At 44.9% G+C, this 71920-nt stretch overlaps 1 protein-coding gene across 5 annotated transcripts; it reads right to left on the bottom strand.

The window, feature by feature from the left end:
- Nucleotides 1-17560: 17560 nt before the first annotated feature.
- Nucleotides 17561-53950, bottom strand: PDGFA (platelet derived growth factor subunit A). 5 transcript variants are annotated; one of them, XR_008452409.1, is made up of 8 exons: nt 53047-53949; nt 52123-52219; nt 44745-44849; nt 42451-42638; nt 33945-34071; nt 32283-32365; nt 31180-31293; nt 26112-31060 (listed from the first exon to the last, which is right to left on the bottom strand). XR_008452409.1 is itself a non-coding variant. In XM_054080411.1 (7 exons), exons 1-6 carry the CDS (start codon nt 53107-53109, stop codon nt 25952-25954), a joined length of 714 nt encoding a protein of 237 aa, XP_053936386.1. In that variant the 5' UTR covers nt 53110-53950; the 3' UTR covers nt 17561-19832; nt 25912-25951. The 5 variants fall into 5 exon arrangements, 3 of the variants coding, with proteins under 3 accessions (XP_053936386.1, XP_053936387.1, XP_053936388.1); XM_054080411.1 differs by lacking the exons at nt 26112-31060; nt 31180-31293; nt 32283-32365 and adding exons at nt 17561-19832; nt 25912-26085 and having other exon boundaries at nt 53047-53950; XR_008452410.1 differs by lacking the exon at nt 32283-32365.
- Between the last annotated feature and the right edge of the window lie 17970 nt (nt 53951-71920).

The following is a 71920-nucleotide window of genomic DNA, read 5'->3' as shown; positions in this document are numbered from 1 at the left end:
CATGCTTCATGCCATTGCAAATCTTACTCCTAAGCAAACCTTACTCCTAAGCAAACGAGTTTTCAGCAGCTAAATAAGAGACATTTCCCTTCCACTGCCCATATAATAAGCATATTCCAAGTTAACTCTTGTTTCAGAAAGGCCACAGATGACGAAGAACCATTATGTAATTACATCCATAGGCAAGAAGAAACCTTGGCCCAGTGCTCTCAAAACTGTCATCATTTATTGATACTTGTCACAATTTTCCATTGAGAAACCTACCTCTGGAAATGCAAGCAGCAATGTTAACATAGCTCATAATTGGTTAGAGAAGCACTGCTGAGCTCTCAAGCTCATAGGCTCATGAGACCAGGGCACAGGGACTAAAATGAGAACATTTTCCATGAGCAATTCTCTTATCCTAAGCCACGTCCTCTCTTTTTCCAAGGAGAGAGGGTAAAAATTTGTGACACAGGAAGCTTTCTTCACAACTTAGGTTAGCCCTGAACAGATGAGGTTGGAAAGAAGCTTTGAGATGCTGGTATGTGTGGAAGGGATTACATTAAATACTACTATTACACAACTATCCAATACTTTATCCATTACTTAGATACCGTTTTCTCTGACTCTGGATATCAAGGCATTTCTGCTTACAGAACAGGTTCAGTATTAAATGCAAAAAGGAGGCTGTTCCTTCAAGTCTCTGCTTTTGCAAGCACTGCGTATTGGTTTTAGCCCAGGGATTTGTTGGCTGTTATAAATTTGACCTGCTGTTCTCCTGAACTCCAGATAGCTGCTTGTGCCCATGAAGTGCAAAGCAGGTACAAAGCCAGCCAGACCAGCCTGCTAGCAGTCTGCAGTTATTTTTCCCTGGAGAGGCTACTACAGACTATAGGTACTGCAATAAACATCTGAAATGCCTGGAGGGATGGTCTACGAAAATGCATGAGGGTAAGAACATAAATGAGTGGAACAAGCAGGTACTGGAGAAGAAAATTAGACACTTGGCTTCCTGTAGATAATTTAAGTGGGAAATGGGAGTTGTTCCAGGTATTCAGTAAACAGGCTTGCAAATTAGCTTCCCACAGTTTCCTTATGCTGTTACATGCATAAAGAACATCTTCTGCAGTTCAATGCTTTAACTCACTTTGCTTCCAAAATCAGTGATTTTTTCCATTATTTTCAGTTACCTGCAGAAATGTTTTCATAGCTGGCTGTGAGCAAATAGGGTAGGAGATAAGTGGAAATGAGTGCCGGGCTGTTAATAACCAGGTAGCCAGATTCTCCATTTGTTAAATATTTCTTGAGCCTGGTGTTACCAGGGGATACAAAACTGCTTTTCAGTAGCTGATATCGCCCTGTATGAGAGAGAGAGAGAAGCTCAGCACAGCTTCCTATATTCTTCCCCTTCTTTAATTCCATATGATGAGGCTTCAGAGGAGAAGCACAGAGAGAAGGGGACTGCTTGCCAGAACTGAATCAGCTCCTCTTCGTTGGGAAAAGGGGGTCTGGAAGGATACCCTTATTTAATGTGGAAAAAAACAGTGAAACCAAGCAATTACTTCAGACTCAAATTTTAGCCCTAGATCGGCTTCAGCCCTCACCCCAAGATTAATCTATTTGACAACAGATCTAACTGCCTGTGCTTGCCCTCAAAAAATCTGTTCTCTGGCTAAAGACAGCACTGAAGATATTACCAAGCTTGTGATAGTCTTTGGTGAGTAGATATACATCCCATAAGCTTTAACAAACCGTTCCTTTCTACATGTTCCCTACCCCTGCACGGGATGTGAAACAAAGAGTGGACGACCCCTGTTTCTCTTGCTTTCGAATTGGACAGACACCAACATGTCCAGGTAAAATAATGTCAAACTTAAGACTCTTGGCTGTAGAAATACCACCAGCAAATGGACCGACAAAGCTCAGAGCAAGACACAAGAACACCAGAAGTACACATAAACCAATTCTGCTGGGAATATTCAACTTGCTACATTGTCCATTTAATTTGAATGCTAAAGGCAAAAAAGAAATCAGCATTTCCAGTTCTGCTCATTCCTTATATGGTGAAATGTTAGATAACTTGTGTTATTTATAACGTGCACATTTAGTATTTTATTTTTTATAAAGGGGGAGGAGGAGGACATAGCGGGCAAGAAAACTCTGGATTTTTTCCAGTCTAACTGAAGAATTGAGAATTAAAGTGTGTCACAAGAGCAGACAACTTTATACCTGTGCCTTGAAAAAGGGCAAATCTTGAGCTGGGCAATTAAAATTGATATAGCTTATGACTTTAAAAAAGGGACATGCACACATACCAAACAGAGCATGGGAAGAGGTAATGAACATTGGTCCTTAAGCTTTGAGCCATAAGGTAGTCTTTAAATATTTGTATTTTAAGACCTCCTCACTTCCCAGCTCAGAGACGCTTCTAAGAACCAGACACTGAAAATAGGGCTTTGGAGTTAGACGAAAGATGTCTCATATAAGCTCGTAGCCTCCTTCCTGCCACGGCCGTGTTGCAGTTTCAATTGTGATGAGCTGCCCATCCCAGCTGTGCTGCTGCTCATTCCCAGGCAAGGTGTTCTCCATCCCTCCTGTTGCTGCTGCACGGGCTGGGTTGTGTCCTCTGCTCATTTTTTTTTCCATCGGTGTCATTTTTCCAATGCTAAATCCTGACAGACAGGATAACTAAAACGACTATTTCCCTGCCATGGTGCTTCTGTGATGGGTAGTGCTGAGCAGAGCCATACCCCGGCCCCAGGTGTCACAGACATCACTCACCAGCCCCTCTTCCACACCCTGAGAGGCTTTTCCCTCAGATGTGAAGGGAAGGTCACACCATTACCCCGCTGCTTACTTCAGTCCCCTGATCAGTGTGTAATGACATTTCTCTGCCATATTCATGAACTGGACCTTTTCAAAATTGGGAAACAGGCAATTTTATTTCATAGAAATCACTTTCGGACAGATGACCTTTACCTTAATGCACGTGGCACAAAGCTCTCTCAGGCATGCTGCAGAGGGACACCACAGAAAACTCAGAGGGCACATAAAGCTGCCCTGCGTTATCTTCACCAAATGTCAGTTATTTTCTTCCTTAAAGCATTTAACTTAACCTCTTTGCATGCAACAGTCTTTCTCCTTCCTCTTCATTCAGGAATAGAAATTATATACGAGGATCACGGGTTATTTCTAAGCTAATACTAAGCCTAAAGCAAAGGTAAGTAGGGCATGACATACGTGAATTTAAAAGCAGTCTTTAGCTGTGGTTAAAGATCACTTGCAGATGTTGACTACTGATTTTTCTTATTTTCTTTTTTTGCTTGCTCTGCCTCTTATAATATTGTTTTCAATGTCCTCATTGTCTTATTAGCTTTCCCTTCCCCCTGGATCCAGCAAAAGGAATGGCGGTAGATGTTACTTTTTCCTGCTCCATGGCAGAGAGGAGTATAGGGTTTCAGAGACTGTAAACTATTTCTTCTGCACTGAGAGACTGACTGCATGGGTAGAGTCCATTAAATATAGCTATGCTGACAGTATCAGTTTGGAGAGTTCTGTGGGAAAAAATCTGTCTGCACTATGTTGGTACCTCCAGCCAGGCAGAGAGCTGTCTTGATAACTCGCTCAGATAATGAATAAAATGTGGAATGAATTCCGTGCAGGATCAGCGCTCTGTTGATGTGAGAACTGGTTGCAAAACGTACGACAGGATCCTCCTGTGGCTGTTGTTTTAAGCTTGGCAAATACTGTGGATTGTATATGCTAAAGTCAGGATATTATTAAAATAAACCCCTGAAAACTCCAGAGAGTTAAGATATGATGCAGCTTCCTTTGAGCTCAGGTCCCCTTATCGCTATGTTGTATGTGAATGCAATTTACATTAAGTTCTTTAAGACTAAGAACAGCCTGTTATTTCTGCCATGCCCAGAAAAATCGGGAAAGGTATGTAGCAGCGATAAATCAATTATTTCTTACAAATTAGAACAAGATAACATTGCCTAGCAGCAGTCTTCCAGATGGATGAAAGGTAGACTGGGCTGGAGGGGTAGGGAGGACTTCTAGATAACCAGAATAAATGGAACACAGTTTAGCAGTAGAACTGAAGAGATCCAGAGGAATGACACCTGTGTGCAAGGAAACAGATACCTCAGAGCTTAGGTTATGTCAGTGGGTTGGCAGAGCAGATTTAAACAAAAAGGTTTCCTAGACATCATCAAGAAGGCAAATTCTTTACAGTGTTGAATTAGGAGTAACCATGGGGATAGGAAATGACAGATGTAAGTAAAACTGGAGTAATTTCTAAATATTAGGGGCAAAATATACTCTTCCCGAAGAGGAAAGAAACAATCAAGAGAGGAGCGGAGGGGCAGGCACTAAAGCAGGCCATAGGAAACTAAGGAAATGGGAGGGCAGCCCCAAAACCAGCTGCTCCGCTGTGCAGAAATCAGCTGCCGGCTGCCTCTGCTGCTCTGTGTCGCTGTGGCCAGGACGAGGGTTTACACCAACCCTTCTCAGGCTAATAGCCACTCTGCCAACGCGCGTGTGGTGGAAACCATTCCCTTGACACACAGCGAAGCCTGTGATGTGGCATTTGTGCTCACTCAGTAATCCGCCTTCAAATGACACAGGATGCCTTCCAGCGATGGCTCGGAGAGATCAGTCCAACACTTCCTCAGACTGGGATGCTGAAAACAATGGTAATTCCAAACATAACTCCCAGGAGCAGTAGTGTTTTCAATAGAACGAAGCCCATAAGAAAAGAAACCTGATGCCGATTAGCTAGAAATTAACATTAACTCATTAATACATGTATTTGCGCATTAAAATATGAAATAGACTACTAATAACATATTATTAATAATTATTTTAAAGTTCTTCAGTTCCTAATCATGGCAATAAATCAGTAACGCTACTTAAGTATATCTATACCTCAGTTCCCAAAAAGGGGCATAGTTGAGCAATCTTGATTGTCAGCAAAACAGGCAATTGCATGAGTCCCTCGAGGAGGCAGAGGTTCAAAGCCCAGAAAAGTCACTGACTACCCACCGCAGATGGCCAGCGGGGAATCCTAGCTGAATCCAGCCTATGAATTGCATGCTTCATGTGACAAGCCAAGTGGATAAAACTTGTTTTTGCAGGTATTTGTCAGCAAAGGCGCAGAGGGTCTGGTGCAGCACCACACAGATGCCCGATCCACCTTTTAACATCTGGCTGGGAGTAAGAGTGGCTCTGGAGTGTAGGAAAACTGACTGTGATAAACCAAATAATCCCTGCTAACTCTGCATAACGGGCCAACGTGTCTTTCCCTGATAGCTTCAAGAAGGAATTAGACACAGAGATGATTTGGGATGAATGTAACGGAACAGTGTTTTACGCTGTGGGAAGCAAGAAACCATCAACATCAGTCTGTTCCTTCACCTAAAACTCTGGTGAAGAAATACATGTTTTAGAAGAGGCATTTTTTTCAGAGTCTCTTGAATTCCTGCTTTCCCTGCACTCTTAAGACAATTCTTCAACATAATTCTGCCCTCTATCACTGGGTTTGCTCACAACTGATTGCACTTGGGCAGCTGCTGAGAGCACACAGTGAAAAAGCTCTGCACCTCACAGGGAACAGGGCAAAGACGGAAGCTTTACGCCATTGCTGCCTTATGCAGATTCTGACCTGCACTTGGTTCTGGTACAACATGGAATAGCTTCTTGTCCTGCTAAGATTTAATTACAGCCTCCCTACAGCTGCCTCCAGGATGATGATCAAAATCAGCTGAGAGCTCTCACCAGGTACTCAAGTCTCGCTCTCCTCTTTGCATATGCTCTGCATCAGTCCCACCATCCTCGTCAATATGGCTATTTTTCAGAAATATGCTATATTTGCTTGCTGGACATCTGAAAAAAAGAAAATAGCCTGAATGAACCTGCTGCATGGCAGACTACTGCCAGCTAGACTGATTTTTCCTACAGAGATGCTTTTGTTATTTTTCCCTCTGAAAGCAATGGGAAAGAATGGGGGAAAGAGCTGCTTTCTTTTCTCATGCACACACCCATTATCAACGGCTTTGTTAAGTCCAAAGAACAGAATCTCTCTTTCCAAGAATTATGCAATAACTAACAACCCAAATTTACATGTAATACTTAGAGCTGCCGGGCAGGAAAACTGCTTCTGGGTTGGGGTTTTTGTTCTTAAAATTGTAAATTCAACAAAGGTATTTCAGATGTCATAGCAAGGGACATCCCGAAATATGGGACATCCCAACCTCAGCGTCCAGAAATTTCAGGGATGGAAGTATTTAACACAGACGTAGTGAAACAGAAATATGAATCTCTCTGAGAATGAGGCAAGAGAGAACCAGAGTGTAAGGCAAGAGGATAAGGGATTGTTCTGAGGTCCCTTTTATAAGTGAAGAGGGTGGGTGGTGCAAGATAAAATCAGGAATTTGACTTCTCAGGACTGATGGACCTGAAAAAGAAAGAAAAATCTACAGCCTAAACTAAAAATGGTTATCATGGTAAAGTTATGGGCTGTTTCATGCTGCCAAAACAAATAGCTTGCATCCCAAAGCGGTAAAGGTTACATGCATGGAAAATGGAGCTATCCCTGAGGACTAACTAATATACTGCAATTATTATTACAATTTTTTTTCAGAGAGCTTTGAGAAAACCATGACACACTGAGCTACCTACTCTGACTGCATCTACAGAAGTCTTAAGAGTAGATGTTCCAGACTAGAAATATTTTCCTATTCCTAGCTTCGCTAACATCAGCCAATGCTGTTTGGGAAGCGAAGGCAGTATTACTTCAGCAATTAACACGAACTGCTTGAGGTTACTGATAGACTAGAAATGCTTTGAATTTCAATAAATTTGAAGTTATTTCCTAATACATCTTGTACCACTTCAGCAGGAGATATACCCAAGTAAAATGCAATCACTTTTGGAATTTCAACTAAGTATGGGTACTACAGGGGGGAAAAAAAAACCCACACTTCTGACAAGGTGGTATCAATCTCCTCTTATCTGCTGTTTTGGTACAACTGCCAAGGTATTCTGAAAGGCATAGTCTCCAGCCTTGCACTTAAATTTAATGCAGCCTTTCTGCAGAGTTTACTGATGATTAATTATATTATTGTGTAATTCTTATAGTTTTACATTAATTACTACAGAAGAATATTGCTTCTTTTTGGAGCAGCATGCACAGTCATATAAATTCCCCCATGTCCCACTTGTCTTCGAGGAGAAGTGTAGCCTAATGGTTAGAGGGACACTAGGATCTCCTGGGCTCCTTTCCCAGCTGCGCAAACTATTTAGGGATGGCTTCTCTTCCCCAGAAACCAATGAAACTCTCTACTGAACTTTCCTGGGAACTTGATAAGATCCTTAATCTCTCTCTGCCTTCCTACCCTATACCTGCAAGATATCAAGCACACCTGCTCAGCCCATCCAGCAAAGCCCTAAGCACACGCATGTGAAGTGCAGAATTGCTGTAGCTAAAATCCATGCCTGCGAGTAAGTGTGCCTCTAAGCGCGCTGCCACTTCCAGAGCCAGGAATGAGTGGGGGGCAGCTGCATTCATTTACCTCCAAAGGATGTTTCCAACATTGAGTAACAGGATTCTTGGAGACTGAGCAGAGGATGCAACAGAGTAAGATTATCATTCCTGTCCCTATGCTTAATATGTATTAATGGAAGTAGATGATAGGGTATCTCTATCTATACGTATACATCTCTCCCATCCTGTCGAGGCAGAGCACTATCTGCTAAAGAAGCAGTGGTTTCACATTTGAGGAGGAGGAATAAGAAAAAGAGAAAGCTAACACATTAAACAGATACTGTTTGGAAGTTTACACTATCATCCTCCTGGGGAAGCCAGAACCTACCTACAGGGTGTATCGAGTTAGTTCTTCATTCCTCATCTTTTTTTAAAAAAAAAAAATTCCTTTGAAACCACGGAGTGTGGAGCATTGCCTCGCCCCCGGGAACATATTGCTGAGCTGTTACACTATAAAAGGGTAACACTTCTCACTCCTCCCTTTCTTTGAGGCCCTATTTTGAGGTGAGCAAAGGGCTGACTGGCCAAACCACAAGGCTCTGGGGCTTATCAGCCCTGGGGTAGACAGGACGATGCTTTGAGGGGCTCAGGAGCTTGTTCTGGGTGGGAGTGCTCCAGCATGAGACCATGGTAGACTTCAAAAGCATAGTCTAATGGTCCAGTGTGGCTCCTAAGGTTCTTCTAGCCTGGAAGCTGGGATTGGCTTAAAAAAGAGCTTGTTTTATGGGGAACAATCTCCTGTAGAAGACTGCATTTCTCTCTTCTGAACGACTGGCTTTAGACAGGAGGTTGGGGGGAAGGAGGGTCTCCTGTGAAATTTAAGGCGATAAGCCCTCACTTTCTGTTTCGGTGGACTCTGCCCCTCTTCCGCTTCCTTTTCCCTCGGCATGGGCCGGAGGTAGCCCCACAGTGATGCCCAAGTGTCGGCAGCCTCAGGCACTTTCCCCTTCAGCGCAGCGTGCCGGTGAGGCACATCATAGACCTCAGGGCTGCGAGGGAAAAAAGAAATTCTTTACAGTTTATAAAGTTTATTGAGTTTGAACCTGCAGCCTTCCAGCTCCCTGACGCACTGCAACCCAAGCTATGCGAAGGAGGAGAAAATCATCAACGTAGTTAGCAACCTACCATGAAATTCAACGATTAAATTACTGGACAAATATTTGAGTGGATCTAGCTGACAGGTATGTCATGCATGCAGTCTTAAAATAGGAAGGTACTGGGAAATGAAGGAGAAACAAGCCAAGAAACAGGAACAGGAATGTGATTTCTGGTAATACAGTTCACGTTCATCGGTACCTTTTTAGCAATATAGAGTACGTGTGTGGTGAAAGTAGAGCAAGGCACCGTTGTTAAAATAAACTGAGAGAAATTGCAGCTATGAAGAAACAGAGCATTAAGAAGAAGTTCTCCGGGAATAAAGCTGGTGAATGAATTTATGAGGATTTACATTGGCTGAACCTGGCAGGTAGTTTTTAACATGCTCACAAGAAGCAGATGTATCTTTTTCCAGTAAAACCTTGTGAAGCTGTGGCAAGTGCGGGCTCTCTGCAGAGGCACAATGGCATCTGACGGTGCTGGGCTTGTGGCTCCACGTTGGCTCCACCATCTACCATCCACATGAGGGGTTGTTCCTTCTGCAACCCGAGGATCCTGTGTTTATTTTAGGAAGGACGTTATCCTGTCGTACAAATGCGTCAGGGCACTGCGCTGTAGCCAGCAACACTCTGCTCGTGAGCTGTCAAAACACACAACGTGCATGACTCCAGGCAGCATCAGCACATCCATCAGATCAAGCCTATGAAGGTCTCTAAGGGTGGGTCAATCATATTTGTGTCATTCAGAATAAATAGCCTGGAAAGTAATTGCTTTAAAACAGATCTAATTCATTTTTTGACTGATTTTGCAAATGTTTTCCCCTTTCCTCAATGCGGCATTGACTGGCCCTGCAACCCCTTTGGTGTTGGCCTGTGCGGTGTGTGCCGTCACTTTGCTCCTTGATGTTACCTCATCAAAGAGCAGCTGAAAATTATATTTCCAGCTAAACGTTTTTCAAGCGTGGCTGGTGAACTCGCCCTGCCCTGTGCCCTCCAACTCACGATTAGATAGGTTTCCTGTATGTCAATTCAGCGACAGATTGGTGATATATTTAAGATTGCAACATGCTGACCAAAAGAAAAAAAAAAAGTCGTGATGGGCTATTTTTGGTTTCAAAAGAAACTCCTCTCGCTAGGTCTTTTCAAGCCCTCACCACCACATACAGCTGCAGTGGATAAGGAAAACAGGATGCAGGGTTGTAGTGTTGGAGGAATCAAGCGTAAATCAAAGGAGACAAGCTGGTCCCTGTGTGTTGCCTGGGTTAGACCTCAACCTCTGAGCAAGGTGAGCAGTCGTTGCTTGCTGGAGCCTCTCCCAGTAACAGCATTGCCCAGCTGCCGGAGCGTTTATACTGGGCCGTCGCCGCATCTCACTTTTTCCTCCCACTGTGCCACCTCCTTCCCTTGTGCTGACAAGTGATTTAGACAGCCTGCCCTGCTGGCCCTGCATTTGAAATGTAAATCAAACACATGGGACATAAAGCCGGGTTTCAAAGTTGACTATTAACCAGGGCGGAAGGGGTGGCGTAGCAAAAACAAACAGTTCCAAGTTCAAGTCTGAAACCATAAGAGCAAGCTGAAAAACCTTCCTCCTCTTCCATCACCAGCCAACATGAGGGTGAGAACTTTCCCTAGGGTAGAACATATTTAGTGGTTCCATGATTTCCTGACCCAGGTACTTGAACTCCAAATCAAGCCTGACAACTAACTGGAAAGGGAGGAAGATGTTTGGGTGCTACGGTTGGTCTTGCACATTAGTATGCAGTGGCTTTAGTTAAAGGTTCCTTGCAGTTCTTGATGTCCTGAAAGCTTTGACATTGAGCTCTGTGGTGTGCTTGGGCCACTACGTAACATCCCAGAATGCTAAATTAACTGGTCTCTGGTATGGAAAATCCGGTGCTTAAAAGTAGTGTTTACTCAGCTCCCCTCAGGGGAGTTAATGACCAACCGTACCTTGTAAGACATGAGAGTCTCCTAAACTTGGAGGTGCCTTTTCCTGTCCTAATGATTTCAAAACCAGCACAAAAAAATATCGGAGGCCCAAAGCAAATTGGTATGAATGCAGTTTTTTATCAAATAGGAATGTCTCTCTGTCATTACAGAATGTAGTTCAATATTTCTTTACTCCTCCTCCCAAATAATTTTGGGGAAAAAAGCAACAGTGAATCCTATTTTCTTTGGAATAATTTCTAGCATGACTTAGGTAATTTACCTTTGATAATTCTATAGTGACGCTCTGGCCATCAATGCCTAATTTAGCAATTGGAGACATGAGCAGCTGATAACATAGAGAGGTTTGAATCAGTTCTGCTAAACCCACCCTGGGCTTGGCCGGGTGAGCAGCAAATCCTGCCTGGATATGAAGGAAGACTTCATTGCTCTCATGGACAATCCAACAGAAAATAAAATCCTCATCTTTTTCCGAACTCCTTAAAGCAGTATTTTTAATGAAAATTTTCTGCCGGTGAGAGATGATGAGAAGAGCAGCTGTGAGAAGTGCTGTCCTCCAGCAAGTAGTAATGACCCCAGCAGCGCTGGACACCAAGCTGGTGGAGCAGGGGATGGCTTGAGCCTTCAAACACCTCGTTCTGACAAATGGGCCATGGCCCCTTGTAGACAGGGTGATGTCCTGGGACTCCAGGGAGGACCTCTGACTGTCAGCTGTGGCAACCTTGGACAACCATTGCACCTTCCTGCACCTCAGCGTCCCTATTTGAGTGATACCACTTCTGAAAATTGATTTTGGGGAGGGAAGCAATGCTGTGACACCGCTGAGCGACATTTCCCCATAGGCTCAGTTCTGTATTTCTGTCTGCGACACCGTCAACAATGGGAAGGCCTCTGCTGGCATATGTTGTGTGCACAGGCGGCTTTTCCACCTCGGGGATCAGCTCCACCCTGGTGCTCTCTGAAGGCAGAAAGCACTAAGTGCAATTTCACATGAGCTGCCAACCAATACATCTGTTAATAACATTCCTTTGTTGATAGCTTGGACCATTTCCAAAAAGCCTTTGTCATCTCCTCCAGTATGGGAAAGCATTGTCCAAAACCATATAGGATTATAATTATGTAGTAGTCTTCCTGTAAATAATGTGTTGTTCTAGTGAAGTAAACTGCTCTGCTCCTCATTCAGCTGCATCACAGAGCGAGTTGAAGCCAATTTACTAGAGCACTGTGCGGATATCATCGCATGAACTTCATTTCCACTAAACAACTGAATCTAACTCTCTTTTATTTTCAGGCTAACCATGCTGAGCTTTAAAATTACCTTGATTATAATGTAGCTCTTAAATGATTTGGCGTTGCTGATCATTTTGCACATGAAAGTTGCTACTAGCTGCTTAGGAAAAAAATCCACCACTGTTTCTTCTATTGCTTAGGAAATTGCAATCCTCAATCTGCAGCTTGAAAAGCGCGTTGCCATGGAAATTATGCTTATGCTGTCGTAAATAAAAGTATTCTAGGGTCACCAGGGTCTTTGGTATAAACAGGGGCACAAATACTGCCTGGAAAAGTGCCAGAGTGGTTTAAACATATAGGAAGATAACTTTAATGGCATTTCACTTTCACCGTTATCACCAGAAGGACTGATGAAGGTTAACGTGTAGCTATAACCTTGGCACAAAAACAAAGCAGAAAAATTCTTAGTTGCTGGTATTAAAAACAGAGTAGAGAAAACAATATTGTAGATCTCCCAACCAGAACTTCTCTGTTCGATCAGAACAGTGTTCTTCTCCCATTGTATTTCTCACACATCCAACAGTGAAATCCAATTATATATTCATTCGGGGGCAGTTTTTTCCTAAATCATGAGCACGGCACACAAGAGCTTAGGAAAACCATTTGATGTAATAAAACGCTGTATTGTGGACTACCTGATTGCCTAGTGAATCTTCCCTAATTCCCTGGCTACGTCCCACCAGCAGCCCAGGAGCAACCATGAGAAACTGGCCTTTTCCTTGGAGAGGAAAGGTTCTTTTGAAAAAGAATCCAGCTGAGAAAAGCAGCCTGGGCGCTCTTCGCTGCTCCTGTGCTGGGGTGATGTGAAACATCACCACGGGGGACCAAGAGACAGCACTGACACTATTTCAAAGGAGAAATAGAGAAGCCGGTGACAGAGAGGGTTTGGGATGTGCTGGTTTGTGTGAATTTTCAGGAGGAAAGCAGACAGTTAGTGGGTTTGGTGGGTTCTTAACTGTTCAATGGACCGCTCAATGGCACTAAATGGACCATACCATGAAGCTGCCTTGGGCAGTATCAGATGAAGGATATGTGCTTTTCTCTTTGTATTTTAAATACCCACACAAGCACTTAGAGAACGGGCAGTCACTTTAAATAAAACGACAAAGATTGCAAATGCCACAGCTTGCTTATTTACTTACTGTCTCTTCGTCTGCCCAAAATGTGGAAATAATGTTTCCAGAGATGCTGGAATTCATGTGCCTGTTGAGGATCCTGGCTCCTGTCCTGGATGATATTGCATATTCAGGAGATGAGTCACTCGCTCCTGAGAGGGAGGAAGGACTGTACCAGCTGCACCACCTCTCCTTCGCTGATTGACAGCAGGGTGATGTTTCCACAAGGAAGCCTCGTGCCTCCAGGTTAAGCCAGCAATTATGGAACAAACAAAAGAGAAATGAAATGGAGAGATGAATCACGGGGCGAGAAAACAGAAGAGCATTGGAAAGGTGATGCCAAGCCAGACTGACAACAAAATTTTCATTTGCCTCAACCCAAAATGTGCAGACAGGATTCTGCACTTCTTTCGTGTCTACATTAACAATGTCTTTTGCCATCTGCATGGGAGGATCCAGGAGGGAGCAGCTCGGCTCTCAGGGCTTTGCACTCTACTCGTTCAAAACAGTGGTAAAACCTACAGCCAGCAGCCTTTGGTAAAAGATGAGTAAGAGCAAACTCCAACCCCCTTGGCTGCTCCATAAAGTGACTTAAAAGTCCAAGAAATTGGTTTTAACTTTTGTACTCCCGTTTTTTAAAAAATTTCATCCCCTGCTGTGACAGGAACTGCGTGGGATACAGGGCTGATACCAAGCACATTACACACCTCACCATGGATTTTTTATCCTGGAAGGGCTGGCTGAGGCTTTGAAGGCGGCTGACGGCTCCCAGCTGGCTGGGGGCTCACTCGCGTGGCCTCTGCAGCTCTTTAACGGGAGCAGGGTGGAAAAAATGGTCTCAAAGGTTGCCCAGAATGACCGAGTGAGAAAAAATTCCTCCTGCCACTCCTGTGCTAATCAAAGGGGTGTGGAGAGGAAGTTTCGATCTCTCATGTCCTCCTGCCAAACCGAAAAAATTCGAGATACATAGATAGATGGATAGATAGATAAATTACACAGCCAATTCCTATGTTAAGGAAAAGCCTCCACACTATCAAAATCAGTCTTGAAACTAATCTTGCCTGTGGTACATGGAAACCGAGCTAGATAGTCTGAGCTCCCTGAAAATCTCTCTCAAACACACCTAATCTGTTTACTCCAGGTTTTTACTGCTGGCGGTACCCGGGACTTCGCCTCAGAGATTTCCTACAGTTTGTGATCTTAGCAGGTCAAAGTTTCCTAAGGTGGGGAGGAGAGAGGCAATCCCTTCCCTGCCTGTACTAAAGGTACGTGCCTCGGAGCTACTAATTTAGAACCAATGAATCAGGAATAAGTAACACAAAAAACGTCTCACATTTATGTTTACAGAGCAGACAAAAGCATGTGTCAACAGGGAAACTGCCATGTAGAGCTTGCGTGGCAAGCAGCTCGGTGTATTTAAACAGCTTTTTGCAAAGATGTTAACATGTTGCTAGGGAAGCAAGAGCCTGCGTGGATATAAGTGGCCTCCTGCACCAAGACCTGCCATCCGTACAATGGGAAAATGGAGCTGCCTCTGCATTCGCAGCTATTTGTTTTCATCTTCGCAGCTTAAAAAAGGCAGTTATTGCAGCAGCTGATTAACGGTCCCTCTGCAGAAAGTGCATTTTGCACATATTTAAAAATTTCAGGCTAGATAACACTTTGACCTGAAATATAATAGGTTGTGGGTAGTTTTTTTTCTGACAGTGTCTGATACTTGTAAGTTTTAAAGCCTTATATTTGAAGAGAGTCTTTTTTAACTTGAAGAACAAAGGTGGCCAGGCTGTGGCTCTGGGTGCATGTGTCCCCCCTGCATGCGTGTGTTCAGTGGGTGCCCCCAGCACACCGCTCGGGCAGCTCCGGGACATGCAGAGATATCTTAGACCACCAGGAGAGACAGTCTGCAACCAAGAGGACCTCCTGGGCTGCAGAAATATGCCCAGCACAGTTCTGCCTCCCATGGGGTGCAGTCCCTGGGGAAACCAATGTCATCCCCTGCCTGTGAATCATTCCCCACATTTTCTCATGCTCTGAGTGCTCCATGTGTGTGTGATACAAGCTTCGGTTATATTAAGTCCATTGCTCAAAGGCCCACAAACAATGGCTCCCATGGACACATAGAAACTAAACTACAGAAAGGGTGAAAGCTTCAGGGAACAAGCGGCACTGAGATATATCTACGGAGAATATAACTATCCATGCACCGATCTTTATACACACAATCATTTCTCCATACGGGTGGGTATGTATTTGTATGTACCAGTCTCAAAATGTAAGTTTTTATTAACCCCATTTGCAGACGGGGTAATGATGATGGACAAAGTGCTGTCATCCCTCTAGGCTGCTCTTTCTCAGGAGGGGAGAGTTTAGATCTTCTCATTTTAAGAGAGGTAAGAGAAGGAGCTGAGCTTTCCCAGAACTGAAGTAGCTCCTTGGTGCAGGAGTCTTGCTCAGCTCTGGCTTTGAATCAAGCTGGCAAATAAACATGAAAGTGAAAATGGTATTGTGAGATAGTTATGCAAGAGCAGGCGGATCCCAGGACCAAGCCATTGTTCCAAACATTTAATTAACATTATGAAAGCTGATTAAAGGAAAATCTTTAACCCCCCAAGGAAATCCTATTTTCCCTTACTTCCCATACCTCTGCAATTTCCACAATGTAAGAAGGAAAGTGTTATTTCAAGGCGTGATTCATATCAGCTATAACCTGGTCGTTGCCACATCCATGTCCTGCAGCTTAAAAAATCACCAGCAGTGACACGAGGACACTCCTGAGGCAGCATTTTTCCTCCATTATACCATGACCTGAATTGCTATCGTAATTTCTAGACTTTGTGTCATCCTGGCATGATGACAAGTGTTCACCCACACTCAAGAGCTTAAAGTTAGTTTGCAACAACTGCGATACCTTCCCAGACACAGAATCTCAGATACAAAGTGCAAATGCCACGCCACGGTACAGCTTTGCAGGAGCAGGGGCTGTTTGCTTCGGTCACTGCAGCAAATTCCTTTGCGGGCAGGTGACTGAGGCTCCATCTCCAGCAACTCCCCATCTAACCTTGAGCAAATCACTTACCCTTTCTCTCCTTTCAGAGGTGGGGATAAGGGTGGTGTTACCTCTCTTGGGGCATTGCAAACATTAATGACCATAACCAGGCACTGGAGACATTCAGAGAGAAAGGGCTATCGCGAAGTTATGTCAGTGGAGAGAGACGCTTTCAGCTGCAGTGGGTCTGGGCCACTTTGCTCCCCTAAACCTATTTTAATTATACAGCATAGCTAGCCCATCAAAGACTAATCCCAGGATCTAATCTCGGAGGCAACGGACAGCTGATTGCACTGTTTACTCGGAGTGCCCTTGGGCTGTGCTGAGGACCACGCAGCCCATGGGAAGACACACACCCACCCAGCACACAGAGCCCAGCTAAGCCAGTACCTGCGCAGGGTACAGCCGGGACCCCACTCACCCCCCCCCGGCCAGGGCACCTCAAGCTCACCGACCTCTCCAACACCCCAGCAATGGCACACCGGTGGCATTGAGCAGACACCATGGCTCTGGGTCCCCCCCTGATTAACAAAGTAGAGGATGAATCCACGGCCACCCAGAGCTAATTCTTGAGCGTATACACAGCTTCGGTCCTTCCAATCAGGCTTATATAAATACATACACATATAAATACATGGCATAAATACAGCCTCTGGCAGCAATAACAATCTCCTACGAATCTTCAGTAGTTCTTTCCATCTGAGGATCTCGCAGGACAAAGCCATGGCAGAACTTCAGGGACTATTCTGAAAAGGGGAAAGATTATTTTTTCCCACTGCTGTCTGCATTTGTCCGATGCAAAAAACATTTCAATTATGATATAACAGGATCATCTTCACTGACTATGAAGAACAGGCACTGGGTTTTTTGCATAGAGAGACATCAATAAAGAAGAAGCTTTATTTACAGGACGAAATTCCTCCTTCAAAAAGCACTAGAGATAAACCAAAGGAATATTAATGCAAGATCGTGAATGCCAAATGCATGAAATTCCTACTCAATAAAAGGCAGACAGCTGAGTGTCCTGATAAAAATGAGCCTTTATTTTTTTAATTCTTACTTCCATTACCTGGATTCTGTGTTTGTCAGAGCAACAAAATATAGCTTCCTTGATAGGCGGCAAATCTGAAAACCATCCTGCAAATGGCATAACACAAAAACCCCTACAAAAAAAGGGAAAGCTATAAAATTTGAGAGGCGACGAGGCTTTCAGAAGTGCCAGTTTCCCAGTGCAATGGCTGGAAGGGTGGCCTGGCCTGGCGGCAGTTCAATCATTTTGTAACGAAGGACAAATACTTTCAACATCCTGAGAAAGAGGGCGGGAGGGGGGAGAGAGGGGGAAGGGGGGCACGGCTCCCTTGCTTTCCCTCCTCCTGCTATTCTTTCTCCTCCCTCCCCCCACCCCTTGGATTTTCAATAGACCTTTAGTGTTTCCATCAAAGGCTTTTACCATTCATCCTCCCTTCTGGTGCCTGCCTTCCACCTGTCTATCCATCACAGCCCCAACCCAGGTCCCCTTTCCCCCCCCTTTTGCTATTTTTCATGTGGTGGGATTTGTTTATAAGCTTCTGTATTACCTAAGACCGAAGGGAGGAGGCTGCTGAGAGGAAAGTGAGAAAGCAGGATTAAGGAGTAATAATTCAGCTTCGTTGCATTTCCATCTGAACGGTCATAAAATGTGCAAATCCCGTTCCTGGGAATTTCATTTCAGAAGCCTTCCCTGCCTTTCCCCTTCCTGTGCCCTCTCTCTCCCTCTCAACGCAAAAACAAGGATCAGAAAAGACGCTTATAACGCCACAGACACCAAAGCCACGACGTGTGCGCTGGTGGAGAGAAGGCTCCTGCCAGCACGTGTGCAGGGCAGACACTTCAGATGTGGCTGCAAACTGCAGACAAAGGGGTGGAAGCAGCAGGAATTGAATCCAGCACGACAGGAGTTAGCAGAGAAAGGCCATTTAATACGACAGCTCGCAACACCACCAGCTATAATTAATTAGCCCGGGCAAAAAATAAAAATAAACTTTCCAAGCCTGTTCGCTCTGTAAGAAAATGGTACAGAAATACATGTGATTCAGACCCCGTAAGCTCAAAGAGTTCCTACCATCTCTTTTTAGCTCATCTACCATCTCTTTTTAGCTCATCTACCATCTCTTTTCAGCTCATCTACCATCACAAGGCACCAAAACGGGCACAGGCTCACTTTCTGGATCCCAGAGATACACCAACAATCCATCTTTGATCAACCTGCCAGACAGAAGAAGGACCACTGCCATATACAGGTCAATGAAGCTGTGTCACTGATTCAAGCAGAGGTCAGAATGGCTGGATGTGGCCTCCATGCACCCTTGTTCCCTCAACAAACACACTCAGAACAGCAAGTAGAGCTAAAAAAGGGAGTATCCCTTAACCTGTCCCCAGTCCCAAAGAGCCCACAAACCTTTTCTTGGTGGAACTTCACGTTGCGCCTGCTAGACCCGTCAACAGCTGGCAGCTTTCTTCCACTTACAGATGCATCTTGGAGAATACCAAGGATCACCCAACAGGTAGCTCATGTCAAAATAAGTTGCTTTGATTGATATTTATTATTTTTTAAATAAAATGAGAAAAGATTGAATTGGTTGCCCATCAGCAGCTCAGTTCTTTGGCAATACATTGGACAGTTTGAGCATACATATGACAAAATAATATTCACTTACTTGCAGTAGCAGTTTGCTATAAACTCAGTCCATCAAGGATTTATAGTTCTAGCAGCAGAGAGATATATAAAATGAGAAGCCCTTTCATCCTTAAACTGCTCTGCGGTCTGGTCAAGTTGATGAAAGTCATTGTTTCTAAGGCCAGAGGGGAGCAGGAGTTCATTCAGCCAGTTCAGCTAGGAGGAGGTGTGCAAACTGGGTCCAAAGACAAGAGGAGGGTCAGAGAAACAGCAGAGCAGCCCTCGAACAGTCAAACAGAAATCCTTAATGATGTTAGCCTTGCTCTGCAGGCTGGAAGGGAGCAGTATTTCCACCAACTGAATGATCTCAACTCTTTGGCTTCCCTGAGGGCACTGCAACAGGACAGACTGAGATCGCTCACCAGTCACTCTCAGATGTTTGTGTTCTTCCCACCCACCAGCAGCCTCGAACCTGAGCATGTCTTTGGCACAGCAGGTGGTGCTTAATCCCATGGAGGGCCAGCCCAAAGACAAGATTAGCAGAAGAATTTGTTTTCATTAAAATCCAGCCTACCATTACCATCCTATCTGATGGTGAGGATTTAAAATGCGCATGTCCAGCTATTCCAGCAGCTCTGTTTCTGCAGGGAAAGGGCAGTTCAGCAACCTGCCTCTTCACTTTCTAATGTCTTTCTTTCTTTCAAGCAAGTAACCAAGACAGACACAGTGAGGAATGTTAAATGCACCTCCTCCTGGAGAATTTTGCCAGCAAGGTCAATGGAACTGTGATTTTGCTTTTATTATGTTTCTTTTCACTGTAGAACTGGTCTGATTTTCCTCTCAGAGAAATTTTTTTCATGGGCTCATGAAAAAAAAAACCAAAAAAACACAACAAAACAGAAAGAGACATACAAATAAACACTAATATGTACAGGAAAAATACAAACCTTAGCACCATGCACTCCCCTCATTATTAGACAAAGGTTGGGAAGGGTTCACAAGTGTAAAATGCTCATGTGAATTATGAGATATTACTGCTCAGTTTTCTTTCAAGTCGTGGGCTGGAAACAGATGGTGGCTGTAGCATTTATGACGGCACAACATGTTACTGCAAGCCCAGCCATCATCTCTCTCTCCCTCCTCAAAAATGCAGCTGCAAAGAAAGTTGTGGAAAATCACATTAGTAGTCTCTTCCACCACACAGTTTTCCAGCCCTTTATCCCTGGATATGGACAGAGACATCTTGTATCCCAGTAAGAATACTCTTCTAATCCCTGTCCTGAACAGTTACCACTGAGTGGCTTATTTAACAGCTAATTAAAATGTGGGGTTTGTCAGCATTGCAAAAAAAAACGCCTCCAGAAAGCAGGTCCTTAAAGTCAGAGCAGATGCCACGTGACCCCAAGCACTCCATAAGGGAAACACTCCGAAAGAAACTATCAGACCGTCCTTCAGCTGTTTATTATTTAAACATTCAGTTCAGGCCAAGCAGGTTGATTTATAGAGAAGCAGAGAGACATCCGACATTTGCAACAGCATCTTTGGTTACTTAGAAGTCCAAATCTCACTTTCAAGCATGAGTAGAAACTTTCACAACAGCAAACGCCTCCTGATTTTCAAAGACAGCTTTCCAGTGCCCACAAGTTTAGAAGTGTATGGATGCCTAAAAATACAAAGAGCAATAATCCAATATTTAACTATCTGGCTGATATCGAAGGAAAAAAAATGCTCAGACTTCACTACACATGTGCTGTAGACCTGATGCCAATGTCTTGCTGCCTAAAACACGCTGAGACACACAGCAAAGGCGTCCTTATGATCTGAGTGAACCGCAAGAGCTGGGATGCGGATCTATCCCCTGTGGTAGAGGACAGGAAGGTAACCAGCACGTGTGCAGCACCCTACACATGAGAGAGGTGCACCCAACACTGGCTGCTGCTAGCTTGGGGCCAGCGCGTCCGGACTTGAAACCACAAGCTGCGTCTGGGACGCAACCATCGAAGGGCCTGCTCGCACCAGGGAGATCTTTAAATAGCAGAAAACAGTTGTCATGTGTAGGATCTCTGGGTGCTTTACAAATATGAACTATTCCTGTTTCACAATACTCCTGAGAGCATCAACTCACTAACAGTAAATCCACTAACTTGGGATTCAGGCCCCCATCCAAATCCAGGATTTTAGGATTACTTCTTCAGTTGAGTTAATTAAGAGTCTGCCAAATATTAACTTTCCTGACAAGTGTCACTGGTAAATCTGAGTATCCATTTTGCTATTCTCACTTTGCTGGCCTCACTACTTGATTAAGGACATCAGCACCAATGTTGACACGTTCATCATTAGTCACACAGCTGTGCTCCTCCTGTCCCCACTGCATCTAGATATATGCAATACAGTATTTCCGCCTTCCAGGGTGCAGAAGAGGGCAACTGAAAACAAGATAGACTTTTACCATTCCCTTAATCACTTTCCACAGCTAAACAAGGAAGTTGCTATAGAAAATCCATAGCGTACACAAATGAAACATTAAAAAGCCTTTTCCTAGAGGTAGAATCTTTCCAGGTGATATGACCATACCCATCCACTGTGTAACTATCGTAACTGAAAAAGCCCTGAGATCTTTCCTCTAAGACAGAGAAAGTGCCATTTTTTTCCTTTGGAAATCTCATCCTGCAGAATTCATTAGTATCCAAAGCAACAATGTACTTCCTGTAAGTAATGAGCTATAAAGTGCATTAGAACTTTCCACTTCTGGTTTTATCTTTTCCTGATCTAGCCTGAAAACTCTTTTGAAGTTGCTCAAAGTGTTCTTCACGTACGCTTGTTTTAGGAAATACCAGATCACTATTGGCAAACTTCTCCTCAATTAAGCGAGATAAAGGAATCAAGATTCTATGATCTGCTTAATTTCCCACCTTTTTAAGGTACTAATTTGAGACTTTTTTTTCACTGGCCTTAGAAAAGAAATGTGCTGAAGAAAATAAGGAAGGAAGGGACCTTAGAGGTCCAGAGAGGGCAGGCATTGCTATGGGCTTTCTAATGGAGCTGAGCTTACTGATAGAAAGCTACTGAATAGTTAAAGCTTTCCCTCAATACTATGGATTAGTTTACTGAACGCTCCAGGCAATGCATAAAAGGAAAAGACTAAGTTTACAGGTATTAGCACAGCAGCCTCTTCGGGGCCTCAGCTTGGCAAGCCAATTTAGATCACGCCTAACTTTAAGTACGAGTAACCTCAAAGAAACATCTCCCATGCCTCAAGTTCAGCTTTCCACTGACTCCTTTGCTGAACCATAACTCAGGGGAATGCAGGGAGCTAAGGGGAAACATTTGCACTTGCTAACTCTAGCTGGAAGGTCCCAAAACCCCCATTGGATATGAAGATAGAGCCCAGCCACTCTGGATTGGCCAGTAGGTTCTGCACAACAAATGAATACAAGCTGTTAGGCAAGCTCTTCTGAAGCACAAGTAAGATAAACAGGCATCCCTGAATAAATAGCATCTATCTTGTTTAAAAACAACATTTATGGCCATCAGTGAAGTACACAAGCTGAGCATTAAGCTGCAGGATTCATACATAGCTTGTTGAAGAAATTACTCTATCTGTGACAAATTTCATCTGTCATGCTATGGAAACCCACTGCAGTCAAGGGGAATTCAGATCCTGAATACATTTTTCAGCAGTTTCCTGGCTCCAAGGAGACCTCTGAGCAGCTTACGTTACTGTGAGAGAGTATGGACCAAGAAATGTCTTCACTCCCTAGTGCGTGAGCACAGAGCCCTCGGTCTGCGCAGGATTCTTGCTGTTGAGTAAACACCACATCTCCTCAACAACATAATGCAGCGTGAGACCCTCCCCTGCACAAGGGACATGCTGGCATCTAGGAAACCTCAGCCCTCGAGGTAAGCAGGAAAGAGGAAAACTTGGTGGCAGCCAGGGAGGATGCGTCTTCAGGAAGGAGCACCAGAGCACGAGGAGGCAGATCTTGGCTTCCCTGAAGTGCTGCAGCATCCCTCCCTCCTCCTTTGGCCCCGCACAGCAGGCACAGCTGGGCAATGAGCTCCAGCAGAACAGAGCCCACAGCAGAAAATCTGGCCTTCTGTTCTGAAAATCAGAACTTCCCTGGTCTCCAGCTTAAACCAGCACCACCTTTACACAGAAAAGACATGTAAATACAAAGCTGTAAGACAAAGGCAAAGCTCGGCTGGAGTAAAGGCTTCCCTCTGAAATGTCAGGCTGTCCAAGCAATGAACGAGGCATGCAACAGGCCCTTGAAAAGTCACTGCTGGGAACCACCTGCACCAAACAGCAGAACACGACCCTGAGGCTTGAGTGCCGCTGCCTAGGAAAGGCAGGCAATATTCAACGGCAACATCCCCGCACCAAAATCAGCCTCTCTGCAGAACACAGAGGGGCTTTGAAGCCAACTGAGGTTTATGATCTTGTAAAAATGAGTTTAAATTGGATGCCCAAGTCCATTAGACTGCTGAAAGAAGCCACAGTCAGAGATGACCAGCAGTGCTGGAGGGCTCCTGATACTTCACTGAGGTCTACAAGTTTAAGTTCATCCCCAAAGAGAGCTAAGGCCGCTTGGCACTTCACCCACAGGCCCTCTGTGAACAAAATCTTCTTTCTCGTGGTCCCCAACAGGGAGTATCTTGAATTTATGTCTTGCTTCTCCCCTTGTGAGCAAACAAAACAATTTCTATGAGCAATTCTACCCGCTAATTGCCAAGGAAAAGTCTGGTAACAAATGCTTTGCATTTTTGACAGGTCAGAGGCTTCCCTAAACAAAGTTGCTCGTTTATGTTTTCTAACAGCACATGTCCACATCCGGGGACCTCGGCAAATTCCAGTGTGGATAAGTCTCTGTGGGAAATTGCTTTTCCAGATTTTTTTTCTTGTTTTAACTGCTCCAGGAAATGAGTCTATTTTTACAACAGTAAACAGCAAAATATGAAATCACTATCTACTTCACGGCAAGAGTTTCGGGTCAGTTCTCAGGTAACTGTCATCTCCAGTGAAGTCAACAGAGTTGTATCTATTTATGCAAGTGAGTGATCTGGCCAATTATGTAATTCGTTGATCACTTGCTAGAAGACAGACCTGCCACTGGCCTAAGGAGTGTCCCGTTTTCATATGACTCAAAGTTCATCCAAGCCCTGATGGATTGATAAGTGAAGTATTCAGTTATTATGGTCTGTAAAGATGATCATTAACTGCTGAAAGATTTAAGCATGAGCATTTGCTATGAACACCGACTTTGTCGCTGAATGACCATTATATGTAGTATATTTCCTGAATTCTTTTTTCACCTGCCAAATAAACCAGGGTGGGATTTTCAGAAATGTTAGAAGTGTCTTTCTTCTACTAATTTGTGACTGCTTTCAAGAATCAAGATGTTTTCAAAATCCCCAGGGGCATTTTAAGCACTGTGGGCCCAACTGAAGGTTTGGGTGCTTCTCGGTTTTGCATACCTGATCTTAACAGCTACTCTCAATTTCAAAGATGGACAGTAAAATCAGTTGCCTGCATTATGCAAGATCAAAGATAGTACGTAGAGGCCAAAGCACCAGGTATGATCTTGGGAAGATGAGTGTACAACCCTTGTTACAAACTTAGTTCCTTCTTTCCCAGTTTGAAGGACTCCTCCAGTCTTCATACATAGACTTCTTTTCTGCTGAAGCACACAAGTCAGCCTTTCTATGCATATGTATCTAAGATCCCAAAAGACATCTGGCATGCACAATGAAAATTTTTAGATACTAAAAGCTCAAACCAAGTTAGATTCGACTGCTTGCTAATGAGTCAAATACTATAATGATTGGATTCCCCTCTAAGGGAAGATGTAACACTGGCAAAATGTGACACTGAAACCTTCAGCAACAGAAATTCTGTCACCTGGATGTTGCCAGAATTTCATCTATTGATTATGAACAAGGCTAAGAATTAGCACTTCCTTAGTTTTGTGTCAGAACTACGTATTCTTGACTTTATGCATAAGTCAAATGCTCACGAAATGTCACCCAAGACACTAGCATACAGAAAACAAACTTAGAGACAGTATCTAAGGAAAACAGTACCTAACCTATGACTTGTTCTTTGATTTACAACCATGATTGCAGGCCCCACCTCACAGTCATATGCTATGATAATAGGCAGCAGTTCAACAAGAATCAGCCATAGCTTTTTACACGTTGCTTCAGCACATAATTCAGCCTGATGCAGCAAATAACTGGAATGACTGAAAGGACAGGTAACATTCCACAACTGGCAAATGAATAATCAAGTTTTCGATCATGCTAATTTTATTTTCTAATTCCCTTTTATTTTCCCTAAACTAGAAGTTGCCGTATTTCACGCTAAACTTGCTCTCATCACTTTTTCTCATCTCAAATTTGTCTGTTATGGGTACGACTGTGTGTTTTCAAATTACATTCTCTGAAGTACCCAAACAGATAATCTTAAATGGGCTCACTGCTATTACTAACTGCAATCCTGAATCCACCCATGCCGGAATAGTACTTTTCCAAAAAGAACCAATATATATTTCAAAATGGCAACCACCATGGGAGCAGACGAGAGTTGAATTCTCCCAGCTGGTTCTCTACTTGTAGATTCTATTCTTGTTACTTCATTTTTGGGGTTGCTTACAACATACTTCAACACTCCAAGAGCATGTAGGACCACATCCCACAACTGGGATTGTATGTCAAGAAGGCACACCGTACTCAAAAAGAGTAATAAAGCATCAACTCTGCTCCATTTGCCTGAGGTCAATGGGATGTTTGTCCAAAGTTACGAGCGTGCTTAGGCACTAGCTCAAAGAAGGGCAAACACAGGCACCTCTTAAAGTGCTTTTCCACATTAGGGCCTGGGAAAAAATCAGGATTGGGCCCATGTTAAAAACAGTTCCCCTAGGAAATATTACCCACACCATAAAAGGAATGAATGACACTGAACTGAAGGGAACTACAATGAAAATTGCCTACTGAATTTTTGTAAATTCCCATAAAATCTGAGTCTTGATCTGTTCTGTGCGCATAATTTTCACTGTAAGTCACGAAAGGTTGACTTCTTAGAGATGCAGGAAATGACTAGGTCACGATAGCATAAAAGGCTGCATATCTGCATAGCAGAAAGCTGGATTTTCATCAGTCATTACATTCTCTTGACAACAGCAGAGGTTTTTGATCATATATCCTATGCACAGTAATTAGGCAAAATTACTTACCCTCAATCTTTTCAGTATTTAGCTCTAAGGGTGCAAAGATTCATTCTTGGAAAGGAAAGATGGTCGTGTGATTTAGGGCACTGGATGAGCACTCAGATCTGAGTCCTATCCCTGGTTCTGCCATAACCTGGCTGTGTGACCTTGCACAGTCATTTCTCCATGCCTCGGTCTCACCTAAAATGGGATGACAATAGTTCTTTATTTCAGAGGAGGTATGAGTACAAGTCAGTTCCAGGCTGCGCCGCAGAGACGCTACAGCAAAGAGCAGCACAAAAAAAAGCTCAGACATGGAATAATACCTTGCTTTTAAAATGTGGCAAAACACACAGTAATTAAATGAAATAATAAGTACAGAACAGGCTGATTCTTGAGGAATGCAACATTGATAGGCTTCTCTCTGTTACCTGAATTAAAGCAAATTTAAGTGGGATTCTTATGAGTTTAAACAGCTTTTACCCTACTGTTTCTGAGATGTGCCAGTACTAGAAGCCGTGTGTTAGAAACACCAAGAAAATTACTTCACTGAAGAGCTCCATTTCATTTCCTTTTTAAAGCAACCATGATCTCCAGCCCAAGAGAGGGTCAGATAAATATTCAGGTATAAGATTTTTAAAGCTATGGAAGGAGCCTACATACATTATTTCCTTCAAATTACAGTAAAATATGAGCATGCAAAGCTGAGGTAGCTTTGAAACTTCATCTTTGCTTTTGGGTACACTTTCAAATGAAATTATACACAGGGTCACGGATCTTAATTGAACCGTCAGATGTCTGGAATAGCTTCAACACCACTTCATTCCACAGTTACACTGTTGCTGGAATCGGACAGAGCTTTAGCAGGGAGCATTCAGGAATGAATATTTTTCCAAATGCAAAGATGAACCTTCTTCTCTCCACAAACATATGTCTATATAACAGCATTTGTCTTTCATGTAGGGGTCATTTATGGGCCTACAGGCCTGGGAGACAGGATCTTGGGGTACATGCCTGGATAAAGCAATTGATTTGGAGATGGGGTGGATCAAAGGCTGTTGTGGCAAGCAGGAGGAGAAAAAATAGATATATGAGACAGAACCTAAGAAGGGGAAATCATTTTGGAGAGACAGAAACAGAGGGATGCAAAAGTCAGGCAGAGAACAGCTAGAAAGCAGACTACAGAAAGGCAACACGGACCCAAGGTAGACCACTAAAAGAACCTTGTAGCTGGAATGCTGAAGCCCATTGAGGGAGGAGACCCATGAGATACAGTTCAAAACAGAGTAAAAAGCCTAAGCTCAACGATAAAGAAGTGCTGGAGCAGCCCAGAAACCTCCGGGAGTTGCTCCAGGAGAGGAGCAACTTGCCTGTAGTCAATGTGCACTATCTAATAAAGCAGATGTCAAGCAGGATGGAGGACAGGAGAAAAGGAAAGCAAACTGGTATATAATCGTTGATTTCACTCAACAAAAGCAACTGAAGGGCATCTCTGGAAAGATGAAACACAGAATTAAAAGTATGCAATTTACTAGAGAATCAGCAACCATGCACCCTATTGTAACACTCAGATTTTTTGGGGGCAGTTCACTACACATACTTTCTGACCAGAAAAGTCTTCAAAAAGGATGAAATCAGACCAACAACTTTTGAATCTCTGGACAGAGGAAGCGACTGCAGAATGTAAAACAGAAAAAAGCTTTACCCCAGAATTTTTACCTAGCACGTGCAAGGACAAAACCAACAAGGTGGTAAAGGAGTGCATGGAAATGTGACTTATAACTATCACCTTCAACTCCTTCATTTAGTCCCCTACTGACCCCCCGCTCCACCAGTAACAGAGATGTCAATCAGATATCTTACTGCTCCGATTGCTCACACCCTTCCCTGTAACAGTCCAAATGTTGCACTTTAAAAGCCCAGATGGACTCCACTTCCAGCAGAGAGCAGAAGAAGATATGACACAGCATTCACAAATGCACAGAGAACTGTTTAATTTACAGCCACAATGGTGAAACAAACCATTTCAGAGCTTGGACATTCAAAGTTAAGTCTGACACTCATTCTTATATTCACTTATTGTGCTTAAGTATTAGAGAACACAGGATTACATTAACAGTACAGGACAATCTGAGATCCCTGCAGGATCGAGTAGTGAAAGGGATGAGCAAGAATGAGGGACCAGCCCCTCAAGTGGTGTAAGCTGGTACAGCTCCATTGCAGGCAACGGAGCGATGGTGATTTACACCAGCTGAGGATATGGCCCTTGAAATGTCCAACTTAACTTTGAATTAATGTCTCCTGTGTCACAACCTTTAACGTTACCATTCCTTCTGGTTGTATCTGCCACCCTGAGGAAGGACTAATACCATAGCCTGTAGCGTTCACAAGGCTGGCGGGGAGTATCTCGGCTGGACTACAGCAAATGACACTCTCACATTTTAAAAACCGTGGACTGGATCCTCATCTGATGTAAATTAGCTTAGGGGTGGCTGAAGTCAAGAACATTTGCCAATTTATACTAGCTGAGAATATAGCCCTGAGATTTTTGCGTTTTCTGCTGCGTGCCATATAAACACTGTGCTTGAGAACAAAGACTCGTGTGCGTTTCATTTCTGGTAACAAAATTAACTCGAGACTACAAGTCTCAAACAAACAACTACTGGAAAAGACTTCATTCAGTCTTCATTCTCTCCTGGTTTTCTGAATTTGGCATAACACATTTAATTGCTGGCACCAATAAAATGCATGCCTTTCGGTTTACTTTTTTCTCCAAGACATCAATAGAGGGCCAGACTCACTCGTGATGTAAATCAGCAGAGCTCCATTATACTCAATGGAGTAACTCCAGGGAAGCTGGCCCACAGATCCAAACACAACCTTCTTATGCCAGTGCAACCACAGGATTCTCAAGAAGTTGTTTTGCAAATTATTCCACTGAAGTGACTTTGATATCCTTTCATACCTACACAGTGTCTGAGTGGGTCACATCATGCTTTTCATCTACATGATTTTAATGGATATATGTTTGGTTTTTTTTTCATTAGATATCTTTTAGACAAAAAAAAAGAAACGGAGCAACATTATTGGCATCCCACTGAAACATAAATATATAAATTACATTTTATACACTTTTTTTTTTAAACGCAGACACATACATTCATGTGCATAACATTGTGAACAGTACACTTAGTGGAAAACAAGCACAGACAATCTTAGCTAAATGCATTTCCAGTTTTGGTGCTCAACAAATACACTGGGAAAATGATCACAAAATAGAACGGTGACTAACTCTATCTCTGCATTAGCATCTGAAGCCAATAATGCCTGTTAGCTGACATTGCTTTGTTCGGTTGAAATTGGATGTAGCTACAGGAACAGGAGGGGAACGTTTGAACTATATTTAAAGAAATGGAAAAGTTAAAAATCTCTCTCTCTCATTATTTTCAGGTTCTGCAGTTCATTCACATTTGAAGATAGTTTTTGAGTGGAAACACTGTCTTCAAGACACACTTTTTTTGTTGTTCCGAACTAAGAAAACTCTTTCATCTTTTTGTAGACGTTTCACAAATAAAAGAATCCAGTAGTTCATTATACATATCCAATGTGATCATCCAACTCAAACAAAGGGTACATAATCCAAACTACTGGGGTGGGGCACTGGTTTGGGCCAAGCGAGTAGCCATGTCATATCTGGCACAGCCCTACGTTTCCAAAGCAGTACAGAAGGATTTAGCCATGTGGCTCCCACTGCAATCCGTGGGGAACTGAACATTTAATCCTTTGGCACTTTGAAAACACAGGAGCTGGTGCCAGAGTATTTTATCTGCCCTGCTATAGTTAAAATAGATTTGATGTTATTTGGGCTATTCTACTACAAAAATATGACCACAAAATGCACTTTTTTTCTTTTTTTCTTTTTTTTTTTTTTTTTTTTGGTTCAAGAAAACATAGCAGGCTTTCTCAGGTATATAAAACTGTTAATTTTTAGATAAAAATACAAACTTCACCTTTACAAAAACACATATTTCTGTTGAATACACATAAAGCATAACATTTTACCAAAAATAAAGAATTTTAGGTTTTGTTCAAATATTTGCAGCAAGGTAGTTCCCATGCCACCATGACATTGTACAATGCAGATACAAGAATTTGTACATTTCACACAGCTCCAACATGTGAAATAGAAGTATCTGTATACTGATAAGAATGACAATTGCTAACACAATATCAATAGTAGGCAACTGGCATAAGTCTTAAAGGAAAAAAAAAAAAGGATTTTTGCATGGATATCCTATGATTTGTTTACGCACATCTCTTTTTTTCTTTTTATGTAATGTTTTAAATTACGGGGAGATCGGGGAACATAAACCAAGAAATATCTAGAAAATTATGCATAGGTATACCATTTTTATTTTAATACATCTCATTAGTTTGCATCCCACTAGGAGAAATACCATAATATTTTGTGTTCTGCTTATTGTTATACCAGTCTTTTATATGTGTTATTGGCAAATGTAGTCCAAGAGATAATAAAAAGCTAGGCAAAGAGTAAAAAGAAAACTTAATAATCACTTTATGGTGTAAAAAAAAAAAAAAAAAATCCACTTAAGGCTCCCCAGTAGGTTTTTTTTTGTATAGACTTTTAAAACACCACCAAGTAAGGATGTATTGTTCTATAGTGTTTGCGTGGCATTTGATCATTTCATACATTCCTGCTTTTTTTGTGCCTGAAGTCCATCAGTGTCCATCCATCTTCATCAAGAACGCAGGCACATTTCTTGACGTAAAGCACCGTTGACTGCTCTGACAGAAATCCACTATTCACTTAGATTTTTGTCATGTTTTTGAGTACTTTTGGTATCCTCCATTCATTCAACTGTCTTTTTTTTTCTTTTCTGTTTTTCTTTCTTTCATTTTTTTTCTTTTTTGGACAGGGAAGCTTCCTATTGTTTCACAGAGTGCTACAATACTTGCTTTGATGTCACATTAAACAAATGTACATTGTCTCTTTGTTCTCATTAAAGTGTTCTTTTGAGCCAGTTTTTTGACATAGGAGAACAAATAACGTATACAGTCAATAAGCACCATACATAGTAGGTTCAGGAATGTAACAAACCATGTACATCCATGTCCCAGAGAGAAGTTTTTTTTCTAGCTTATTTTCACCTTACATCTGCAGGAGAGAAAAAAGATACAATAACTCTATGATTAGAATCAAAGGTCCTATCTGCTAAGTAGATGACTTAAAAATAATAAAAAAAAAAGAACTGTTCTGCATGAAGAGTCACTAACCTGGGACAAGAAGCTCTAAATGCTGCTTTGATTGAGTTTACATGCTCACTTTTAAAGTTGAATTTTAGAAAATCTTTGCTTCTATCATACTACTCCCAATAAATACCTGTTAATCTGAAACAGGATATCAAGTTTAGCATTCTTTACAAACGATACACCAGTATAAATGAAAAAAATGCCATTGGGAGTTGATGTGCAAAAAATAGGTGCTCGAAATTAAATTCACCATAATCCAGGTGTTAGGCACATACACTGCAAAATCCAAATCATTCCCACTCCAAATACGAGAATCAATTGCAAGTGCTGCAGTTTACACTGTTTCAAGTCATTAAGAAATGGAAATGCCGTATTTAATTTGGAATGTTTATTGCCATCACGATGTATTGCTAATATGTTAGCCAAAGGATTTCATACATTTTTGCACTGAGAGGGTGTGAGTTTTTCACTACACTGAAAACCTCATGAATTTTGATGACTGTCATCACCCTACTGAGACTGAACCGACCAAATGAAAGATCTTAATTTTCTGGTGTAAGTAACAACAGGATTCTGCAACACAGAAATATGGTATTTCTAAGCATCCTCCTTGTCAGGTAAGCAGACCGTAAGACCATCTCAGGTGCATGTACAATCAACCCCAGTTCATGCCAAAACACGGGCTTGATGGTCATGCACGCAATAGTATTTGCTTTATGTACACTCAACATTTTACAGCCAATGAATACAAAAATTTGTAACCTGGCAATCATTCATGCATTATTATGAGATGCTTTGACCTCAGAAACCAATAATGATGAAACAAACGCAGAGAGAATGGAATTTGAGATTTCAGAAGCTTAAGTATTAGCACCCTCAAAAAAAAAATAAAAGAAGAAAAACGGCAAGAAAAGGAAGTAGCTAGAAATGTAAGATGCCAATGGTGATGTGGAGCTTAAAGGAAAAATACCAGCAAGTAGAATTATCAAAGCCAATCAAATCTAATCTCTTTGCAGCCTTGAGGTAGCAAGTGCCAAGATTTTGAACAGTGATTAAGTTGAAGTGATGATATTTGATTAAGTTCTCCAGTACTTGTGCTATTAGGGTGTTCAGCATATAGGTCCTACCTGAATATCAAATAGTTCCAGTGGGTTTTATGTTGGTTTTAACTTTTTTCGTTTCCGTTTTTTACCTGATTCCCTAGGCCTTCCTGTTAACATAAGGGCAGGGCTGGTAAAACGCCCTAAGGTAACATATTTTGTTGAACACTGAAGTAATAAATACTCAAATCGTTTACATTTCAAAGAAATCTCATTATCCTTCGCATTGAAGTAATAACTTTATAAAGTCTGATTTGACATTCTGTTTATAAAGTAACTACACAAAAGTAAAGAAATAATAAACGGAGTTGGCATTGCATACGTCATTTCCAAGATCCATCTATAATGACTGTTACCATGCAGTATTCAACATTTGCTTTCAGCTCTGTAGTTAAGCTATTTTCAGCTCACCATCTACTTGCTTGTGCAAGTTTTGTTCCTATCAGTAATTAAATCCCTGAAATTTATATTCTTCCATGACAGTTCTACCCCATTTTTCAGACACACCAAAAGGAAAAGTTTTCATCTTAAAATCTTAACTGCTAGTCTTTGGTGATTAAAGACATTCTGGAAAACAAATTGATACAATGGAACTTTTTTCCAAAAAAAAAAGACATAGGAAGAAAAATGAAACCATACACACATAAAAAAATAACCATTTTAAATGTGGTTTTATCTACCCATAACTCAACCTAGTTCCATCTAAAACACTAAGCTCACATTATAAATTGATGTCAAATAAAATCACCGTAGAGGCCTAACTTTGCTTTTGAACAAATTCGAGTTCTTCCACTCTGTACACAGGAACTGAAGCTTTCATTCAATAAGATCAGATTTTTGCCTCCATGCTAGATGGAGACAGTACAGAAAACTCATCCTGACCCAGCCACCTACAAATTCCTCCTATATTTACTGCTCTTCACTGACTCTAATTTGGGGGATGAGTCTATTGCACCCCTAAATTCCTGGCAGAGGTGAAAGCAACCTTCTGAGGCTTCCTTCAACCAAAATCAGGAGAAAGAGAGGTGTCCTTTCTACTGCAGAGGTCTCCTTGAATATGTGTCAAGGTTTGCATTGACTGCACCCTAGTAAGAGGATCTGAGCTAACGACTTTAGTTAGATTTGAAGTAAATATTTTTCCCAATAAATCTTTCCCCGTGGCAACTTGAACGTTGTCTTGATAAGGCAAACTTACACTTAATATGACAACTGACAATAAATTCTTGACTATATATAAACAGGAATGGGCAATGTTGTTTCAAAACTCCTTACTTCTGAACACTGAGTTTATTCCTAAGTGCTTTACATTTATTTCATTACTATATTCCCCAAGGTCATGTAAATCTCAGCCCTAGGCCTGTCTCCACAAAGTCTCAAGAAATTAGGCAACGGAGTTCACCAATAAGCTGTAACATGACAACCTTTAACTTAGTTAAGCAAGACCTGAATACTATCAGGCACTTAGGTTTATTTAAAAAGGCTAACCAAATGAGAACTGATACACTTCAAATCTGAACTCTTTATCCAGCACAAACTGTTCCTAATTTTGCATCTCCAACACACAGAGAAGTAACGGAGAGCTTCGCTATTGAGTTCACTAGAAGCAAGGTTTGCTTTACATTCTTTACTAATATAAAAATAAGGTCCATATGAAAACAGCATTAAGGCAAAAATAAAAGGAAAACATACCAGTTTCTTCTTCTCTATAATCTGAATTAGTATTTGATGATGTACAGGTGCATTCCATATGCTCTTCTAATCTCACCAGAACTTCTTTTAATTTTGGCTTTTTTCTAACATATTCCACTTTTGCCACCTATAAAATACGACGAGGTACGTACTGAGACACATTAACATAGTTATAGTTCAGAACTGAAGACAGATAACTATATACCTCTATTTTAATGCAGCCAAAACAATATAAAACGTTAGCATACTAATCATCTTTTATCTTAATTGTGCATCACATAACTATTTATTGCACAGACTATTTGTTTATTCAAGTTCAGCAGTTTGAAACAATTTTCCTCCAAGAAATAAAACAATTTCCCATTCGTTTCAGTTCAAAGTGTTCCCATACATCACAATAAATTACATCTACGTGGATTCAAATCAGTGGTTGCTCTTGCAGATTGCTACTTCTAGCATGACCTTCTGAACATGTTGACCACTGTTCTTAAGCTGAAGGCAAACAGTAAGGGCATTAGGTTGGCTTGCAATGCATTTTTTTAATTCACAAATTGGCATCTCCAGAGCCCTCTGAAAACAAAGCGCTCAACTCTAGATCTGAATATAAGCTTAGAAAGCAGCAGTCTCCGTCCTTCTCACTTCTTGCAATGACCGGGGACTCGTTTACAAAAGTTCACTGGATTCAGCCTTTAGCTTTATTGTGGATAGTTGGTAGCTACACCATTTCTTTCCAGTCCATCCAACTGCACTGTCATCCTTAAAAAAAAAAGTCTGGATGGCAAGGTGAGGTTGGAGGAAAAAGTGTGCTGCAGAAGCTCTGGCTACATGCAGGTCTCTCAGCTGAAGGAAACCAATGCAGAAGAGAAGGATGTTGGGGTAGGGGGATACTGAGTATGAGGACTTCCTGACCAACTTGGTGACAGCAGCCAGGAGAGGAGGAATGGCACAGGAAGCAGGAACACCGCTGTGCTGGGGCACTGAAATGGGTTATGGGATGCTGGGCACCAGCTTGTGCAAAGAGTGATGGGCACAATGGTTAGGGCCGTGCAAGGGTGTGTTCATAGGGAGTTCTAGAGAGTTTGTAAGGGCTCCAATGTTTAGTTTACAATATTTGTGTTAAACTCTGCATGATTAGGTGATAATCACTTGCTTAAAATGGAAATCACTGCAATGAAGTCATAGCTTCTCAGTCTTACTAATGATTTACCCACCGTTTGACAAAAGGGGCTGCAACGTGACTGTCCTAGCAAACAAGAAGGCTACCTAGACTACATAGATAGATGAGAGAGCAGAAGGACAAGAGAGGCTGGTTGTCTCTACAGAAGCTACCCCACGAAGCCATAAAGTCTGATTCAACCAAAAGCTCCAGTTACTACCAAGTAAAGCATCCACGACTCTACTATCCTGGTTAATAGCTTACTTGTGCGTTTGGTGGTGATTTAATGCTCCAAATCAATCTTTACACTATGAAAATCATTGCCTAGCCCTCCCAAAACTGGAACAACATTGTCACAAAATGAGAGTGCTGGTTAAAAAACAAAATCACATTCCCAGATCCCAAAAACACTTCTGGCTCTGCGCATCACAAACTGCCAAGGACCTCTGAAAAACAGACGCTAGAACAAAATTCTGGCCTTAATAAAGTCAATGGCAGATCTGGCATTGCTTTCACAGAGAGAAGAGTTCAGATCCATATTTCAGTCACCGCCTCTTGTGTCAACAGGATCTGAAGATGATTTTCATTTGCTCAGCAAACAAACGTTGCAGAGAGTCAGATGCAAGAACTAAAGTGTCCACAGTGAAACTATCTTCCGATCAAATCTTCATATAAACATATAAAGAGCTGGCCGTGCCATACAGGAACGCTTTCACTGAAAGACTGGCAATGGGTTGAAGGAGTGTATTTCAAAATCTCCTATCAGAACCCAACTCCATCGAGTCATTTAATGGGAAGATTTGAAAATACATGGTATAACTGAGTCATCTGGAATCAAAGGATGACTAATACTTAAAATTTACAAAAACAAACAGTAATTAAGACACCTCCATCATCAGAGACAAAGAAAGAGACTCAGCAATCATAAAACAGCTTTCAGATCTGCCATGCTTATTACAGCTGTTAGAATAAACCAGTCTTATTGAAAATTACACGCAAGAAAAATAAACTGTAATCAAGGGTTTTTTTTGAAGTCTGCCCGTTTTGCTTGGTTTTCCAAACCAAAAGATATGCAGTTCCTGTGGCTATTCGGTATTAAATAACAGTAAAAGAAAAAAGATATTTTGAAGAACAGGATCCTAATGAGTTTATGCAGCGATTTAAAGCTGGTTTTTACTGTATTCCAGTTAAAATACAATCCAACATATGTTCCACTGCCCTACTTCACGCTAGATGAGTCTAAAGGAATGTTGTTTTGTAAGAGGTTGTAAATATTCAAACTGAAGCAGCACAAACCAGGTGAATTGCTGTGCTTGTGTCATCCGTTAACACCAACTGCCATTGAGGATATCAATCTAAAATGATAAAGGTTGCAGGTCAGATTTTCAGTGGATATAAACAGGGATAGCTACGCTAATAGATGGGATTCGGCCTCATGTTAGCATCCTTTTTCTTCTTTGTATTTTTCTCCCTGGTGTTCATTTTGCACAGCTACTCTCAAAGAGTACGGCCAAATGCTTTGAGATGGTCAGTCCTCAACAATCCAGCATCAGCTTCTTTTACTTGTCTCTAATCCAACGAAACTGAAAACCATGACAACCTCAAATCCTCCAAACTCACAAAATATCACCATACAAAAACTCTCTTAAGAAAAGGAGTGAAATAACTGACTAGCTTAGTTAAACAGTGTGTAATCAGTGGCACCATACTTGTATCACTGTAGACTCCAGCTACTATCTGGCAGTATGGTGTGGTGGCTAATAAAACCTGATAAAAATATATTGGGGAGTAACAGTAGCAGGGAAAAAAAATAAAAAAAAAACAACACTAAGAATTTGCCAAAACACCTCTAGCACTAAGCCAAAATTTGTCAAGGGCAGGAACTTGCAAGAGAAGTCTCAGCGCAGAAAAATTCTCCTAACAGGAAAACTCATGTGGCTAAGAGTTAAATACAGGATGGGAAATAAAACAAAAATAAAAAACCCAAATGAGGATGCTTTTCGCACACATCTATTATTCCATATTAAAATAAATGTGTGCTGATATGATGGAGGGAAACACCTACCTTCCCTGTGCAACTATAACCTTCACAGCCCTTGGGGGTGAAAGGCAGACATAAACCAACGGGGTACAAACGCATGAGAAGGACCGAGGAGGGATCAGGGACCCTGTGGGGGCCTGGCAAGTCACCGAGTGTTTTGCAGAGCTGGAGCTGCGGCTCCAGGGCCAGGAGGGCAGGACTGGCACCGTGCCCTCCAGAGCACACCAGGGCAGCTGTGCGGGTCTCCCCAGCATGGGCGGCTCAGAACCTGGCAGCCACCCATCCGAAAATACCCACTGAAGACATTTATAGGGCACTCCTTTGGCAAAACCCCTACTCCAGAAAAGCCTTGTGCAGTTATTTAAGGGTGGAGGCTCAGGGTGCACTGTCCTGTCAGCACAGAGAGGCCCCGTCACAGCCCTGGGCACACGGAGCAGCCCTGACAGTGCCCAGGGGAGCCCTGGCACAGCTCTGGGCACATGGAACAGCCCTGACAGTGCCCAGGGGAGCCCTGGCACAGCCATGGGCACAAGGAACAGCCCTGACAGTGCCCAGGGGAGCCCTGGCACAGCCATGGGCACAAGGAGCAGCCCTGACAGTGCCCAGGGGAGTCCTGGCACAGCCATGGGCACAAGGAACAGCCCTGACAGTGCCCAGGGGAGCCCTGGCACAGCCATGGGCACAAGGAGCAGCCCTGACAGTGCCCAGGGGAGCCCTGGCACAGCCCTGGGCACATAGAGCAGCCCTGACAGTGCCCAGGGGAGCCCTGGCACAGCTCTGGGCACACGGAGCAGCCCTGACAGTGCCCAGGGGAGCCCTGGCACAGCTCTGGGCACATAGAGCAGCCCTGACAGTGCCCAGGGGAGCCCTGGCACAGCTCTGGGCACATAGAGCAGCCCTGACAGTGCCCAGGGGAGCCCTAGCACAGCCATGGGCACACGGAGCAGCCCTGACAGTGCCCAGGGGAGCCCTGGCACAGCCATGGGCACATGGAGCAGCCCTGACAGTGCCCAGGGGAGCCCTGGCACAGCCATGGGCACATGGAACAGCCCTGACAGTGCCCAGGGGAGCCCTGGCACAGCCATAGGCACACGGAACAGCCCTGACAGTGCCCAGGGGAGCCCTGGCACAGCCATGGGCACATGGAACAGCCCTGACAGTGCCCAGGGGAGCCCTGGCACAGCCATGGGCACAAGGAGCAGCCCTGACAGTGCCCAGGGGAGCCCTGGCACAGCCATGGGCACACGGAGCAGCCCTGACAGTGCCCAGGGGAGCCCTGGCACAGCCATGGGCACACGGAACAGCCCTGACAGTGCCCAGGGGAGCCCTGGCACAGCCATAGGCACACGGAACAGCCCTGACAGTGCCCAGGGGAGCCTCTCCTGGCAGCCAGACACGCTGTGAGCTGCAGAACACATGGAAAGCGTTGGCAGCCACAAGGGATATTGCGAAGCGGGGGAGCAGCAGGGAGAGGCTGCAGTCCAGGCCGCCTGACAGGCGGGTGGCGGTGCCTCGGCGAGGGCATGGCTGGAGGCAGAGTCTGGGGTCAGAACTGGAGGGTGCTGCAACAAACCCGGCTGGGGATGGCTGACAGGGGGGGTCTCTGTGTCCTCTCCCTGCAAGCAGGAGCAGCCAAGCCTTGCCTTCTGTCAGGCAGCTTGCAATGGCAGGGTTCCTCTCGCGCTCTGAGGGCACCTCTCTCTCTCTGGTTTTCCATTTTATCTTCACCTGTATTCGTGCTCCCCTCGTTTCTCCCACTCTTAAATCGATTTCTGATACCTGTCAGCTGCTCCTGCCTGCAGGTCCCACCAAGAGCTGGCAGTAATCAGCTCAGCCATAGCTAAAATCAAAGTGCTGTTTATCCTAATGGTAGAAACAGTAATTGAAGAAAAATGTTCTTAGACCCGCAAACATTGCATACAGCCACTTTACCTACACATGAAATTTGTTCTGGAAGGCATTTTTAACCTCTTCAGAGGCTAGGCAGCTCTGCGCATTTGAATTCCTGTGGTTTTCTCCCTCTCTCTTCTAAACCTCTCTGAACAACTCCCAGGTGACAGCTGAAGAACTAACTGCTCCTGCGCTCCTTCCTTTCCAGCTCCTTTTGTCTGCATCTTCCCCTCATACTGATTTACTTTAAGATTGTATGACGTAAAATTTCCCCAAATCAGCTCAACACTGACTACTCAGAAATGGCTACAGCTGGTATGGCTACGGCTTGAGGCCAAGCAGAAGGCAAAGCTGAGAGAGATGGATGGATTCAGCTTTTGTTTCTTAGTTTGGAAATGAGCATTGCTGCAAACAACCATAATACTCAGCCTGGCTATGCAAAATTAGCAGTATAAGGCAGGATTTGTTCTGTAATATTAACCGGGTTTTGCTGTCATGACCAAATTCATGAAGAACATCATGCTCAACATTACGAGAAACCTCTTGGGAAGACTTGTTCAGAAACCCCTCAAATAAATTACGGTCTGGTACTCAGTAAATATTTGATCTGACTGTGCAGAAACAACAGAATCTGCAGATGTTAGTGAAATGCTTTTGCAGACAGGAGAGGAAATATATCTGTAACAGACACCAACACCCCTAACTCACCAGTACTTGTCACCTCCACTCTATCAGCAGAGAAATGCAATTCTTTCCTTCCTATCAAAGAGAACTACCAACCAGCTGCTCTATTTCGGTCTGATATTAGCAATGCTGTACAGGTACAGCTTGCTGAACAGACACGTCTTTAGGGCCAGGAGGCTGTACTCTCATGGGCTTACTCTGTTGCAGTGCAAGGGAAACCTACCTTTTACTAATGTACCCCATGAAGGGGAAACCTTAAAGGACCCTTTTTGGGGAAGGTGTTCCACCAACACCTCTGGCTTGGAGCCTCCTTACAGCCTCAATTCCACAAGCCCATTAAGGGTACTTCACTGACCAAGTGAAGGCAAATTAAGGACAACCCTGAATCCTACAACCTTTGAATCACTATCCCAGGACTGGAATGCTCCAATACAAGCACCTTCGCCGCTCCTCCAACTCTGCCACTGCTGTCTCTTAACTTTGACTACAGTGGCCCTCAATAAGACAAAGAAAACACCCTTTGCTTTCGCCTGTTGGATGATGCAAACCCACTTGCTGACCTTTCTGGGTGAACATTTTTCTAGTGTGAATGGGCCAGCTATGATCTCACTACCTTGTCAGTGAAGAGGAAGTGGGGAAAGCCTTTTCAATGTTTAATCAAAAGAGGGCTTTCATGCAGTCTGACATAAGGGGAAAACACAAGACGGTTTTCCAACTACACTGCAGCAACAGCTGAGGAGGCTCTCCAAAACCGCTCCCCCTACCTTTCCAGTGACCCTCACTCTGGGCCAGCTATTTAATGGCATGAGCAGACATTCAGCTCCGAACGCAGGATTGGCAAAAGGCTCTTAAAACCATCAATTATATCAAAGCTACAAGAGGATCTGACTCTGGAGGGCATAAATACGGATTCTGTTCAGAGGTTTCTGGTGTGACAGTGGGGTCAGCCTACAACCTTTACAATGAACATCCTGTTCCTGCTTGACCTCTTGTCCTTTTTTTCCCCTTCTACTTAATGACTGTTCGGAGCAGTCTTGGAGCTTGGGAAAAAAAAAAAAAAAAGAAGTCCTCCAAAGCTGGCTGACGTATATTGATATCGCTGGTGGCAAGATAGATATTTAGCCACAAAAAGCAGCTGCTCAGCTGAGCCTACTTTTAGCCCGTGCCCTACTAAAATGAATACAAATCTAAAAGCACTAAAACCGCATCAGCGGACTGAATGGGAAACTAAGGTTTCTTTAACGTGGTGGTGCGCTGGGGAAGCAGCCCCAGCCATGACAGCCTACAAAGCTGCTGCCAGTTGTGGAGTTTGCAGCTTCTCGGGAACCCTCGGTGTCCCCAGCAGCAGGGGGACAGCCAGACCTCTCTCTCTGTCTATTATCTTACCCATCACTGCAGGAGTCAGAAACAAGCACAGGTTGCAATGCCACAAGTACCAACAGCACATTCACAAAACAGGGTTCAACTCTTTCCTGGGCATCTACAGCAGCTTTTTATGCATTTATTGCTACACAAAACAAACTGAAATCTGTATCAAACCCAAAGGGAACACCACTAGATACTATAACCCTGAGGCACTTTGCTGTTGAGCCCTTACCCTGAATGGCTTAGAATTGTAGTGCCTCAGCTTCTGCTGTTTGTTCTCAGCCCTCAAACAATTACTGATCCTAGTTTTTTCCTCGTTTTTAATTGTTTCTGCAAAGCATATCCCCCAGAGGAAGGGCAGCAAGCAAGTGTAAAATATAATTATTTTCTGAAAGACTGAGGAAATCTGTTCAGATGTTTCTCCAGCCTATTTGGATGTGAAAACATTTTTCACATGTTCAGAAACTGAAAAAAAAGAAGTCCTGCTCAGACCCATGCCTGTGTGTATGAAAATCAATGAACTGGCTCAGACACCATATTTTGCCTTTAAAACATATAGGGCTGCATAGGTTAACAGCACCTTTCTCAATAAGAAATCCACTGCAAGTACAGTGATCAGTATGATGTGCTGAGCAATTTAGCGTTCAAGACTGTGGTTAGGTTTTTTTTACTCTGCTCTTAAAATACTCAAGGCAACAAGAACTCGGAGACTTAACAATATAAATGCTAAGTGTAAGTCTAATCTCCTACGCACAGATGTAAATCAACATTACTTGTTTAAATACTGATAAAAATTAGAACATAGTGAAGCTGAATGAACATAAGAAATATTTTGCATAGTATTTACTGGAAAACTGCAACAGGGATTTTGTCTAATGAGTAAATACAGCACGAAGCCGTTCAGTCTCCTCTCCCTAGGGCAAGACAATTTGAAACACATTTTTTCAGATCAAAAGTGTTATGTTGTCAAATATAAAAGCTCCATTTAGGCTGCATAATATTTAATTAAGAAAACGGCATTCCATACTGTGATTTATTTTTTTAAGTCCATTGCCCCTTGAGTCATTTTATCTTCTTAACTTTAATATTTGTACTGTGCGAGACCATGGGAAAGACACAATCAACTTTATTTTCGTTACAAAAGACGAAAAACCTAAAGGGAATCCTGTGAAAATCAAATCCAAACCCAAGATTTTCCAGTAACACATAACTCAAAAAGGCCATCTGCTCACTCAAAATGGAGAGGAGCATTGTATCTGGTCCTGTGGCTATGAGGATGATAATAAAGATCCAGGTCATGCAGAAGAGACAGAAGAAGTTTTGAGACCTAAGAGTACCCTCTTGGGATTCTGCAGCCACCCTTTGCTCACCTTGACACTTCTGTGATGTATCCGCGATGGCTGGCATTTCACGCTGCTGGTGTTGCAACAGCCAGTGCAACGTTTCACCTCCACGCAGGGTGGCCATATCAGGAAGTTGGCCGAGGTGGGATCTATCTGACTCCGAGGTATCTCGTATATAACCGTCCGTGTTTTGCAAACAGCAGGGATGGCTTCCTCTGCAAACACAAGAAATTCACACTTCCAGGTGAGCAGCTGCTCTTACCTCAGAGCACCCAGATACTTTACACCATCAATTGATGAGTGGCACCCTTAGCTGGCAGGATGCGATGACGTTCTCAGTTCCCACTGCTCACAGACAAGTCAAGGCCAAGTACTGTTTGCCTACCACTAAACCGTGTCTGCTACCTTAGAAAGAAGCTTGACTGTCTCCCAGAAGGCCAGCCCTAAAATGAGCGTTTACAATGGTGTGGCTTCCAACACAGCTCAGAGCACATACCATTAGGTAAGACCATCCTGGCTCTTCAGAAGTGACAGCAAGCCAGGGGCTTCTCCAGATTAGATGATCCTCCATACAATGGAGGATTTCCATTTGTCATCATTGGACACGTCACACAAATATGCAATACCTGGCAAATGCCACTATAGAAGTTGCATTGAAGATATTTATATCACACCCAAGTTGGCTGAGCCGGGAAACAACCTGCACCAGCTTGAAACTTCCATGTCTTGGGTTTCCATTTCCAAAACCTTAACATCCTTACACCGGGGAGTCTAATCCATCTGCCATCCCAAAAGGCAACTGCCATTTTTTCTGAATTAAGTTATCAAAGCTTTGTACGCAGTGAGTTTTATTTAATTTGTTATTTCTTGAATGAAGCAAAACTACAACAGTAGCATGACCAAAAAACCTGCAACTAAGCCAATATCCTGCTGGGCTCAGGTACGGTGAGCTTGTAGGCAATGGTTTCAACCACATGAGAACCATAAAGAGCAGCTCTGCACTGCAGCATGATGCTGCCATAAAAATCCAAACCATGTATCCTTCTCAACCCAAAGACCGTCTAAGAAGTCAAGGTGATAATTCAAAACAGCCCACAAAACAACAGCAATTGCAGAGACAACTTGTTTGATCGTAAATTCTCCAAAGACAGCTTGTATTTTTTTGCCATACAATGGAAGTGTGATAGCTTTGGGTTAGATGTGTCAGGGAACTGGAACACTGCCTGTACTTCTTCAGTTACTTCTTAAGTACAAGAAGTTCAGGCCTATCCTGTGTCTGTTACATGAAAATATAAGCTTAGTATCGAAAGAGATGCATTTCAGTTGGGTAAACAGAGAGAAAATTCTTCTTCTCAATCCCCAATGTCATAAACTCATGAAAATTAACGGATGCGATACTGCAGGACAGCTGGCAACTCCTAGAAGCTATTAAGCATATCCAATTCCCACTGACTTTTACGGGGAGGCATTCAACACCTTGCAGAGTACGGTGCCAAGTGTACCAGACTGTTGCAGAACCGCTGTTCTCTAGAGGCATTCAATGTGACGAGTGCACTTGCCAATTCTCACTGCAAATCCATGCTGACAGCATGCTGTGCTATCTACTGCGTGCCACCACAGCTTGAAGTACAAATATATTGACTCTGAATTACCTACAATAGATAAGATCATGGATGTTTTCCACAGTCAAATGCAATGGTGAAACGCTCAGATCTAACCAGATGAATTAGCAATGCATACAAATGCTATTCTAAAATTCATTAACATCTCTCTACATTTTGGTATGAGCTTTGTTGGATCTCCATCTTTGCTGCTTAGTAAGAAAAAAATACCCTGTAAACATGCTTGGTTCCCTACACAATGACAGAAATCAGTGTCCCAGCATTTCCATCAATGGCTTTTAATTTATTTTATAAACGGCATTTTTCTTTCAAATAAAGAGTCAAGCTGTTTCCTTTTGTGGAGCTTCTGTACCGAAAACTCTACCAACTGTTTATGTTTTTTAAAGCACACTGCTGTAGTTGTTCCCTACACTATGAATTATACATTGAATATCACAGCATTTTCTAACCAAGGTCTAGCTTTCTAACGTGCTCCAACAAGAAAGTGAATGTAAAGAATTTGTGCATGTCTGTCTCCTATGGACATCCTCCAGAAGACAGCTTCTCAAGCAACCGCTCGTTTTGTGCAAAAAAAGAAAGGCAGAAACTAGAAATGGCCTTTTTCCTTTGTGTGTGACATTTTTCCAGTGAAATATCCTGCTTGGCTGACCAGACACACCCCCTCTGTTCTTTACTAAGTACAAATAGCTTGTTTCTTACCAATGCTTCTTTTTCTGCGAATGGGCACAGGACGATTCTCTTGCACATGTTTAGCAGAATGAACACTATAAGATCTCAAGTTTGTTTCTGAAACATCATCATACCCTAGAAGAGGAAATAAAGTATTAAATCTCAGCTATTTCGCTCACATCAACGTTGCTACAGTGCTTTTCCACACATATAAATCTGTGCTGTAGGTGTGCACAGGACCAAATTCCGCTGCAATTAGTCTAACGTAACTCCCGTCAATGCAACTGCAAGGGCATAAGGCAGGGAAGACAAAGACATTCAATATCACATATAAGCACACACAACTTAATTCTAACATCTATTTCACTGGAAGCCCACAAAACCAGTATACACACTGTGACACAGAACGATATCTGAACTAAAACAGCTGCGTTTTTATGTGAGAAGTATAATGAAGCTTTTCTTACTGAAAAGGTGTGGAAATAAGAACAATAATATTCCACGTGACACGTTTCTTACAAAAACTTTTTTTGAAGTTCTGGCACAAGGCTACAGTAGAAAATATGGTATTACACACCCAACAGCAACAATGCTGCCTCTGTAAATCTTTTCTTGCTTGGTTTTCAGGGCAGTGCTAGGATAGAATCAAAAGCAAAAAGTAACTAGCATGGGTTTCCTTTTAGCCTCTCTGTTGCAGAACAAATCCCCTGTGAAGTATACTAACTTTTGGAGGGGCATCTGAAGCTACTGAAAACTCTGGGACTGCATCCAGGCTTGTCTTGTTCCCTAAATAAGTCTACCACATGGGTTAAAGGGCCATGAGAAAAAGCAAAGATGGAAAACTTGGCATTTCATTTATCATAAAAAACAACAAAATAACTGCTCCAACTATTTGGTTTTGTTAAGTGAAGCAGCCCAGGTCGTGTCCCATGCGGTGGGGTTCTGAAAACGACAAGCATAATCTGCAAACAGGAGATCAAGAAGATGTAAGCAAAGCGAGGACTGCCTACAGATTCCAGTACACCAAAACTATGATGTTTAGCACAGTGCTGCTCGGAGTGCCCTCCATAACGTCACTGGAGAGTTTCAAGGTTTCACTGCTGGCTCCAAAGAAAACAGTGATGTGCACTAGAAAAATGTAAATTGTTATTATACAGTACTTAATTACCCTCTCTATGCACTACCAAGATCCTACTCTCCTCTGTCTTATGCACTGTCACCATCCCAGCTTCCAGTTTGTTTCGTAGGCACAGCTGACTGTGACTCTGGAACCTGTTTTATTCTCAGGTTCCTGCCCAAGAAATCCTGCCCTAAAGATCACCCAGCTGGTGAAATCACCTGCAGAGCCTGGTAAGACATGAAGATGGGTATCTTCAGCACCTTAGAAAGACTTCTGTGCTTCAAACTCTATCTTCACTCCCTGGAAAATACTATCATTGGTAGATTAGAGAAGGTGAAATGGGAGGTTCAAGAGGTAGTGCCAGATCACTCACTGGTTCTGTTCCTTTTCCTCATCAGCAGAGCACACCGTTGTCTGAAGGAAGTCAGTGTGCAATCCACGCTCTCAATTTACCCAAATAAATTGGCGCCTGCTTTCCTACGTAGAGTGCTTGTTGACTTCCATAAGAAATCTTGCACCGTATCTGATTAGTTGATAGTGGGCCTTATTTGCAGTCCCAGTCCTGCAATGTCACACAGCAATGACTAATCCATTTCATTTCTTCTTTTACTGTTCTCCATGCTCCAGAAAACTCATCAGTGGGGTAAATCAAAACGGCTTGACTGAGACCCCACAGGAAGTTTGCGACTAAGCTGGGGAGCAGAGCCAGGTCTCCCATATCCCGATGGCACCAGGCCACCCACCTGACCCCAAACGGTGCTATGCAAAATGAGGATCCCTTCTGATGTTTCTCCAGCTCTTTTCCGCTTCCTAACGCTCAGCCACCCAACACCTTAATTCTGACCTCCTTTTTGGCAGCTGTGAGTTGTCACAAGCTTCCCCTCAATTTGAGGCAATGAAGTGATACTCAAAAGAAAGCAGCGTGAATTCTGCTCGGTGTAAGGTCCAAGCTAGGCTCAGAGCAAGCAGCATCTCTGTCTGCACGCAAACGGTGTTTAAAAAAGATTAAATACGAGAACTAATGCTTCTAATCCGAACTGCTTGGTGGGCACAGACGTCTTGCTGAAAAGAGAAACCATCGATGATGCCAACTGTACGGCAGGCCTGAGCCACAGGTCCTAACCCTACACTCAACACGCTGGCATAGCTCCCTTTTAACGTGAGTGATTTCTTGCTGTCTTGTTTAAAGAAACTGGTAAGACTAAAGGAATAGTCTGATCAGCTAACCAATATGTTAAGCCATGTGCTTACATATAACTGCTCAACTAGGCTGCAAGTAGCCATATTCCATCATCATGTTTATAAAGCAAAATGACACGTCGAGGAGCATGTGTTGCTTATAAGATGATTTCTAAGGTGAAGAAGGCCCTCTGGCTCATACAGTATCTCACTGTCTCGCTACATATCTTAGGCATGTATATCATTTCGTAAGTTCATGTCTCGTTGTGGGGGTTAAAAAAGGGAGATCTACGCAGCTAGCACAGCAGACTGCAAAACAAGTTATAGTCAAACCTCGACGCATTATGCAACACAAATTGTATTACTTCTATCAGCACAGCGCCTTTCTTTTTTTCTTTAATAAACAGAATTATGGAGCACATGGCTGATGCCAGAAGACAATATAATGCTAAAGGAACCCGGTGTCCCTCCGATACCCACAGGCATTTGGAAGGAATTCCATTTCCCAGTGAAGTCAATGGGAAAATCGCTGCACTCCAAGCAGTCTAAGTCAATGGAAATCCTGCCTGACTGAGAAATCAGAAAGTCAGCTTCAAAAACCCACACTTGACTCCGGATGTGTGGCCAGAAAACTTTCTTTTACTTCATTAAAACCATGATGCTACAGTAATTACAAACAGCACTCTCTAGTTGACTTTAAAGTTTGATACCCGATTTGCATCATTTTCTCCACCTAATGTACTGACTTAGGAGCATGAAGTAGCTGGATAAGCTGTTTCAGCTCTTAGCAAAGAAATGGGAGTTTAGGGGTACTTAAGCACCTCACAAAATAAGACCTAGGGCAGAAAGCTCAGAAACTAGTGGTGCATAGTTTAGAAATTGAACAGGGCTTGTCACTAAGGGAAGATGGAGGATGCTGCACAGAGCCAGATTAATGCAGCTCTCTTTTACCATTTTAATAATAAAAAAAAAAATGTTTTCATGGCAGCTGATCAAAAAATTTCTCTCTAATCTTTTCTGTACTGACAACATATCAGTGATGGGTAGAAAACCCCTTGCAATCAGCCTTGGTCAATCCATTACTGTAGCTGAAATTGTTCTTTTTGTCAGATTGGCATTTTTCCACTGGGTCATGGAGTATAAATCATAGAGTTCCTGTGACATTCTGCCAATACATGATTACACTTCTCCCTAAATAAGCATGTGGAAAGCATCCTAAGATTACTGTTATTTTCTATTTATCAATTTATATTTTTGCTTTGCCATTTCCTTCCCAAACTATTTTATGTGAGGTACAATCCCTAACATATTGCAGTCTTTACACAAACTCTTCTAGACGTCACTTTGATGCGCATGCCAGAAGTATAGCTCCTAGACTTCCCAGTACCACCAGCACCAGCTTAGGAGATTCTCCTTATCTCTTTTTTTCAAGAATTCAGTGCGAGATACAATAAACTGAAATGGTCTGTCTTACAAATCGGTCCTAGAGCCAGAAAGCCCAAAGCAACGTCAATCTGTTTGTTTGATCTTCCTTCTGGCTGATGCAGAATATGCCCTTCTGACATCCAAATGCAGATAGGTGTCATTAAGTTTTCAACTTTGATCTATTAAAGGAACTATAAGCAGCAGCCAGCAAGACCCTGTCTTGTTTAGGTTTTTTTTCCCTTTACCTAGATGTGACCAACCAGCTGTAAAGGAGAAGGAGTATTCCCTCTGCCTGTTTCAGGGAGAGCACAGGACACACATGGCAGATGCCCGCCTCTCATAACGTTGAAGAGGTGCAAGGAAAGCTAACGCATCGCGTTGTAACAACCTCAATTTGAGCACCACGTCAAAAGCCACAAAGTCAACAGAAGATTTTTCCAACAGATTGAGCTCTGCAGCAATCTGAACGCTTTTCCATGAAAGTATACTGGTAATTTAGAACATTTCTCCACTTAACAAAAGCTGCTCTGCTAGTTCTTAATCACAGGCTGTTAAATTCACATGGCCTAAGGTGACCCTGTGGTTGATGCCCTTAAACCATGCAAAGAAGCACGCTCAGCCCTGCGTTTCCCCACGCAGGGAGATGGCTGCGGGAAAATCTGTTCCCAGCGGGAGGCAAACATAATAGGTGATGAAATGAACTCTACCTCCCACAGGACAGATGGGAGAGGTGAAGCGCAGGGAGAAAAACCACACTGCTAAGCCAAAGAGAACTTCACAGGCGGAATATAGGAAATGCCCCCGTTTCGGTGATTTAGTCTGTTAGTAGTAAAACTGTACTCTGCACGCTACAGCTGCCGACTTCCTGGCATCGTGCATGCTTTCTGTTTTAAACAGGGTCAGACTCTGCTCTCCATCACACCAGTGAAACTCCATTGCTGACTACGGATCCCAACCACCGCACACCAGTATAAGCCCCTGTTTTACTATATAAACTGAGAATTTTTCACATGGCCTTTACAGGGGTTTCTCTTTGAACTGGACAGGCAGCACTGGGTGACAAACTGTCCTGGATTTTCTTTTCTGAATACAAAGATACGCTGCATGTTGGGTAGTGTTTTTCTTTAAGTAATATGCCAGATGGTCTGGGGGTGTGGTTTCTAATTTTATGAAGGGGGTTATCAGTCATCTCTGCGCTACAATATAGAGACCAAATCTGTCAGAATAGAAGAAAAACCTGCCCACTCTGACTTACAAAACTCACTTTTCCAATTAAAAATATATGCTTTGCATTGCAGGAGAGAAAAATGACTGTTCTTCCTTCATTTTCCACACATTCTGCCTTGTTACTCGGGAATATCAGATATTTTCTGCAAGCATGCCTGATCCTGCAAACTCTTCCCCTACAAGATCATTCTTAATTCTCAAGTCCACCCACTGAGTTTAAACAGGGCTACTCAGATGCAGAAGGACCGGCAATACCATGCGCTAAAATGAGGGAGAAAAGAATCACTGGAGTGTTTGTATTCTGATCCTCAGTTTAAATCACCACATGGTATAGAAGAGAAACGTATCTACCACACAAGCCCTCACCGAACTAGCCCTTCCCTACAGGCAACTGCAGCCCTAAGGAAATACATTTCAGAAATATCATCTTACCAGTGACAACTAGAAAACATTTGGTTTGCTAATCCAAGCTAATACTAAATATAGTAAACAGGCCTGATCCTGTTTACTGAAAAAAAATACAGAAATTTCAATGTTCGATTAATCATCCCGATAAACCCTTAATAAGAGTTACTCATGACAGTGCAGCCTACAGGACTGTGCCCAGAAAATATGAATGTGGGTAGTAAAGATTGATTACTCTCTATGAATTTCCAATCCCGCCTGTGTAGCTGAGAAAAGGAGCACACAAGCAAGAACAGGGCGAAAGGCTGAATACATTGCTTTTATTTTTTAATACTGAGATCATGTCTTAAGGCATCACTGTTCCATGCTGAAATAGTAAAAGCTGTATGTGTGTTGTTTCTCTAAATGCTTCTAAACTGACCAACTGCATGTAAACAGCAAAACGAAATGGTAAACTTGAGGCTGACCTCTCCAATTTTTGATCACGCATACTCTGGTTAATATTTGCCATGAGTTAAATAATTATTTTCTGACATAAATTTCTCTCCTCTGCTACATCTACTAATTTATTCAGCTCCCACCATTGCTCCACTTGTCTGCTCGATTCTCTTGCAATGGAGCTGAGTGAACTTTTGCTCTCCTGGTAAGTGGTATTTAAAAATGAAGCAAGTGCTTGTTACACTGAGCTATTTGAAAAAAAAAATAATGTATTCTGGTAGCTACAGAATACTGAGTCAAACACAGAAGAAACATGCAGTATTTTATAACGCTAGCGTTCAGATCCAGCCCTACTGCAACAGCAGCCAAGCCTTCCACCGAGTTCCCTGGGAAAAGGATTTGAGCAGTAGTGCGCTCGTCTGGTCCAAAACAGCCTTCACTGGGGAAATATGGATCGCATACCTCTCCCCTGTTGTGAAAGCTTCTTTAACTGCAGTGATAAGCAGTAACGATGAAGCACTGCTCTTCCAAAAATATTAAACTGATGGCAACAAATCTGACAATTAGCAATTAGCCTCAATGGTAAAGCATTGTGCAAGAGAGAAATATTCCTATTTTCAGTGTAACGGGAAACCATTTGCTCCCTATTCAGAGGAAAATTGAAAGCTATGCCTGTAAAACACGTTCCTAGTGCATTCCTGCTCATTAATACAGCACCACACAAAAAGCGGTGGAGTTAAACTCTAGAAGGATCCTGCAACACTGAATGAAGGGGATTGAACCTGGCACAGACTTTACAAAAATACACAGCATATGGTTTAAAAGGAGATGGCCCAGTACCAACGCAAGCAAGAACTCATTCATTTTTCTCCATGTTTGCTCTTCAGAAAGATGCAGGTCTCCCTTGGGCACATCAAAGGTGCCGGGCTTATTCTCTTTCAACTAAGGGAAGAAACCACCAGGAACAAAGTGCATCAAGTGAAACCAAATGATAAGAAACCCAGTAATACAGCGCTTCTAGATCTGATTTACTGCTGCAACGATCTGTTTGAACTGCACGTTCTCACTACACCCATTTGCACGCCTAATGATGCAGAAAATAGCCCTGCACTATTTTCTTTCCGAGAAGGAAAAAAAGTCTATTTTTTAAGGGTAAGCTCCATACGCAGGTTCCTGTTCCAAATCAGCGCGGACGGTTTATTTTCCTTTTAATAAAGCCCAGCGCTTGAAGAGACATTACTTCATTCATAAATATTGTTTCAAATATTTTAAATACCTCTAGGACAGTAGTTTAAAGATAACAGAGCAATGCAAAACCGGCAACAAACCTTACGGAAATTCTCCGCTGGGAGACGGAGAGCTCTGAAAACACCGAGGGTCACCGGGTCCCTCTCCGCCCCGAACCCCCCCCCCCCCAAGTTTGAATTCCCCTCCGGCCCCTCGGCCGCCGCCTCCCTTTGCGATAAAGCCCCCCTTTGCCCGGGGGGGCTCTGGGGGTGCCTCCCTGCACGGGTTTCGCCCCCGAGAGGCGTGCGGGGCGCTGCGCGGCGGCCGCCCGCGGTGCCTCCCCCCTTCCCCCGGGGCGAGGATGGAAGGAGGACGGGACTAATTTACCTACGGAGTCAATCTCCAGGAGGCGCTGCAAGTCGCGGATGCTGTGGATCTCGCTGTGCGCCAGCCGCTCGATCAGCTCCTGCGGGATCTCGGCCTCCTTCAAAGACACACACAGCGCGGGTCACCGCGGAGCCCCGCGCGGCGCTTCCCACGCCCCTCGCAGCGCCGGCGATGGGCGATGGCGGGGGGCGCCGGTGGGGCTTTACGGGGGCAGCGGGGAGGGGGTTGATGGACGCCTCTTTTTTGGAGGGGGGGGAAAAGAACCCACGCGGCCCCGCTCGGCAGCCGGGAGCCCGGGGGAGCCCCGCTCGGCAGCCGGGAGCCCGGGGGAGCCCCGCTCGGCGGCTGCAAACCCTCCGGTGCAGCCGGCTAGGGAAGTTTTCCCGAGCGGCCGTGAAATCCGCGGCTCCCCCGGGGGCAGCCCCGCGTCCCCCCCCCCCCCCCCCCCCCGGCTCCCCCGCCGCCCTGCCAGCGGCTCCCGGCGCTCCGGGGAAAAGTTGGAGCGGCGGTGCGGCCCCGAGCGGGGCCACCTGTAGCGACCCCGAGAGCCGCGGCTCCGCGCCCCCCTCCGCCCCGAGCCGGTGGGACGGCCCCCGACCCTCGGAACCCCCGCGGAGGGGCGGCTCGGCGGGGTTATGCCACCAAGTTCTGCCCGCGGCACTAACGGTGCCCGGAGCGGCCGCGCGGCTCCGCTTACCGACAGCCGCAGCCCGCGGGGCGGCAATAGGTACGTACGTGTTATAGAGCGCTATAGAATCCTACAGGGCAGCCGGCAGCCCCGCGGCGGAATGCCCCGTGGCGTGAAACGGCCATTCGCTCTCTGGCTCGGGGCTGGGGCAGGGAGGGATGCCCGCGGAGCCCAGGTGGGGCAGCCCTCCGCCGGCCCCCGGGGACCCCAGAACGCTGCCAGCCGCTCCCACCTACCTCGGAGAAGGTAAAGGACAGGTAGCCAAAACCTATCAGCAAAACGCAAGCCCAGGTCCTCATCGCGGTCTCGTGCACTTAAGACACGGAGGGAAGGCAACGCTGATGGAGAGGAGCTGCAGGCCGGCTCCCGCCGCGCAGAAATTCAGTACCATCCCTCAGGGGAAAGGCAGCGGGGCGGCTCGGGGGTCCTCGGCATCCAGGGCGGGTCGGGGCTGCCTTCGGGGCGGCGTTGGTTTAATTACGGCGCTGCCGCTGTTTGTACGTTCCCCCTCGCTGTACGGGAGCGCTGCCTCGCTCTCTCCTTTCTGCTGCTCTCGCTTCGCTCCTCTTGGCTCTTAGGACTAGACCAGCCGGTACTTCTGCATATTTGCTTAGATCAGACCAAAGTGAAACCCAAGGAGTCGATCCAGAGCGCAGCCGAAACGCCCATCACCTGTCTGGGGCGGCTGCCCCCCCGGCGGCGGGCGGCGCTGGGTCCCGCCTCCCCCCGCCGGGACTGGCGGAGGGGCCGCGCTAGCGCCGGCTGCCCCTTCCTCGGGAAAGGAGGAGGGGGGGGGGAACGGGGAAAAAAAAACCTTTATTGATAGGGATGGAAATGTTTCTCTTGCTGGGAATGGTCCGGCTGCCCTCCCCGGCTGGGGTGAGGTTAAAAATAAGAATTAATTAGGAATAACAGCAGTGATAAATCGGAGCGATAGGGTAAGAGCTCTGCCTCGGTGCGGCTCCTTCTCCACTTTGCACGGGAGGGGGAAAAAAAAAAAGAGAGAGGAGGAAAGAGGAAAAAAAAAAATATATGTATGCAAGAAGGCTTAAATCCCAAGGGGATCGGAGACGAACTGCAACTCCTGTCGGAGGGAGGATTCCCGGGCTGGCTCGGAAGCGGTGGCCTGTGTGGAGCGTGGCTCCGGCGAGGAGCAGCATATACCGCTCCCCTCCCTGCCATGCGCCTCCCCCGTCCCCCGTCCCTCCTCCCGGTACTCCCAGCACCAAACCCACAAACAACAAGTAGTGGGGGCTGCCGCCCGCTGCGGCCCCGGCTCGGCAGGAGAGGGGGGCTCTGCCCACTCCTAAGGAAAAAAAAAGAAAAAGAAAAAAAAAAGAAAAAAACAGGGGAAAAAAACCCCAAACCAACCAGCGGAGGCGGCGGGGGGAGCAGCGGGGCACGGGCTGGGCGCGCTGCGGCACTGGGGCGGGGGAGCTGCTGCGCCACAGCAACCCTGCGGGAGCCCCGTGCGCCCCGGCCTTTTATATAAGGTGGAAGAGCTCGCCATCGCCACGGAGGGGAGGGATGGGTTGGTGTTCGGGTGTTGTTTTGGGTTTTTTTCATATCGTTGTTATTATTTATCTAGCGGGGGGGGAGCTCGCCTTTTGCAGAAAGGGAGGGGCGGGGTGGCTATGGATTTATTTTTTAACGTCGCTCCTTGGCTGTGGTTCAGCGAAGCCTTCGTTGCAAAGGAGAAAAGCCCCCCCCCCCCCCCCCCATTACACTCCGTTTAAGAACCAGAACACCATCATCCCCCCCCGAAGCCGGAGGGAAGGCGCCCTGCGGCAGCGGTGCGGCAGGCGCGGGGCTCCCCCCGCGGGGTTCGCCGCAGCCCCTCTGCTTTCGCATCCTCCCTCCGCGCAGAGCCAACGCGCCCCGCTCCTCCCTCTCCTCCCCAAGCGCAGATTGGCACAAGGTGCCTGCTGCACCCTGACATCTCCCTGAACTCATTGTGATTTAAATAACAGCCCTTTCTCATCTAAACAAAGCGTCTTAATAGCAGATGCAAAGAATTCAGCTCATCTGAAAATCCAATAGCATGTAAGTGGATTAACTGCAATAACACAACTGAGGAGTGATACTATCCTTCATGGAAGACAATAGACTGTAAATGCACAGCCGGGGAGACTTACCCTTTCATCTCTGAATTTCCTTCAGCATTTCAAAAGCGAATGCTTTCTAGAAGCCCTGAAGGGGTTTGCACGCTGCTGGCTTGGACATGCTTCTAGGAAACAACCTGTGCTTTAATGGGCACTTTGCAATTGCATAGAAGTTCCCACCAAAACAGAAGTGGCCTTTCAAGTACGTTTAATTCTCTCTCATGATGTCATGTAGACTTACAGGGTGGTCTCCAGGACCACGGGGGAGGGGGGGGTTGAAAAGAGAGAAAAGGGATGTGAAAGATTTGGAAGCACTTTAAAAAAGAGGAATGTTTTTTGGGTTTTTTTTTAAATTAAAAAAAAAAATGCTGAGCTAATGTGTAGCCATTCTCTGATGCCTCCTGATATAAAAAAATATGACCCAAGTGGCACACTGCAGCAGACCCGTGGGCACAGGCTGTGCTGGCAAAGCAGCAGGACGAGTGGGAGGCGGACCAGGGCAGGTGGTGCTGGTAGTTGCCATCGCTTTTTTTACACAGGGGTTTGACATCACAGAAGTGATAAAAAGTGATTACTTTAGTTAAAAAAAAAAAAAAAAAGATGTCTTGCCTGCATTTGTTATTTGGTGGAGTTATAGAAACAATTCTTACGGTCTGTGGTGTCATGGTAATAAAAATATATAATAATTACCCAACAGTGGAATAGATTCTGACAGTGCTGAACATTTATTCTACTTCCTCCACGGCCAATGTGTCTAGGAACAGAAGTGCTGGCTATTTGTGGCTCTTTCAAGTGGTATTCCACTACAAAAGCCAACATAGAGAGAACTCGTGCTTTATCTGTTGGTTAAAAAAATCGATGCGGTTTTGATTTTTCTTACATTTCCCTCATTTTATGAGAAATATACTGCATCAGCATCTTTTTTATATCTGTCATTGCGGAGCTCTGATAAGCATCTTTCCTTTGGGTCAAGTTACACTCGGAGTAGCTTTTAACATTAGACTGTTTATAGGGATCATTGCAAATATTTGATAATAATGCAAAATATGCGAGATCCCAGAAGAGACTAAAGACCAGGGAACATAAATAAAATTCACACAGATTCCGCAAACAACTTTATACTTGGGTTGTCTGTCTGCGAACAACATGTTTTCTCCTTCTGTATAGTTTGGTCTAAAAATGCATTGTGCTGTGTAAGTCCTTACAAGCATGCAAAGCTCTGTCTGCGTGAACACCACCACACAAGTGCGTCTTTACTTCAGCACGGCACCCTCCTACAGTCTACAAGTCTATTAAACATGTGTGCACCAAACGTGAAATATCATCCTTTATGTAATACCTACGAGCCACACATGTGGAAAGAGTGACAGGGTGGTATTTATAGGTTTAAAAGAAAACCAGTACAAAGAACAGAGCACCAAAAACTTAGGGTTTGCACTTTTTTTTATTTATCTGAGAGCAGCAAGCAAGATATTGCTTGTCTAATTTAAAGCAAATGTCAAATGTCGGGAGTTATAATAGAATTATGCTATGACAGAGTGTTGAGAGGGAGGATTTCCAGGGTTTGCACAGCACTTGGCACGGGGGAAGGGATGCAGAAGCTCCTTGACACAAAATGAAGCTACTTTAGTGGCACCAGCACTTTCTGCAGGCGGTGACGCGTGAAGTCAGGGTCCCCCAAAGCAGGTTACCAGCCCCGGCTACAAAGCTCATTTCAATCACTGGCTCTGTTGTAAACGCAGGTCAAGCCATGTAGCGGGACCAACTCACGTTCCAGAGAAGCGTGCCGGGGCCACGATGCACAAGAGCAGCCGCGCTGGGGTGGGGGTCACTGGTGGTCTCGCGGTGGGCAGCGAGGCGGGCGCTGTGGTGCTTGGGAGGGGGCTGAAGCCGTGCAGGGCACTGGGCTGGCTTCAAAAAGGTACCTGCAACCCCTGGCAACTATTTCAGCGGTCAGGTTGAAATGTCAACGCTTGCTTGGCCCTCCTGACAAGCCTGAAAGTTGCAAAAGGAATTGTTTCATTGCAATCACATTCAAGCTGAAGGAGTGTTGGGAAACCCATCTGAGTCTTTTTCAGACTTGATTTAGCGAGATCACTAAATACACTGATAATCATATTACAATTAAGAAAACAGAATGAGTTTGGGTAAGGGTTTGCATGGTTTGGGGTTGGTCTTTTTGATTTTTTTTTGGAGGAGTGATGTGCTTTTATCGTAGTGGCTGTTTGGGGCTGGCCAAAGTGGTTTGGTTTGTTCACCAAGATACATCCTGCCACCGCAGCTGAAGAAGGACCACGAGCCAGGAGCGTCCTGGCTCCAGACAGGGAGCTCTCAGTGATTTGGACACACGTCATTCAATGTCAGAGCCACACTGTGTAATACGAAGGATGAAAGTTAGAACATAGAATCCAGAAAGCTCGTCAGGAAGCTCACCCGTTTTGGGGGGAGGTTCTCTCTGGTCACATTTCTTTGGCCTGTGGTTTCAGAGGGGCACGTGCCCATGATGAGGGAAGGTCGTCTTCCCCCTCTTCTGCTTGACTGCTGCCTACTGAAGCAAGCACAAAGCTGTCACAGATGCAGGTGAAGTGCAGGCAATGGATTACGAATGCAGAAAATGCTGATGACAGGCAAACCGTTCCTTTTCCTGAAACTTGGCCCATGAAGAGCAAAAAGGAAAGCTGCAAGAACAAGCAAGGCAGTTATTATTCCAGCTGGTACACCTACAAACATCATTTCCTCCTTTTCCAGTTCTTCCTTTTGGATCCTTGCACTGGCTCTATCCTTCTGGCTGAGCTTTGTTTTCTTTGAAACTTTTGTTGGTGCAACTTTCCAAATGCTTTCACAGTCAATAATTTTCTTAAATAGTTGTGAGATGCAAATCTGCTGCAAGATTTTAGCTAAGTGGAGTGATCAGATGGGGCTCGGGAAAGTTGTATGACGTCCCTGCCCCTGAACATAGAGCGTGGCCATGGTCTGCACCACCTACGCGGGCTGACACTTAAAGCCACGCTATTTCTGGAGATGCTTTGCCCTCCTGTATGAAAGGCACAGGGTCCCAGTAGAGCTGATCCACCCCCTCCAAAACTGCCCGTCTGTCTTTAGCCGGGGCTGGACCCATCTCTCCTTGGAGAAATGGTTGGTGTTAATGGCAAAGAAAGCCAATTAGCAGCGCTCTTGTTAACATGCTGTTCTCGCCCCTTACCCAGCTGCTTCTTTCCCAGGAAGTTGAGCAGTGCAGCAGAAAGCGAGGGGCTGTGTGACCTTGCCTGCTGCAGGAGCCGCTGCTGAGTGACACACAGTTCACCTTCAGGGCTGGAGGACGAACTGGCAGCCCTGCCAGCCTGGGTAGCGAGTACCATGTTTAGGCATTAAACTAGGGCACTTGCATACCAGCACGGGACGCTATTTTAGTGGGTATATGAAGTTGCTCCCCGCTCTCCACCCCTGTGGGACAACAGAGCTGCTGTGAGCACAGGATCTCCTCTGCTTTGTGGCTAAAGCTATTAAAAATGGGCTGTGTTTTGTCAGTAATGCTTAGTTCATCCAGCTGAATAAGTGTCAGAGCACCAGCCCAGCTTAAGGTATGCTGATACAGGTTGTAAATGAAAGCAATATGCTCAAGGCTCAGCCCCCGGGGTGCCGTGCCTCGTGCGCTCACGTCTCCTCAGCAATGAGGGTGTAAAGCTCTTCTCCTCTGACTTAAGTCAAAGCCAGTCAATTCTGTGGAGACCATCCAGGATGTAACTCATGTTGAGTTCTATAAAATTGTGATATTATTCTTCATTGTTTGTAGCCTGGAAGCCTGAGGAGGCCTCGCTTGGAGCAGTCCATTCTCTTAAGCTCCATCCAAACACAGTGTGGTGGTTGTTCTTCAGAAGTATTCCTGTTCTGGAAGTGCAAGCTGCCCATTTGTGTTCTTGTATCCATGCAACCTTATTGCTCTTACAACATTACACATTTGTCCTGTGAGACTCCCTCCCTTACAATAAAAACTCACGAGAATGATACACACATTTTCAGCTCTGCACACACCAGAGACCGCAGGATCCAGCAGTACCCAAAGGATAAAGGAGATACGAAAGCTGCTGTAGTGGAATTGCTAATTTTTTTGAACTGCAGATGTTGGTAATGGCTGTGAAGTTTCCTAATTGAATTTCTGACCCTTTTTGTCACAGAAACCCAATTAAGGGAAGGAGAAGAACAAATAGAAGGACTGATTTGCCCTTTTTTTTTTTTCCTTTGGTTTTTTTTGGTTCTTTTGTTTTTAACGGAAGGACCAGTGTAGAGTTTTGTACATTTTTCTTTTCCTTTTCTTACATCTAGGAATACAGCAGCCTGGTCCTCACATGGACTCAGTTACACATGGTTCAAAGGACCATGCGTGAAGTCCCCAGTGCAGTGCAATATCTCTCCAGAGGACTTCGTGGTCCCCCAAACCTCAGCCTCTCAGAGCACTTCCATCTTTTTGAGGCACACTGTTATACACAGACCCACTGGTGGTGATGGACAGACCAGAGCAGTCAGCCAACCTTGTGTCTTCTGTTCCTCAGCAGAAGTTCGTCGGGAATTCAGTGCTTTCCAGCTGCTTATTCTCAACACTTTGTACTTAATCAATTTCTTACTACGAGCTGATAGAGATCCTCTGTAACCACGAGGCCCATCAGTAATCCGGAATGCAAAGAGAACATATAGTGAAATTACATAGTGAACCTTCCATTTGACTGTCTCCAAGCCGTAGATGAGAAGCTGGGAGCAACCGTTTCCAAAGCTCCTTTTTCCCAGCCACCCAGCCCAGGACAAGTTTTAGAATTGTCCTGCTGCGTTGCAGGTCCAACAGACCCCCCTAGAAGCACACGGCAGTGCCATCGTTTGGCTGTGTCATACACAGGTGTCTTAGCGGAGCCAGTCACCTGCCGGCCACCATTGCCTGTCCACTAGGAGCACGTTCTTCACATGCTGCTGGGCTACAAAGGGGACACGTACCTGTGTTTACACCAAAAGTGAATATCTTGGTTCTTGCAAAACGTGAAGTGCAGGACCATTTTCTCCATCCTATTGAATGGAGCATTTGTTTACCTTTCAGCAGTGATTTGTGATGCTCTACCCCTCAATCTGGATACAGAACTCCTTCTTTCTTGGAAATCAGTGAGAAATGCCATGTTAAACCAGAGCACAGGCAATGCCCCTTTAAGCATTGTCTGTTTAACTGTAGCACGCTCTCTCCTGCGCTCGAGTGCTTTCCATAAACAGCAAGTCATCCTGGAAGGGGAGGGCGAAGATGATAAATAATCCTGTTATTCATGCGACTGCGTTCTTTCATGAAACTGGGAAAAGGCAAAATAAAGTGGCGACTGTGAGACTGAGAATGAAAGGCAAGGCAGTGGGTTGTGTTGCTGCAGTTATTTTGGGCTAGGGGAAAATCTGAAAAGAGAAAGGTGAGCAGGCAAGGTTTTGAATGCTGAGAAGAAAATGAAGAGACAGGGCATAAAAGAACAGCTTTCTCTGCATCCTTGCTTTGTGTCTCGGCTGACTGCTAGGGCTGTAGCTCGGGCTGCCCACCGCCTGCCCCTGTGGTGGGGCTGCCAGTGCCGGGGGCTCTCTCCCGTGCGTGCACCTTGCGGAGAGATGGGAAGTGAGGGATGCCGGAGCTCCAGTAAGAGCAACTGGACAAGGAGAGAGGCAAAAGTGGGCAAACCCTGGGAAAGAAATCCTATGGAGCAATGGGGAAGCAGAGAAAAAGAACTGTTCTGAGAGTCCAAGCAAATGAGTTCTAATTAGTCGGAGCAGTCGATGGTGTTGCCTCCATCATACTTTACCCCTGTGCCAGATGTGCCTCCTCAGTTCATGGCAGAGGCATCAGTGCCCACAGTGCAGCCGCTCCAGTTCTCCATCTGCCCTGACTGCGCATCCCCCTGGGCCCTGAGCCGGGACAGCTGAGACAGACATCCAGCCCATTCGGCTGCCTCTGCTTGTGGGCAGCCTCCCACAGAGAGCCCGGACAGGCAGCTGTGGGGGTAACGTCTTAAACCGCTGCAGCTGTTTGCTCTCTGCATGTGAGTCAGAGCCCTCCATCCCCGAGATGCTCCTGGGAGAAGCCTGGTCCTGTACTGCAGCCAAGGTGCCGGGTACCACCCCAGTCTTTGGTTTGTAAGAGCATCTTATAGCCGGAGAGTGGGTCAGCCCCTTTGAGACTTCGGTAATGACACTCATCCATTTCAGTGGTGTGGCACTGGGGATTAGGACAAGGCAGGCCGCATTGGGAAAATTCTCCAAAAGTGTTTTTTCCCCATGTAACTTCGTGACATCAGCGCAATTCCTTCAGGCTTATAAAAGCTTAAGCCATTGTAAACAAGGCAGCCTTGGAGCTTAGGTATTGTAGAGACAATTCCTCTCCATGTCCTAGATATTTCAGATGGAAACAAAAAAAAAGAACAACATTTAAGATGTCAGCTTCTCCGCTGGTTAAAATGGGACCAGCTCCATTTAACTTCAGTCCGGCGTCTCTGTTACACCATCCCTGTGTGAAGCTCCCGCTAAGGCAAGTGGGAGTTACACATGGTGTGATGAGAAAGCAACAGATACCTTTGTAAATATTGGACAATCACATGAGCCACATGTATCTTTCCTGAGACACCCTGCCAAACTAGCAGGTGTTTTTTACATCAGGCCTTATATTAACACACTCCTACATATGTCTGGCTGTATCTGCTGCGTTAACAATCGTTCCGTGCATAATGGCTGGGTTAGTTTGTGAAGTTAAATACCACGGGCAACAGCCCAGCCACAATGTGTACAAACGTTAAACTGCTTCTGTTTGTATCACAGGGTTTATGATTCCTGTTCCTTCACAATGACTTTTTTCGCTTCCCTCTTCTTGCTGCATTTTTTTCTTGTTCCTGCCCATCCTTTTCTGAGCTTGTGGTTTCCAGATAACCTCCATCTCATTGTTTTCTCCATCTTTTGCCATAGCTTTCCTGTCTCATTTCAGTTTCTGTGGATGCCAGAGATGAAAGCTGCAGCCAGCCAGCGCGAACTGCTGCAGCACACCCTGCCAGCCCCAGAGCTGTGGGATGCTCCTCCAGCCGGTGCGGATCTGGTAGTGCTATGAGTGATGCTGACTGGGGACACCACCATTTCAACTCTGGATGCTCTCAGTGGCTGCTATGGAAGTGAAAAAGGCCAAATCAGGGACTGATGCTGTTTGAGCGCCTGCTCCACTTCTACTCTGAATGAAGACAAGGAGCATTAACTGGTGGATGTGCATCCGAGTCCAAAGCTTCCAGGGAAAATATTTGCCCTTAGCAACACCCAGTGTAAAATCCTGCTTTTAAGGAAGTCAGTGGTAGGAGTCCTGGGTTATTAGTCTTCTGTTATAATTATCAATGACTTTAAAAGTACTCCTTGACCAGACACAAAAGCCATTCAGAAACAAGGAAGGGCCAAATCTGAAGCCAGCTATAATAGGCTTCTAACAAAAAAAAACCCCACACCTTTCTTTCTAGGGCTGGTACTGAAATTAGGTAGAAATTCAGGCGTCAAAGAGATGTGCGTGTTCGACTCCCACTGAAACGGGAGTTGGCAGCATTACTTAATGAGAAGGATTTGAAAAATTCTCCTCTGTCCTCCTTTGTTTAAAATTAAGAAGGTGAATTCAAACATCCAGGCTAGCTTGGTGTCTGTTTCCACTGCTCATGCTTTTAGCCTTGTAGCTGATGTCATGGTCCTTCATGGAGGTCTTACCTTTGGTCCCAGGCTCTATTGGCCTGAAGTTTAGGGGTTTTTTTGCGGTACTTCCATGGTGTATGCACATACACAAAGCAAAACAGCTGGTGGATCTCTTATTCATGGCTTAATCACTTCCCTCCGGAGGTGTGTGGTGTGATGTGTGGTCTTACTCAACCCTAGCTTTCCGAGGGATGGAGAGGCAGGGTCAAGCGCAGCCCAGATTCCCCCCAGCATTTAATAGCATGACTAACCCAGAGCATGGAGTGTTCTCTTGACATCATTAGGATGGACCTGCTTCTTTTCCTGGCGTTAAGCAGGCATTTAGTCTTCTGGAGTCTGCTTTGCCACACCCTTCCCGTCTCATGCTCATCTCAGGCTCGCATTGCTAGCTGCCCACTCCACACATCTCCGCTGACTTTCCCCAGGCCATCCCTCTGATCTCATAGCCACATCATCTCTGGTGGTTCACCATGTGCCCTTGGTCTCACCCTCCATAGGGGTTTGCTGTATCACTGCTACTTTCCCATCCATCTGGAATTTCCCCTGAGCCACCTACTCCCATAAATGTCATCAGAAACCTTTTGCTGGGAGCGACTTTCTGCGTTCCGTCTTGTGTTTCTTTGCTTCACGGTTGCGTAATCCAAATTGGCTGTCGATTTAATTTGAAACGCCATTACACCAGAACAGGGCCTCAGCATTCGCAGCACTTGAGAAAGATAAAATAGTGATAGGGAGCCAGATGGCTCAAGAGACTGGGAATCAGCGATGCACTCTTTAACTTCTACCTCACTGCTTCAAAATGCAGCTCTGATCCACAGTGAACTTTGTGGTCTCAGTCCAATTTCTAGTGTACACATGGTCATGCCAGAAAAGCTTCCCCTACCTTCCACCACCTGCTTTGGCTGGGAAGCCTGAAGAGGTGCGTGGCGGTTGCTTCAAATCAGAGTGAAACGTACTTGTGCGTGGTCTGTGCTGAGGGAAATTCCGATGGCAGCGCTGTCCACCTGGCTGGCTTCCGCAGGAAACACATTTCTTTCTCTCCCAAGTTACCTTTCAAGCCATTTTTAAAACACCCTCGTTGCTAAGTCTCATGAAGACTTTAACTCTGCAGTTCTAGTGGTCTGACTTCTATCCCACGTGTACCTAATGAAAGACTCCTTGGAGGTGAGGAACGCTTTGCCAAAGTATCGGTCAAAAGAGTAAGAAGCAGGTATGAAATCTGTGTCTGGAGTGTCCCTAGAATGAAAACTGTGAGAACAAAACCTGGCCTTGCACAGAGGAGCCAAAAGCTGTGCCAAACTAAGCTGCAGCTCCTGGTAGCATAGGCTTCCTTCCAGATGATGGACCTTCTCTGACCTAGCTGCTAGAAAGAATTAGAAAGAAGGAGGTGCCAGAGAAGAGGTGACTATGAAATGGCACTAAGGTCCTTACACACGGAGCAGGAGAAAAGCAATCCAGCCCTTTGGTTTTCATTCATTAAAGCCATAATAGTCTGAGAGGGTATCAGGCCCCTCATTGGTAAAGTCTTTACTGTGTGTGAAGGCAACAGAGCAAATGATTGTTCTTCCTTGCAAGGCTTCTTGGCTTGGATGCTGTCCCTCCTTGGCCCATGTTCACTCCGCTCTCTCCCGGGTTCCCCTTGCCCCCACTGGAAAGCTGCCCAGAAACTTCCTCCCCAGCTTAATGGCCAAGACCAAAACAGCCAAGTCAGGGTTCTTCTGTAGGTATCTGCCCTGCCTTGCCTCCCCGTGCAGGTCTGTCTCGTGCCTTCATCCTTGTTTTGGCTGCGTGTTTTGCTCCCTGTGCCCCGTGGTGCTCCTGGCTGTTAGGTGCACGCCGCCAGCCAACCCTCTGCTCCCACGTACCCCCCCACAGCCGTCCCACGTCGCACACCAATGGCCCTGCGTTGGCCCTGGGGATCTGCTTCGTTCTATCAGTAATTGTTTGGTTTATAGTCACATACCGGGCTATGACCCTGAACTGGCTTCTCCCTTTAAATTCCTTCCACTTGGCTCTGCCCACACTGTCCACAAAGCCTCTCAAAGAAATACAGCTTGAAAAAAAAAAAAATATCTAAGAAGAAGAAAAAAACCCTTCAAAACAAAGTGTCCTTCTCTCTCCCGGCTGCTCTGCTTGGGTGCGGTTTTCCCAACACTCCCCCGCAGCTGAGACACAGCGTGTTCGGCACTGCTCTCTCCAGCACTGCGGGCAACAGGGTCACCCCACTGCTGGGCACAAAGCACCCGCAAGCTGTCCCGGTTTGCAGGGATGGGTGCCTGCCCGGAGTCATCACGCTGCCAAAAAAATGTGCTTTTATCCAGTTTTCATCGCAAGACCCATATCACCCTTTCAGCGTCTGCCATCGTGCAGGGCTGGTGCCTTGTGCTCAGCTCACAAGTGTGACCTGCAAGTCTTCTCCTCTGCAGTGAAGAGCCTGTGAAAGCCCCTTGCAATCTCATTCGCTCCCTTTTATATATATATATATGTGTGTGTGTGTGTGTATATATATATATAGGATTGTCCCCATAGAGTGGCAGCTCCACGTGTGTGCTTGTGGGCGGATAGTTTTGCATTTGCCCTCATGATTTCATGCCAGAAACATTTGCAAGTTCAGCTCGTTGCTTGATTTCCCTCTCTTGTTCTCCCTTTTGGAGTTATTTATTGAGTCTAACGAAGGGTCCTGCGTTCGTCCCCCTCAGCGGGCCATGAGCTCTCGTGCTTGGGTTTCTGCCTGCATCCCAACAACTTCATCATTCCCTTGTCCTGCCCTGAGCTCTTAAAGATTTTTTTAAAGATTTTCAGTAAGATCAAAATAAATTATGTCATGCGCATTGCTGTTATCGAGCTTTCCCTTTTGCCTCTATTTTCAGCAGCTATTTTTGGATGATTAATAATTTACAGCGAGGCTTGGCACAGCAATGGTTAAAGGGACGAAGCCGATCTGACGCAGGAGCCTTCTGGACAGAAGCAGTTTTATAAAGTTTTATAAGTGCTATTTTTTCTTTAGAAAAGAAGTAGATTTTTTTTTTTTCTGGTTAAGTGTTGTGAGAACAGGAATGTTTCTCTTTTAGCCAATTCCACATACTTTTTGTTATAGGAGACGATGTGGTCTGAGGGTTTTAGCAGAGGCTAAAACAGGGGAGGACTGGATCTATTTTGATGGTGTATCAAGTGAATAGGAAATAATCGAAAATGCTGCATTAAAGATGAGTTTAGCAGCAGCTCCAGGCGAACCTTGTTCCGCAGACAGCCCTCCCCTTACCTGCACAGCACCCGACAGACCATACCCCTGGGTGCAAATATGTGGATTTGATCTATTCCCACGTTTTAGCCAAAATACATTCCTTTAATCATGCCCTGCTGGGAACTGAGGTTTGGTGCGTAATTGTTTTTCTCTTGGTAAAATGAAGCATTTTGGCTCGCAGAGGCTGGTGCACGCCTGTTTTCGGGAGCGTGTGTTGGATGGTGCACAGGCAGGTCTTGCCTGGGGCTCTGCTGAGATGCTGTCACACATAGTGGTTAATGGGCAGCGTGTGGCTTTGCTCGGTCTGGAGCACATGGGATAACCCTTACTCCCTGGGGCGCTGGTGACCGTTTCTCTGTCCTCACCTGCTGCTTGGGCTGAAATCCCCGCTCTGGTTCATCTATTCCCACCCCAGCACCCTGTCTCCATTGCGCCTGCTCGGTGGAAAGGCGGTGGTGGTTTTTCAGGACCCTTTGTGACACACTAAAGACACGCAGCGATTTCGGATACGCGCCCAGGTCTGCCAGCAGCCTCCACTGTAGCGGTGGGCGGAACGCGAAACAGATTAAAAACCAGAGGTCAGAATTTTTTTAAGTTAATCCGCTAATGCCAAAGAATCATATTTGGCAGCAGCATAAGGAGAGTTCTTATCAGTTTATATTTCTGCATTTCTTCCTATTAATAACCTAATTTTGTTCATCGCTGTGTGGAATCCAGACGCAGATAATCTTCCCCCAGTTACCACCACCACAGACATGTCCTGTGTGCTGCCTGAAGAGGGATGGGTGCTGTGCTGGTCTAGAGACTCCCTGGAGGGGTTTCAGAGGGTGACAGATAGCTTAGAGTCACGAGAAGGGCTATTGGAGACATGTGCAGAGATTTTCATGGGTACTTTTGAAGAGAGTGACCTTTCGTGTTTGCATCTGGCTTTGTACCTTGGTGCAGTTGGTATCTATAGGAAAATGAAATATTTTGATTGTCACAGAGGAGAAACTCACAATTTGCCCTGAAACCTATCACACCAAACAGAAATTTTCTGACAAACCATTCAGCCGGAACGACCTTTTGTACTGCAGAACTAACTGTGATGAACATTTTTTCTACCAGGTTTTTCTTCTGACGTTATGAATCCTGATTGGGGATTAGCTAACGTGGCTCATTATCAGTGTACATAGCATCGGAGAGGAAGACTCGAAGCTATACGAGATCTTACAAGCAACCATTTGATGCCAATAAGCAATTTGAGATGCTGCTAGAACCAAAAAGCAGGAACTGTGGGCTAAAGTTAGTGCTGATGTTACTCCTAGCTATGGGTAAAGTTGCCCTAAGGCTGTTTGCCTCAAGAGAGTCAAGCTGGGAAGCGGAGCAACCTCTAACAAACTCAGAGTGAATGAATTATGGGAATTAATTGGTAAAGTCAGCAATGAAATCACGAGTCCATGGCAGAGGAAACAGGGTGCATTTCTAAAGGGCTAAGAATGGCCCCGTTGCCAGATGTGTGGGGCTAAGGTGGTGAGAGAGAGGTCAGATAATAACCTTTGAAATCACCAAGGCAGACCAAATATGCTTTGCCATTGTCCACTTGATTTCCAATGTATATGTGTCATGTTTGGAAAACAAGAGCCTGTCTGTCCCTGCTGAAACAGAAGCAACAAAATAACGCTGCTTGTTAGGGAAATGCCAAAACAGAAAAAGAAAGATAATTGAAACATTAAGGCTGGCGGCAAAGGGGGATAAAGGCAATAAATCTTGAAAGCACACTGTGTTATCTCGGGCAGGAGCTGCTGGCGCTACTTTTTGGCCAGTGTTTGCCAGCCCAGGGAGGCTCCGTTGGTGTCCGGTTATCTGGAACGTCGGCCTTCAGACAAGGCCACCAGCTTGCGATAGAAAAGGGATGCTGAACTGGAAAAGGTACGTGTCCCTCCTTCTACAGCTGTTTTCTCTCCTGATCAGAGGTGCTCTGCGCGGGAGCACGGCTGCGGGTGAAATGGGGTTGATGGACCAACCTCACAGGCACACGGCCAACAAAACACTGCAAAACGGTAGGTGGAGTGGGGTGGCTTCACTGGGGAAGGACACAGGGCACGTGGTGGAGCTGCTCCAAGGCTGTCTGGCATGGTCTGGGTGCTCCAGCATCACCCCCGGGCTGTGATGGGCTGAAGGCTGCCCCTGTGCTACCAGCATCCGCCTACATCATTTTGAGGGCTTTCTTGATACCTGCATACATCAGTGCTCACTAATGGCTCTGAGTTTATTGTTAATATTGTGCAGGAACCCACGTAAAGTGGCTACAAATTTGATATAAAAGGAGACACAAACTTTCCAGGTTTATATATAGTTGAAACACAAGCAAGGGGGGGGGAAACTGGGAACAAAAATAGTGTCCTTGAGTCTTCTGCTTATTACATGGCATCAAAGGCCATGTAGATGAGAACGGTATTCCTCTCCCCACTTCTTTCTCCCATCTGCTTAAGGGCTCCATCCTACAAGTACCACCAAGACAAAAGTGCAGTCACTGAAGGAAAGATGTTTTCCAAGACAGCTCCGAGGTGGGCAGCAAGCACAGAGCAATCAGCTCCTGCCTGCATTGCTTTGTGCTGGTCAAGCAGAGGCCAGAGGCTCTCCAAGGGAGACCTGCTTTTTCCGAGGTGCCTACATGGGTGCTCCTTACATGGAACACGTCGGTTTGAGGTCTCAAGGCATTGCTGTGAGATGTCAGCTTGCTATGGAAACGTTGATCTGGTAAGGATTATCTTTCTTCTGCAAAACGCAGCCTTCTTTTTCTCTGCTGTAGTAATTTTTCTGCAGTTCTAGCTTACCACTGAGCAGCTTAAAGCGCAGGCACTAATACAGCACAGGCAGCAGGCCCCTCTACCTTCGGGTGGACAGTATGTATCAGATGGCACCCGCATGGTTTCAGCATGAATCACTCACTGACTCTGTAACCAACATTCCCATAACCCAAATCTATCAAAAAGAACATAAACCACATCAGAAACCAGTTCTCAGATACTCATTTGCTAAGACTTTGGAAATCTCTTACATTAAACAGATCATTTATTATAGGAGTGTGTAGCTGCCCTAATTATACAAAGAGTGAAAAGGGACAATCTTCCATCTGGGAAGGCTGTTTAACTTTTTCTGGCTTCCTAAAAAGCCATTGTCTTGTAAACTGAGCATTCCTCCGCTAGCCTGCTAGACACAACATTCCCGGTGTGGCACCCAAAGGCTGGGCAAGGCTTCACTCCGGGCAGAGCCGCGGTACCCGGGCTGGCCAGCCTGGAGAGCCACCGGCACAGTGGATCCAAGGTGCAGGTGGGCTGATGCTGGCTGAAACCATTGGGAGTGCAACTCCATTGGGAGCGCACCGTGTTGCCCAACACAGTCCTGTGCTGGTTTTTGTGTGTGGTTCTTCCAAAGTGGCCTCTTGGCCTGTTGTTTTTTGGAAGGATGCGCTTTGCTGTGGGCACCTCCTGTGCATTGGTCCCCTTTCTCTCCCTCCTCTCGCTGGTGCCCTCCCATGCGCTCCCTGCGTGGGGTGTCCGCTGAGATTCAGCTCCAGGCGATGCGGCAAAGCAAGAGATGTTAGTCTTCAACCTTTTGGTTCCCTCCTCTGCTGAGCTGTGGGATGCTAACAGTGATTCCAGCCCCTCACCTCCCCAGTGATGTTCTAAATTTGAGAGTCACAGGCAGAAGCTTTCCCACGGGGAGGCCCTGGGTACGTGGGGATGAGCAGCAGCCTCCAAAGCTTTGCTCTGGTGGCTCTTAAGTTTCTCCACATGGCTGGAGATAAGAGTGAACACCCTGGATCTTCAGATGAACTGCTTCATTGCAAAGGCTGCCTCGTCTCTTAGCAGCCACCTGAGCTGCAGGGAGGGCCAGGGTTACTCACACTGACCACCCGAGGAGGGTGACACCTCAGGGTACAAAACCTCTATCAAATGCCCTTTGCCTGCAAACTGTGCACAGTTTTTTTTTCTGCAGCTAAAGAACCGACTGTGAGAAACAGTGAAGTGTCAGCTACTAAGTCAGAGCTTATAGGGAAGGTTTTATTCTCATGCTATGATAATCCAAGGCATTTTTGTTCTGTACCCGTTTTATTCTTAGTTTCCTTCATCTGTCAGTAATAATGTATTCAGTTTCTGTTTGTGTACAAGCTCTGTTATTGTACAGCTGATGGGCCCTAAATTCAGGCTTTGCTGAAGGTATATTTCTTTCAAAAGGTTTTACGTTACTAAAGGTAGCAAGTCACAAAATAAAACCATTGTTGTAAATATCATTTGAAGTTAATCTTCACATAATCCACAGTAAATATTTATATGCAATACAAAACTGGCTGCATTTGTTTACAGTTTGAAATTGTTGGAGAGAGGATTCCGCATAGATTAGTCAGCTAATCTGCTGTAATCTGCTTAAAAAGCAACCAAAATGGGTTTTCTTTCACTGAATCGTGTTAGCCCTACGTGCGCAGTGACTTCAGAATGGATTCAAGCACAAAAGCATTTACCTTGTGGGCGCTCAGAGCATTGCTCACGTTGCCAGAGAGCCATAACTTTCCTCTTCTGCCTTAAAGAACAGGACAGCTGCAGTGACTGAATTCAAGATGAGATGGATGTCAGGCTCTTCTATCCCATTTCCTCGCTGCAGTGTTTGAACTACGTTGCCTGGGGATAAACTGATCTTTGATGAGGCACCTGCGAGGTGTTTGCACAAAAGTTGTCCTTTCTGAACTTATTCCATTTTATTTCACTCCCTCCTAAGGAGGATCTACATGAGGTGCCTCTATGCAAGGGGGCTCCTGAGTTAATAAGGAAAACATCCTGCCAGTTTTCTTGGTGCTTCTAAATTTTAGGAGGGATGGGGTATTATACCATATTTTCTACTCACAACTCAGCTTTGCTCACAAGGAAATTGCAGTTTAAGGTGGAAAAAGATTTTACATACTCACCTTACTCCATGGAAAGTCTCTGGCTGATCTGGGCTCCCATGGGACCTGTGTGTCTCCTCTTGCAGGAGCTGCGAGGCTCAGGCTTGGATCTTTAATAGCCCAAGAATTTAAAGGCAAAGCATGGGCAGCAGACTCGGAGATCCTCTACCCAACCAAGCAATGAGCTTGGCTGCAAAGTCTGTATCGCACACGGTGTGACAGTGTCAATGGTGATGAAATCCTCTTGCGTGGCTGTACACTGACATTCAGAAGTCGTGGAAGGCAGAGGGGTCCCTCTTGAGCCCCTACGCACAGCGTGGAGAAGCTCACGCAGAAGTTGGCCGGTCTGAGACAACGTCCCGGCTGCAGCACGGCGCAGCCCTCTGCACCCTGTCCCGCCAGGCTGTAGGCACGGGCCGGGCAGGGAGCAGCCCCGCTGGGGCAGAAACGGGCTGAAACTATCCTCCTTGGGGCTGTCGGGGCACTTTATTTCCCATTTACCCACTACACCTGCGATCAACCAGGTGGCCATCAGCAGAGGCCACGGCCACGGAGGATGGGGTTGCCCACATCTCCCAACTCCTCGCTGCTTTCAGTCCCTGCCTTTGTACACCCTGCGCCAGGCAGGCTGGGCACCGTCTGTCTCAGAGCAGTAGCTGCAGCCCAGCTATGCTCCAGGGGGCTGAGACCAAGAACCTCCCCAGAGAACCTCAGGGAAGGAAAAACACTTCTCTCGCCTCATCTTGTAAACAGAAGCACCGGCAGGACTGCAGATCTCAGCCTCTGAAGGGATCCAACCCATCACCTGTGCTGCCCTCTGGCAAATGCGTCAGCTTGCGGTGTTGGGGCAATCACTTTCTTTTCCCTGTCACATATCGCCAGTGCCGGTAGATTATTTCAGTGTAGGTCCCTCTGAATAAAACATTCATCCTCAGTCCTTCCCCCACCCCATCCTCACCAAGGCCTTCATTAGTTGAATACAGTGGCTCAGCTCCAGCGCGCACAGCTGCCGTCACTGCTGCAATTCTTTTGCCTTGAGAAAAAGCATATACAATTTAATATGCTCCTGGCACAACAGCTTTTCTGTAGCAGAGGAGGCGGGTTTGTTTATG

Source organism: Cuculus canorus, chromosome 15 (genome assembly GCF_017976375.1).
Source record: "Cuculus canorus isolate bCucCan1 chromosome 15, bCucCan1.pri, whole genome shotgun sequence".
Classification (NCBI taxonomy): Eukaryota; Metazoa; Chordata; class Aves; order Cuculiformes; family Cuculidae; genus Cuculus; species Cuculus canorus.
The sequence above is the reverse complement of the archived record's forward strand: the minus strand, read 5'-3'. Positions and strand labels throughout refer to the sequence as shown.

Bases quoted from the DNA above. Each gene is read 5' to 3' on its own strand.
- PDGFA (XM_054080411.1), bottom strand. From the start codon at position 53,109: ATGAGGACCTGGGCTTGCGTTTTGCTGATAGGTTTTGGCTACCTGTCC. The intron at 44,850-52,122 runs GTAAATTAGTCC...TTCCTCTTCTAG, and splicing joins CCTGGAGATTGACTCCGTAG to GGTATGATGATGTTTCAGAA. The intron at 34,072-42,450 runs GTGAGCAAAGGG...CGTATTTTATAG, and splicing joins TACATCACAGAAGTGTCAAG to GTGGCAAAAGTGGAATATGT.